This window comes from Trichosurus vulpecula, chromosome 8 (assembly GCF_011100635.1).
Source record: "Trichosurus vulpecula isolate mTriVul1 chromosome 8, mTriVul1.pri, whole genome shotgun sequence".
Classification (NCBI taxonomy): domain Eukaryota; kingdom Metazoa; phylum Chordata; class Mammalia; order Diprotodontia; family Phalangeridae; genus Trichosurus; species Trichosurus vulpecula.
In genome coordinates, this window is record NC_050580.1 from 182,162,408 (window position 1) to 182,234,496 (window position 72,089).

Consider the following 72,089-nt stretch of genomic DNA (forward strand, 5'->3'; position numbering starts at 1 on the left):
TATATCCTTCATAGCTTTTCCACTCATAACATAGTAAAATAATAAGATGATTGCACATGCAATCGATAATCTATTATGAACAACTTTTGATTCCTTTAAACTATATAATAAAATTATCATGTAAACTTCTATTTTTTATCACATTCTTTTAAAAACAATTCATAATCTACAAGCATCCAAAAAAGTTGTTTTGGGGGTCCAGAGCCAAGATGTCAGAGTAAAGGCAGGTACTCTCCTGAGCTCTCCTTAAAAACCCTTCAAATTCCCATAAAAATGACTCTAAATAAATTCTAGAGCAGCAGAACCCATAAAAAGATGGAATGAAGCAAATTTCCAACTGAAGACAACTTGGAAGGTTGGCAGGAAAGTTATGTTGCATCAGGTTGAGAGAGGAATGCAGTCCAGTGCAAGCTGTGGCAGTATAGACTGGGTCCCAGCAAACACAGAGCAGGCCTTGGGGTGACTGAATCACTCACAGCAGGGGCAGTTTCTGGACCTCTCAGCCCACACACAGCATGAACGACTTCGAAGGTCAGTAAGGTCTATTATGCCAGGGTGGAAGTGGAATGCAGTCCCGCACAGGCCCCACCAGCACAACTCAGCCCCAGAAGGCCAGGAGCAGGCCTTGTGAGTGACTGAATCAGCAGTGGCAGTAGCAGCAGCTGCTTCCAAGGCTCTCAGGCACAGATAGTAAAGGGGCTGAATAACTGGCCAGTAGCAGTTTATAGGGGTCTCTTTGCTAGCACTGAGACAGGCCTCTGTTGCTTTGTCCACACTCAGATCTAAGTACTAGTCTTGGGTGGTAGTCGCAGGGTGAAGAGGAATACTAGCACACTAGAGCTTGTGGCTACCATGCAGTGGGGACCCTCCTCACAGTTCCAGGGCAGAATAGAGTTCTTGTGGTCACTCACAAGACCAGAGCACAGGCCAGGAGAGTAGAGAACATATGTCCTTAGATCTTACCACCTTGGTAGAACTGAAAACTTATATGTCCCTAGAAGTATTTCTGAAAGCAGTTGTACAAAACCCCTGAAGCTTGAGACAGTATGACCTCTAGAGCCCTACTTTAATAAATAGTTAAAAGTCAAATAATAGGCTGGGAAAATGAGCAAACAATGGGAAAAACTCTGATTATTAAAAGTTATTAAGGTGACAAGGAAGATCAAAACACACACTCAGGAGGCAGATAGGTGACACAGTGAGTAGAGCACTGGCCCAAGAGTCAGGAGGACCTGAGTTCGAATTCAGCTGCATTCACTTGACACATTTACTAGCTGTGTAACCTTGGGCAAGTTACTTAAACCCAATTGCCCTGCCTTCCCCCTCCAAAACAAAACAAAACATACACTCTCAGTGGAAGATAAAGTTAAAGCTCCTACATCTAAAGCTTCCAAGAAAAAATATGAATTCATCTCAGGCCATGGAAGAGCTCAAAAAGGATTTTGGAAACCAAGTAAGAGAGGTAGAGGAAAACTTGGGAAGAGAAAGGAGAATGAAGCTAGAAAATCATGAGAAAAGAGCCAACAGCTTGGTGAAGGAGATACAAAATATTCTGAAGAAGATAACAGCTTAAAAAACAGACTAGTACACATGTCAAAAGAGGTCCAAAATTCCAATGAGGAAAAGAATGCCTTAAAAAAGCAGAATTGGCTGAAATGCAAAAGGAGGTCCAAAAGCTCACCCCCAAAAAATAATTCCTTAAAAATTAGAATAGAGAAAATGGAAGCTAATGATTTTATGAGAAACCAACAGGCAATAAAACAAAAGCAAAAGAATGAAAGAAATGAAAAAAAGAAGACAATGTGAAATATCTTATAGGAAAAATAACTGGCCTGGAAAATAGATCTAGGAGACATAATTTAAAAATTATTAGATAGCCTTAAAGCCATGATCAATAAAGAGCTTAGACATCATTTTTGAGAAAATATCAGGGAAAACTGCCCTGATATTCTAGACTCAGAGAGTAAAATAAAAATTGAAAGAATTCACTGATAACCTCTTGAACAAGATCTCAAAATGGAAACTGCAAGGAATATTATAGTGAAATTCCAGAGTTCCCAGGACAAGGAAGAAAATACAGTAAGCAGCCAGAAAGAAGCAATTCCAGCATTGTGGAGCCACAGTCAGGATAACACAGATTTAGCAGCTTCTACATTCAAAGATTAGAGGGATTGGAATATAATATTCTGGAGGTCAAAGGAGCTAGGATTACAGCCAATAATCACTTACCCAGCCAAACTGAGTATAAGCCTTCAGGGGAAAAATGGATATTCAATTAGATAGAGAATTTTCAAGCATTTTTTGATGAAAAGACCAGAGGTGAATGGAAAATTTCACTTCCAAATACAAGACTTAAGAAGAACATAAAAAGGTAAACAGGAAAGGGAAATCAGAAGGGATTCAATAAGGTTAAACTGTTCATATTCCTACTTGAGAAGATAAAACATGTAATTCCTGCATGGGGTGATGGTATTTGTAACTCATAAGGTCTTTCTCATTATCAGGGTAATTAGAAGGAATATATCTAGATAGAGGGCACAGATGTGAGTTGAATATGAAGGGATGATATCTAAAAATAAAATTAAAGGGTGAGAGAAGAATGTACTGGGAGAAAGAGAAAGGGTGAGGTAGAATGGGATAAATTGTCTTACATAAAAGAGGCAAGAAAAAAGCTTTTACTGTGGAGTGGAAGAAGGAGGAGGTGAGGAGGAGTTAGTGAACCTTACTCTCATCAGCACTGGCTCAAAGGGGGAATAAGATGCACAGGCAATTGGGTATATAAATCTATCTTACCCTACAAGAAAGTAGGAGGGGTAGGGTGTTAGAAAAGGGAGGGTGATAGAAGGGAGAGCAGATTGGGGGAAGGGGTAGTCAGACGTAAAACACTTTTGAGGAGGGATAGGGTGAAAGAGAGAGAATAGAATAAACAGGTATAGCAAGAATAGGAGAGAGGGAAATACAGTTAGCAGTAGTGACTGTGAAAAAAATGAACCTATGGGATCTGGTTAGATCACCAAGGGAGAGAGTGTAGAGAATAGAACCCAGGACATATTCTTGCAGAATAGCCTCAGGTTGTAAGGGATGAAGAAGCAGCAAATGAGACTGACAAGGATCAGTCAGATGGGTAGGAGGAGAACCAGGAGAAAACATTTTCATGCAAATCCAGAAAGGTCAAGAAATATGCCTTGGAGCATGACTCAGTTTTGCTGGGTGGGTGATTCCTGGTTTTAATCCTAGCTCCATTGACCTCTGGAATATTGTATTCCAAGCCCTTTGGCCCCTTAATGTGGAAGCTGCTAGATCCTGTGTTGTCCTGATTGTGTTTCCACAATACACAAATTGTTTCTTTCTGGCTGCTTGCAGTATTTTCTCCTTGACCTGGGAGCTCTGGAATTTGGCGACAATGTTCCTAGGAGTTTTCTTTATGGGATCTTTTTGAGGAGGCGATCTGTGGATTCTTTCAATTTCTATTTTACCCTCTGGCTCTAGAATATCAGGGCAGTTCTCCTCAATAATTTCTTGAAAGATGATATCTAGGCTCTTTTTTTGATCATGGCTTTCAGGTAGTCCAATAATTTTTAAATTATCTCTCCTGGATCTATTTTCCAGGTCGGCGATTTTTCCAATGAGATATTTCACATTGTCTTCCACTTTTTCATTCCTTTGGTTCTGTTTTATAATATCTTTATTTCTCATCAAGTCACTAGCTTCCACTTGCTCCAATCTAATTTTTAAGCTAGTATTTTCTTCATTGGTCTTTTGGACCTCCTTTTCCATTTGGGTAATTCTGCTTTTCAAGACATTCTTCTCCTCATTGGCTTTTTGGAGCTCATTTGCCATTTGAGTTAGTCTATTTTTTAAGATATTGTTTTCTTCAATATTTTTTCAGTATTTTTGGGGTCTCCTTTAGCAAGTCATTGACTTGTTTTTCATGGTTTTCTTGCATCACTCTCATTTTTCTTCCCAATTTTTCCTCTATTTCTCTAAATTGCTTTTCCAACTCCTTTTTGAGCTCTTCCATGGCCTGAGACCAGTTCATATTTTTCTTGGAAGCCTTTGGTGTAGGCTCTTCAACTTTGTTGACTTCTTCAGGCTGTATGTTTTGGTCTTCTTTGTCACCAAAGAAAGATTCCAAAGTCTGAGACTGAATCTGAGGGCATTTTCACTGCCTGGCCATGTTCCCAGCCAACTTTCTTGCCCCTTGAGTTTTTCGTCAGGGTATGAATGCTTGTAGAGCAAAGAGTACTTTGTTCCAAGCTTGAGGGGATGCACCATTGATTTCAGAGCTATTTCTATACAGCCAACTCTGCCACACCAGCACTCCTCCTTCCTCAAGAACCACCAACCAGGGCCTAATGCAGATCTTCAGCAGGCTCTGCACTCCTGCTCTGATCTGCCACTTAATTCCTCCCACCAGGTGGGCCTGGGGCCGGAAGTAACTGCAGCTGTAGTTCTGTAGCTTCACAACCCCTGCTGCCCCTGGGGCACTGGCCAAAACATGAACTCTGTTCCCTGCAGCTTTTCCCACTAACCTTCTCTGTTGTCTTTGTGTGGGTTGAGAAGTCTGGTGACTGCCATAGCTCACTGATTCAGGGTGCTAGGGCCTGTTACCCCCAGCTCCCTGTCTGGTTGGTCCTGCTGCTGCCCACACTGAGCTCTGCTCCCCTCTGCTCCATGCATGATAGACCTCATCCAGTGACCATCCAGGCTGTCCTGAGCTGGATCCCTGCTTCCCTCTGCTATTTTGTGGGTTCTGCAATTCTAGAATTTGTTCAGAGCCATTTTTATAGGTTTTTGGAGGGACCTGGTGGGGAGCTCACACAAGTCCCTGCTCTCCAGCAGCCATCTTGGTTCCACCCCCTCCTGGACCTCCTTTTCCATTTGACTAATTCTGCCTTTCAAGGCATTCTTCTCTTCATTGGCTTTTTGGAGCTCTTTTGACATTTGGTTTAGTCTATTCTTTAAGGTGTTATTTTCTTCAGTATTCTTTTGTGTCTCCTTTAGCAAGTTGTTGACTTGTTTTTCATGGTTTCCTTGCATCTCTCATTTCTCTTCACAATTTTTCCTCTACTTCTTTTACTTGATTTTCCAAATCCTTTTTGAGTTCTTCTATGGCCTGAGACCAATTCATATTTTTCTTGGAGGCTTTTGATGTAGGGTCTTTGACTTTGTTGACTTCTGGCTGTATGTTTTGATCTTCTTTGTTACCTAAAAAGGAATCTAGAGTTTGAGTTTGAATCTGAGTTTGAATCTGAGTTCGTTTTCACTGCCTGTTTATGTTCGAGCCAACTACTTGACTCTTGACCTTCTTGTCAGGGTATGATTGATTGTAGAGTAGAGAGTACTTTGTCCCAAACTTTAGGGCCCGAGCACTGGTGTTTTCAGGGCTACTTCTACTCCACTGTCAACCCCAGGCTCTGTCACAGCAGTGCTCCTCCTCCTCCAAGAATGGATAACCAGGACCACAGTCCAGATCCAAGCAGGGTGCAGCAAGAGAACCTTCCTTTCTGCCCACAAAACACTCCTTGCACTCCCACTCTGATGTGCTGCTAGATTCCTCCCAGTGTGTGAGGCTGGGACTTGGGAAGCAGGTGACACTGGAGCTTTGGAAGCAGCCTCAGGAGCTTCCTGCTGTTGCCACCACCACAGCTGCAGGTGGCCAGACCAGGCTCAACCCGATCCTGCAGTTTCCCACTAACCTGCTCTTTGTTGTTTTTGTGTTCAAAAGTCTGATAACTGCCACAGTTCAATGATTCGTTGCCCTAGGGCCTGTTCTGCCGTCTGACTCCTGGTCTGGTTTATCCTGGCTTGGCCCAAGCTGGGCTGTGCTCTGCTCCCAGCACTGTCAGACCTTTCCCACCTACCATCCACGTTCTCCTGGGCTGGAGACCTGTTTCCCTCTGCTATTTTGAGGGTTCCGCAACTCTAGAATTTGTTCAGAGCCACTTTTTACATGTTTGGAGGGATTTGTGGTAGAGCTTGAGCAAGTCCCTATTTTCCAGCTGCCATCTTGGCTACTCCTCAGTTAAGCTTTTCAGACAATATCTATAAATGTCTATTTTCCCTAGCCAAAGGCTGCACCAGAAGTTCCAGGGTCCTAGGTTGAGAGAAGTACTGTCTCTTAAACTCTTCTTAAAACTCCTTTCTTAATTGCTTCTCTCCTTCAGAATCCATCTTTGAATTAAATGGCATTTAACTTCTACCTAAATTATGGTATAAAACCCACTTTAGTCTTTAAGACTTATCATACTTTTTCCAGGGATGTGTTCTGATGATAAATGTTTAAGAATCAAGTCTTTGGAAAAAAAGTACGTATAACAAACTTTTTATCTTAATTTGTATTAATATTTTCTTCATAATTTTCATAAATCTAAACAATCACTAAAGTAATAATAAATTGATTCTTCATATGTAGTGTTTGCTGATTTCCAATGTGTAAACAGTCTCCCTGAAAGCTGAATATTCATTTATCTTGAGCTGGTTCTAGCTGACCTTACCACAACTCTATCTCTGACTCAGGCAAATATCTCCAGAATACTATTTCCTCAAATAAAAAAGATAGGGACACTAAACTGTTTAATGTCAGCCCAGCAGCCAGAGGCCTCTTGGTCTGAGCAGAGGGAAAGTGGCAGACAACAAGGGAAACAGTACATTGTTATTCATCCTTGGTAATGTACTGCAGCTTATTGTAAGCATCATGAATAGATAACAAAATTGATGCACCCTACAGTATTGACACACTACTGAAGTTCTTTCTAAGGAATGCACAATGTTTTGCTAGAAATATTTCTGTAACCATCTTGATACCAAAACTATTGTAAAGAATGATGACTTTCTGGAAATGGGTAAGTTATGTTCACCTAGCTGCTGGGCATGTGAGGCATAGGGGAAACTCAAATAAACTGTTATAATCTGTAAATTTCAGGTTATCTTAGTTCACAGCTTCAATATGTGACAGAGCCAGGAGGTAGCATGGTAGACCTGCCCTGTGACAATTCTGTTCTGTAATAGTAATACTAGCTTTAAGGTTGACAAGACACTCTACGTTTGTTATGTCATTTTATCTTCACAATAACCCAAGGGAATAGATGCTGTTATTGTGTCTATTTTACAGATAATGAAACTGAGGTAAGCAGAGTCTGAATGACTTGTCCAGAGTTACAAAGTCTGGTAAGTTTTTGAAGCAGAATTTGAAACTCAGGTCTTCTTGATTACAGGTCCAGGGCTTTGTCCACTTAACTATTATTATATAAGAGCAGCATTTAAGTGGGTAATATATACTCCCAACATACAAGATTGAAGCATGTCAGATACACACAGTCTGATAATGTTATTACCTATGAGAAAATTATTACCAATGTGAAATTATTACCTTTGTGAAACAGTGTTAACAGAGAGCCGGCCTAAAAGCCAGAAAAAACCTGGGTCAGGTCCTGCCTTTGACCTATATTGGCTGTGTGATTCTGGGCAAGTCACTTAATTTCTTAGTGCTCTAGTATAGAGGTGTTAAACTCTTGGCAGGCCTCAAGGGACCCATACCCCAATGCACAGGAACCAGATTAAAAAGTAATTGGGAAATGTTTACAAAATAAAATTACGGTACAAAGGAATAATGTTAATTTATGATTTCTAAGGAAACATGGAGCCTGTAGGATCCTTTTATATTTGAATTTGACTCCACTTTTCTTAGTAATTCTGAAGACTCTGTGTTCAAGGAAGGCACCAGACTACACTGATAGAAGGAGTTTCACCATCTGGAATTCTCCACACCCAAGAAAAGAGACCTTCAGTCCCTATCCTTATGCCTATCCCTCAAATGTCATGAAATGACAAATTTGGGCACATGATGGATCTGTCACCCAGACAGACACAACAACAGATTATGGAGCACTGAAATGCAACTAAATTTGGCATAATGAATGTGCCAGGAGTTGGCATGGGACACCTACACTCAGAATCAAGTGTCTTATTTCTAATAATTGGAAGCCAATCACTAATGACCTCCTGAATACCTGCTCACGCCTTTGTACAATTCTTCCTGGCACTAGGCTATCTTCCACATCTTTTATAGCAGCAAAATACAAGATCACAGAAACTTCTTTAAGACTTTTCAAAGAATCACTGAGGACTTTTGTTAGCATCAAGCATGACATGACCTTTACTGATATACCTGGACCTGTTAAGTATGTACATGAGCTAAAGACCTTATGGAATTTCCAACAGGCTTCTGGTAACTTCTGCCAAGTCCTCTTGTTTTTCTGGGTGATGATAATATTGGGTGTCTTTTTATGAAAGAAGACATTAAGTTTCAAAATTATATACAACTTAGAGATATGTTGGAAACACGTCCCATTAAATGCATTATCAAAAGCTATTGTAAGAAATGAGAGCAGACCAATGTGAGAGATTTTACTGAACTTGATGAATGTCCTCCAGAATTTCAGCTTAAGTTTTCTTTTCACTTTTCTTTACAATTCTCTGGATGAAATTTCATGTATTCATATACATAATTACCTATGTTTAAAGTTTTAGAATTTCATAAGACAATATCTGCTGCCAGCAGTTGTGGTGCCAAAATGGCCAGAGATGGCCAAATGACATGGAGATTGAAAAGGAAACACAGACCAGGCAGAAGAGTAAAGAACAGCTCCGTTTATTAAATAGAGGGACAGGGTTCATATACTTTTTTAGGCAAGAAGATCAACAAATTCATGTGGGAGGCATTTGTTATATAGCATGACTTCCTCGTTCTTAGTTTCCCTTTGCATAACTTCCTTTTGCTTTTGTTCCCCTCTTGCCATAAACAATATTGTGTTAAAAGGCCTACAGGTGGTGATTAGCATGTGTTGACATGGGGGTTTTGGAGAGAGCACGTGTATACTGAGGAGGCTTGGAGAGCCTTCATACTAAATGGCATGTGTATGCTGAGGTGGAGTACGGAGAGCCTATGTGCTGATTTATCAGCCCAAGGGCAAGAACAGGACCCAGGGAAAACCTGGCCTGTATCTATATCCCAGAATGGACTTTGTCAGAGCTGGCCCTCTACAAATATCCAGCAAAAATTACATCCAGGAGCTGCTGATTCCCCTATCTGGTGCTCATCATTAGTTTTTAGTATAGCATATTGTTCAACAATGAACCCCATGCAGATAATCAATAAGATGGTCATCTTTGGCAATAGAGATATCATAATCCTCTATCTACTTTTCTTTAGGCTGAGGTGAAAGGTACTATGTAGTAAATAGTTCAAAGGTATTCCTTCCATAATGTTGATGTTCATAGGCCAATTTCAGTTTCAAAGATATGATGACGTTGTGCTGGTGGTAGACAGCCTCGTTAAATATTTTCATTTCCTTCCCATATTCGCTTTCCAAAGTTGACCAAGTCTACATATTAACTCAGAAAATTTTCTGATTCTGGGATCATTCCTATCATACCATTTTTGATTTGCATTCCACATTTTTCTAATACATTTGGACTGCACTAATTATCGTCCTGTAGTGAAGGATTTACCTTTCATTGGACCTTCATTCTGAAGGACAGCATTTCCAAACCAAACCCTGGAATAATGTCTTTTCTTTCTATCAAAGTGACAGCTTCCCTATTTCTTAAAGTGAAAATTTGCTATAATACCTGGGCTCCCTCTGATCCACTGAAAGTTTGGTATTTTTAAAATAAGAACTGTGCCTTCCATTTAGTTTTCTCTTGTGCTTACCTTGGAGAAAGCAGTTTCTGAAGTGTATGACTACCTGAGAGAGTTGCATACTTTCCAAACTGGCTTAAACATGCTCAACAAACAGCCAAAATGTCAATAAAACTGAGTAAACTGGATCTGTTCTGGATCTTCTGTACAACCTCTTCATGAAGGGACCAGTCTGGAACCTGTGGGACTGGGGAGGAGACCTCTTTTCTTTCACTCAAATGGCAGGTTGATTCTGTAGTCTGCTAGTTAAGTCACCTTGCATTCATTCTGTATTTAGAAGTTCTTCTTAAAATTGGCTCTCTTTGATTTCTTAACTACACTCCTAAAACCATTACTTGTTGGCATGAATTGTGGATAGCCAAGAATATGCATACGTGCATATATATAGGTATATGTGTGTGTATACAATATGTTACAAATATGTATAGTGTATATATGAATATATATCCTCAGTATTTATAGAGTACATATATATATATATATGTGTGTGTGTGTGTGTGTGTGTGTGTGTGTATGTATATATGCATACATATACATACACATTATGTCTTTATCTCTCTCTCTCTGTCTTCTCCTTACAAGCTCTGTACATCCTTATTCTCACTCCCACTCTGATGGATAATCCTGGTGCCTTTTCAAGGCTGTATTTCAGAATTTTAAAGGTATTTTCAATGGGTTGAGGGGCCTCTCAAATTATATTGGCTCAAGTCCTCAATCTGATGTGTTCTCAATATTAATAAATAGCGATTACTACCCTAGTTTCATTTAACCGAATAACATTGATTAGCTTTTGCGAAGGGACAGTTGTTGCAAATATGTAGCAAGAATAAAAGTCATGAAAAATTCCACCCTACCCCCTCACCTGGGATTGGAGATCAAACATACTCTGAAATGTTACCTGAGTCCTCCAGAAGGGTGAACCAACACTTAAAGCAGTTGGTATAAAGTGTTTGCCACCCTCCCCACCCCAGCACACCTTCCCCCTTCCCGCTAACTTTACTTCCAAATTTGATATGGCCAATGGATGCTTACTGCTGAGCAATATTTGGCAGGAGACTCTTCAGGGCCTTGGACCCTGTCTCACCTATGTTCGACCTGTAAATTCTAGCATGTAGTTCATCGCCTTGCTATTCTGACCTTTTGGAGCTCACAAGATCATAAATACCTCTAATATGCCTTAATCTGTAATCAGGCAGAATAGACATAGCAAAGGCAGAGGCAACAGCAGGTCTATGAACAGACTAATTTCTTCCCACCAATGACTTATTATAGTCCTTACCTTTTCATCTGAACACAGCCAAGCAGGGAAGGCCAATGAATGCCCATCCCAGTTCTATACCTCAGCACATCTCTCAAATTTCCCTGGTGGTTTCACTTGGACTTTTACCCAGCTCAACAACCAATTATAAGTCTATCTCTTCACCACATAGTTATCAGACTGGAAACCAGTCATGTAGGGTCTGTTTATGCAACAAAGTCCTAGTAAGGTTTGCATTAACTGTATTTGCTATACCTTCTCATAAGGGTTGGGTTTGTCCCGTCCTCATTATGCACTCACAAAGCATAAGCATACATCTATATATGTAACTCCCTCTATTTGTATAATATCTATTTCTATCTCCATTTTTCTCTAATCATCATCTGCATCAATATCTATTTATCATCTCTCTGCATGAAATGCATGTATATAACCCAGGATAGCTTTGTTTTATGGGAATTACTTATAGGGTAACGCTATGAATTGACTGGAGTTAGGATAAGGGATTCCATCCATGACATGCATATACTGATATCGAAATAAAAATCATAGATCATATCTCAGCAAGCCACAGCCTAGTGGTAAGAAAAAACCATATTAGGGATGGGAACAACTTACAAGAGAACAGCTTCATTAATAAAGTTGTGTCAGTTAGGTTCGGGGGATAAGTTAATATATAAACAAAATATTATTTTGTAATTTTGCAATTAATTGAGAAGAATGAATGAAATGACAGAAATTTACTCATTGAAAAATTCTTACAGTTTGTCTTTGTAACAACAGATATTTCACAACAAACAAATCCTTCTTTCAATTCTTTACAAAATATACTTTCTGAAAACACATACACACAATTGTTAATTGGTTTATTAGCCAAAAGGAGGGATATGTCCTTTGCTGATGATAGTATGAGACTTGAAAATAAAACAACCTCTTGTAATTGACTAGGTTTTTATTTTTTCTCCATGTTGATTTCATTTACATTAGTGTGATGAAGGGTAATATGGTTCTTTTTAAATGTCAACTTCTAAGTAAAACATGGGAAGAAATGTGGGAAGGCAGTGTGATGCAGAAAGAGCAATGGATTTGAAGTTTGAATTTGAAGTCATGGGACATGAGTTTGAATTATGGCTTTACCTATTTTTATACAAGTGACTTACTCTCTTTGGTCCCAGTTTACATATCTGTAAAATGAGCGAGCTGGACCTCTCAGGTTTCTTCCAACTCTACATCTATGCTTCTGTCACATACATTGAGTTATATGAACTACAATTAAAAATAGATGTGGAGATGGATGGTGACAAATTATTCTCTAAAGAAAAAGAAATTCATTATGATTTCATTATTTTCATAAGTATTCAAAGAAATAGGATTTTTCCATTTTGTCTATAGAAAGAGTCTAACATGAATAAAAAGGGAGTTTTGCAAATCTTTCCTTTCATTTATTAATGAAGAAAACTTGATAGTTTTTAAAGGAACTCTGTGTTTGGGAAATCTCTCTTTCATTTGAAAGTCTTAAAACTACTGGCAAATAAAAGTTTTGAACTTATAAGTATTGACAATGTGAAGAAAGCTGAAGGACTTCACAGGTCAGTGATGTTGAATAACAGGATGACCAATTTTCTTATTTGTACTAGTTATTCTTGGGTCTTCACCTTTGGAGAATGCTAAATGTCTAGCTAGATCTCAAAGGTTATTTTTAACAAAGACTTTCATTCGCATGTCCTAGCACTTTCCTCAGGGCATCCTTCATCTCCTTATTCCTAAGGCTATAGATGATGGGGTTCAAGAATGGGGTCACCATAGAATAAAACAAGGTCACAATTTTCTGAGTATCTGCTTCATTCTCAGATCTTGGCCTCATATAGATCACCATTGCAGATCCATAGAAGAGGGACACTACAACAACATGGGAACCACAGGTAGAGAAGGCCTTTCTTTTCCCTCTTTCTGAAGGCATTTTCAGCACAGCTTTCAGGACCAGTGTATAGGTCCCTATGATAAAGAAGAAGGGGACAACCAGAATCATAGAACTCAAGAGGGAACAGGTAAATTCCATCATAGGTGCTGGTGTACAGGTGAGTACTAGAATTGGGGATGGGTCACATAGAATGTGGTCAATGATCTTGGGGTCACAAAAAGACAACTGGGAGATGATGATGATGGGAACAGGGAACCAGAGGAAGCCAATTATCCAGCAGTTGACAACCAGTCTGATTCGGAGATGTCTTGTCATGATGATGTGGTAGCGTAGAGGCTGACAGATGGCAAGATACCGATCAAATGCCATAATGGCCAGAAAAAAACATTCTACTGCACCTAAAGAGAAGAATAAATAAAACTGGAGGAAACATCCAGAAAAGGAGATGACCTTGGTCTCAGAGAAGAAGTTGACCAATATATTGGGGATGGTAGTAGTGACATAGCAGATCTCCAGGAAGGAGAAATTGGCCAGTAGTATGTACATGGGGGTATGAATTCGCTGATCCCAGCACACAGCACAAATGATAGATCCATTCCCCAAGAGGGTGAGAATGTAAATTGTCAAGAGCAGCATGAAGAGAAGTTTCTGAGTCTCTCCAGTGCAGGTGAATCCTAGGAGGATGAAACCAGTAACACTATTGGAGCTGTTGTAGGTGTTGGAGGAAGTCCCTTGCCTATAAACTGCACAAAGCATCAAAAGTTATTAGTTGACAATGGACTGGTTATTGGGGAAGGTCTTTGAAAATTTGAACACAGAATCCCTTAATTCTTTGTTGTATTACAACATGGCATTACTTTCCAATTTCTCCTTCTCTCAATCTATTATCCATTTCTTTTGAAATACCCCAGTTGTGTAAACTGTCTTTGGCACCCATATATTTTTTGCAAAGATGACTTGTTACCTAGGAACAGTTTTCACTTTGAAATGTACTGTATTTTCATGCACCAATGTCACTGTCTACAGATCTTCATTTATTAGAAATATCTTTAGGCTGTGAAGCAATGAAGAAGGAGACCTAGCAATGTGCTGGAATCACTGTTTTCTCCAGAGATTTTTTTGGTGCCTATATAACTTACAAATAATTGGTTGACTTGGTCAACTTAGTTAATTCTATGAACAAATCATTCCCATTGTCTATCTGATTGAATTGATACATCATTTCAATTAAAATAATATGGTTAGCACTGGGTAAGGGGTGGTACACAAAGCCAAAGAACCAGATTAATACCCAGCTGACTAAATTGAAATGCTGAGACAGGGACAAGGTGTTGGGATCTGGTTTAGGGATTAAATAATTCTACAGAGACATTTGTAATCTAATTATAGAAACTGATTATATAGTTCTTCCCTAGCAATAGAAATCTTTATTTGCTGTCTTTATTTTCCATTATCTCCTTTTCTAACTCTCTGGGTTAAGTGGCAGCTGTTGTTCAGGAGTTTCTCAGACAGAGGTCTTGGGTTTGCTGCATCACATGGGAAATTAGTGAATAAAAATAAAGTGTAAGAATAATGCAAGTGAGTGAATGAATAAATTGGTGTGCCTATGTATATGTGTTTGTTCATGCATATATGTGTGTGTATACCCATGGGTATGTGGACACAATCCTAATTCAAGACATAGCAGATGAAGTGGCTTCCTGGAAAGATGTCCAAGGTAGTGACAGAGGAATCCAAACTCTTCATTGGCCAATTCAGCTCTTTGGCTGAGAAGTCCTTCTGCAGCTCTGATCTTTCTAAAAAGCAGGAATAGGTAGATGGAGTTTGTCCTGATGCCTAAATAAAGTATTTTAAAGTACTGTAGGCTTATTACATTAATTGAGCAGGAGTATTCTGTAAAAAGAATTTACTTTAGTAAAGCCCAGACAACACTACAATTAGTTGGATTTGGAACTAGTATACTGCCTAGATTCAAATAGGAGGCCTTAATGGTTCCATGTCAGTTTGTAAGGATGTCTACAATGAGTGCTCCAAGGATTTTTGCTCAACCCTATGATTCATAACATCTTTATCAATGGCTTTGGATAAGGGCACAGAAGGCAGGTCTATCAGATTTATAGATTAAGCAAAGTTGGAGGGGATAGCAAATTACTGGATAATAAAGTAAGAATCCAAAAAGATCTTGACAGGTTAGATAATGTGGCTAAATCAAGATAAAATTGAACAGGAATAAGTTACACTCAAGTTCAGAAAGTCAATTTCGCATTTATAAAATGGAGATATTTCATTGGACCTGTGGTGAGGCGGCCATTCCTTCTATCACTATGGATCATATAAAACTGTGCATGAGCAATTTAACTTCTGTTTAATACTTTCAGTTGTCTCTACTCAGAATTATCTTTTACCTAAGCCCTTAGATGCTAAATAATGTTACTTTTTAATTTAACTTTCGATAGTGGAGTGTGTAAGACTGAAAATATTCTAAGAACTTAATGGCTGAATTTCTAATGAGAAAATTTCAGGCATCATGATTGGTGTTTGGGGAGACATGGAGGATTTGCATGGTTCTCTTTAAGGCTCACTTTCTAAGTAGCTATCTACTCTGACCCATGGTAACTTTAGGCGTAGATGACAGCAAAATTTTGGCATTCTCTTTTGAGCGAATGCCTTATGCCTTCTGTACTTCTCATGCCTTTATTTTCCCCAGTATTTTAGAAAAGATGAATGGTTGGAGAAACTAGTTACCAATGTGTTCTTATGTATGTATATAGTGCTGCACACATTTTTAAGGAGACTTCCCAGTTTATGTCCCATTTGCATAGTCAAAAAATGAGGGCTGACATACCCAAATACATCTTTAGAAACCATGTTTACCTGGGCAAAGAGAAAGAGCATATAGGCACAAATTTCTGTGCAATCCTGGTAAAAGATTATCAGGGACCAAATGTGCTGGTTCACTGAGGCTGTGCCAGTCTGTCTTAGCAACTCTTTCACTAGTAAAGTTAATTATAATCTCAGTCACACATCTGTAACTGGAAGTAGTAATAGTGTTGAAGGAGTATCATATTAAATGTCAGAAGACTTGAACCTTGACTATAGAATAAAAACAACAACAGTTATTGACATCCCTATATCACCTATAAAGCATCGCAGACATTGTGCTAAATACTTCACAAATATCATCTCATTTGATCATCACAACAACTCTGGGAAGTAGATACTATTCTAATTCCTATTTTGCAGATGGCAAAACTGAGGCAAACAGAAGTTAAGTGACTTGCCCAGGGTCATACAGCTAGTAAGTGTCTGATGCTGGACTTGAACCAGGGCTTACTATTTCAGGCTCAGCACTCTATCTTCTGTGCTACTTAGCTGTCTATATACATATATATATATATATATATATATATATATATATATATATACATATATATGTATATACATACACACACACACACAAATACACAATACCTATGCTTATAAACAATGCATACCGACATACACATATGTACATACATATTCACATGCACACACATACATAACAATATACGTGTATTCACGTATTTATCTTGTAAATATTGTGCAAGTCTATCAACCTTCCTGGGATTTGACGTGCCCACAGGATGGTGTGGGTGATGGTAGGTCTTTGTGTTAAAAGAAGTTTGCATTTATGAAGAGCTTTAGGTCCAGTTCAGTGAAGTATGTATGTAAATAGTATTGCATATTAGGAAACTCGGAAAGGTTAAGTAATGTTTCTATGATCACACAGCTAAGTTGTTTTGGAGTTTGAACTTGAGACCAAATTTCTTTTAGTTTTAATCCTAGTATGTTTCTACTTTTTTTTTTAATTTATGGCTTTAACAAACATCAGTAAACAAATATTTTAATATAGTAAGATGATTAAGGTTGTATAAAACACAAATTTCTGTATAATTTTTAGAAAAAATTATAAAATTTAACAAGATAGTAATAGAATTGCTCATTGTTTGTGCCTCCACTTTTAAAAGCTTTTTTCCCTGCATTTTCTAATGCTTTACTAATGCTCTTTTCTTTCGAACATTTCCATCACTACCCATTAATTCTTCTTTCCTCTTCTAACAAAAATGCACAGTACAGGAAAGCAGTGCTTTTTCCTGTATCACCTGTTGCCTTGGGGTAAATGATTGCTAAAGTTCTTTTAGCTCTGATTTTATGTGGACAGCTATTCTGTGTCCTTTGAATAGGAGAGAGAGGTGAGTATTGCTATATAAGCCATCAGGTTCTTTGTACCCAGTAAAGACATTCGGCTCCATATAGCATGGCACCTTGCTGCTCTGGATTTTGTCACTGAGACATCAAGTTACAGAAATCAGTCCAGCTTTATTTATGGATAATAATGATGATAATATAATATAATAATTATATTATATAATATAATTACATATATAATGTAATAATATACAATAATATATATATAATAAAATAATATATAATATATAATTATAATAGTAATAATCAGCACTTATGAGGACTTTAAGGTTTTCAAAACACTTTACACCTAGTTTGAATCCAGCTTCAAACGCTTACTAGCTTTGTGACCCTTGGTAAGTCACTTAACCTCTGTTTGTCTCAGCTTCTTCAACTTCAACTTCAATAGTAATAACAGTACTTACGTCACAGGGTCCTTGTGAGGATCAAATGAGATAATATTTGTAAAATGCTTAGCACAGTTCTTGTCACATAGTAGACACTGTATCAATGCTTCTTTCATCCCCCTTCCCATTATAATTTTATCCTTACAAAAACCTTGTGTGGTAGGTGCTATTATTATCCTCATTTTATAGATAAGGAAACTGAGTCTGAGAAAGGTAAAGCCAATAAACACACATTCATTAAATGCTTACATGCCAGGCATTGTGCTAATTGTAGGACTTGTCCAGGGTCTCATAGCTACTTAGTGTTTGAGGCAGGATTCGAACACAGTTCTGCTGATTCCAAGTCCAGCACTCTATTCAGTATGCTACCTAGTTGCCTAATAAGACTTATTGCTGTGAAATGGGACTCAGCTGACATCCAGAAAACATGAAAAAGTGCATCATATGCACATCTTTATTGTACCAATGTCAAATATCCTTCCTTTGTGCAAAGCCATTCAATGAACTCCAAAGCATTTTGAAATAAGGCAAAAGATTGTTTCTGAGAATGCATTGTTACTCACCTGTGCTCATTTTGCATCTGGTCCTCCTGACTTTGCACACAGTTGCTGTCCAGTTGGTTTTCTCCAAATGCAATCTGCAGTGACCAGCGAGAACAGGCAGTTTCCATTTATTTCCAGTAGGTTTTGCAGCAGTCTGTGTGATGCAGGTTAAATAATCTTAAATGAGCCACATCTACATAAACAAGGTTCTTTAAAAAAAACTTGTTTTATTTTATAAAACAAACTAAAATTGGTTGGGTTGAGTTTGGCTCTGAAATCTGTTTATTTTTTTCATACACCACTTTAAACGTTGATAACTTTGAATTGTAACTTCAATAATTTGATATCACACAAAATAGTCTATGCTAGAAAGCCATGCCAGGGCAGAGAAGGAATTTGCCTGAGTTATTCTTTCTTCAATATTAGTCCCTAAAACCACAATAAAGTGCATGTTTGCATATTGATCATTCTGTTGGAATTGTCTAAGGAGTGAGTTCAGAGAACTGGGCAAGATCTGAATTCTCAATTTATTTGGTCTGATTAGTTGTAGAAAGCTTCAGCAAGATGACAATTGCATCATTCACCTGTGTTCTTAGTTGTGAGAAATGGCAATCACACCTGTAAGGGATCAGCTTTATATTTATATATCTGTCTATTTGTCTATCTACTATCTGTCTATCATTCTGCCTGTCTGTCTATCTGTCTATGTATCTATTTATGTATCTATCTGTCTATCTGTCTATCTATCTATCTATCTATCTATCTATCTATCTATCTATCTATCCATCCATCCAGTTACTGCATGGAAACAAGCAAGGTTTAGACCAGGTATTTGTTCATAAGTTATGATTTTTGTTATAAGCATTACATTGCCTACTTTCTTGGGGCAGGGCAGGGAATCCCAAAGCCATGTTTGTTCAAATTCTTTTCTTCTTCCTCCTTAATTTTTACTAAAGAGAATACCTATTGTCTTATTTGATACCCGAGACAAACTAGTGTCCTATCTGGTATCTCTCCTTGTAGAGAAAGTCTGGAGAGATGGAATTGGTGTTAATAACACTCCAAGTTTGCTAGAAGAGAAAGGAATGGATCATAAATACAACCTGGGAGAGTCCAGAAACACAGCTCTTTGAGGGATCAATTTGTTGTCAAAAATGGAGAACAGTGCAAGGGGAAAACTCAGTGCCAGGTATTTCCCTCTCCTCAAGAGCTTGTCTTCTCTGGGGACCTACCCTCTATATGTTATTTTAGAAAGATCTACATAGGCTGCGCAGTGCTTAATGTTGTGATTCCTCTGCTCTGCTTCTCAGAAGTCTTGGGAGACAGAAGAAACACTGATCCTATCAGTATACAGTATACCTCTAGAGACTTTGAGTTTTTTTTCAAGCATAGATTCAAGTGACCTCTAGGGTGACATTAGCTTTGGCAAGCATCATGTCCTCATGGATAATGGAATGGACTAGAAATCAAAAGATTTGAGTGCTTTGTTTTTTGTTTTCTTTCTGAGAAAATGTTCTTTTATGCTTTAAACTGGGACTGTAAGAAAGGCTTTCTTTTAAGTCAGCTTCCCAATCAGTAAACTAGAATAAATATTTGCAACCACTGCCTACCAATCTCTCAGACACAGTATAATCATAAATTCATTGATTGTTGTTTCTTTTATGTACAATAAAAATTTATGTCTGCCAAGTCCCTTAGAACAAAAATTAAGTTCAATGCTTTATCTTAACTGTGTAGAAGCAGCTGGGTTGCATAGTATATAGAGAGGCTGACTTGGATTTAGAAAGACCTAAGTTCAACTTCTGCCTTAAACAAAAGTTGTGTGATCCTGGGCAACTTACTTAACTGGGTTGGGCCTCAGTTTCCTCATCTGTAAAATGAGGACATTAGACTTGATGATTACTTGCTGCTGCTGCTGTTTGTCCTTCATCCTTGAAGAGGACCATGACATCAAGTAGGTGATGCCATGACAAGCAAGTGAACTGGACTTAAGTGAGAGAGGACTGTGTAAAGTCGCCAACCTTACATTCTCCTCCCTGATGGTTTCTAAGTTCTCTTTTAGTTCTAAATCCCTGATGAGAAATATATGCTTTTAAGTACTTGTATTTCCATCCTGGAAATGCTTTATCCTATTGTCCTACCTGTGTTGAAGCTTGTTATCAGAAAGTTGTATCCAGTGTTACCAGTATCTCTTTGAATTGTATTGCATGGCACCTTCCTAGGCCTTTACATTTTCTTTGTTGGGCCTTAATGCTCAAGTAGCTTCCAGTGCACAAACACAACTGAGACAACCATTGAAGGGCTGTTTTTAGCTGAGGAAGAAACATGTAGGACTATCCTGGAGCTGTTTCTTTAGCATCTATGTCACTGCTGTTTCTCTTCTTTGTTGGAGAATGCAATAAACTTCCTTGAGGCTCATTTCCATAGGCCTTTAAATTGTTTTTTTCCTAGGGTTTTAGGCCATTGGCCTCAAAGATTGCTTGATGAGCCAACACTAATGAGAAATCTACTTGAGATGGACTTTAAGCTGAATTTTAAAGGATGCTAAGGAAGTAGAGAGGAAGAAGTAAGGTATGAATATGGAATAGAAAACAGCCAATGTAAAGACATAGTTGGGAGTTGAAGTGTCCTGTGCAAAGAATTTTAAGTATCTCAATGCAAACTAGATTTTAAAATCCATGGAAATGAATAAGGTTCCTAGCCTTCCAAGGCCTCACACACTTCTTTCCAGAACAGCCTGCATCTTTGACTCATCTGCGCAGAAACCTTTTCAAACTGGGAGTTTCCTTCACCCCTGGACTTCTCACATTGGGAGTGCTTTCTCTTTCTGATTGGTTCCTCCTGGAACTTCCATTTTAAAGATGATGCCTATGCTAGCTATGTTTTCATTTCTCTACAGGTTGTACTCCTGACTGCACATTCTCTACAATGTTCTCCACTGCTTGGAAATTTAATTCTTTTTTCCTCCTGTTCAGCTTTACTTTATCTGTTTCCCTCCCCCATTAGAATTTAAGCTCCTTGAAGGTGGGATCCTTCTTTCTCCTTGTATTTGCATTCCTATCACTTTAAACAGTAGTAACCACATAGTAAAACCAGCACAGAGTAAGTGCTTAATAAATATTTTTTGACTTGATTTGACTTGATAACATACCCAAGGTCAATGTGTGTTCCTGGATGCATGAGGTTAGTACAGAGTCTTTCCGTACCTTCTCCTTGAGCAGCTAGTTCTGCATTCGATCTCCTCTTCCCAACATGTTAATAATCTATAGAAGGGAAGTTTTTAAATATGTAGTCTCCAAATGAGGTAGTCACACTAAGGAAATTTCTGAATATCATCTCAGAAACAGGCAAAGGCAAGGCTAAAAGGAAATCTCTCTATCAATTTGGACAGATGCTTGGCAATCTATAGTGGGCATTTCAAAGATTAAAATAGTGACCATGCTTGGATGTCTGGCCATCATGGCACTGTCGACACCTCCTCTAGTAGAGTTAGTAAAGTTACCACCACCATTGCTGGTGAGTATTGTCCAGTTTCCATCTCTCTTTGTATAATAAATCTTAGTTAGAATGGGTTCAACAATCACAGTCTTCCTCCTGTGTCATCACCTCTCCATTTTCCACAGCTTTGCTGCCACTTTCCACGGTTCTCAAACAGATCACTCAAATTATCACCTCCCTCCCTGGCTTCTACAGCCTCAAGATCTCCATTTTGATCTGGACTGAATTAGAAAATCCCTTCCCTCCTTAAGTCAGCCAAGGCAAGGTGGGAGTTTTTGACAGTAATTTTGCTAATGATGAATTTAATATCAGCTTACCTCAGTGCAGAAGAGAGCAATTTGTACCCTTTAGCCAGTGTTACATGCCATTGACCAGATCCGTCCAGAAGACTTGGTCCCTTAATGAGTGGCACTATGAGAGTCTGACAGACTTCAAGAATGCTGAGATGGCTTTTAAGCATGATGAGGCCCTGATGAAGATCTGAGGATGCTTCTATTACATCCTATATTCAATAGAAGGCAATCAATTCTTCTACAGTCACATCATTAAAGATTTTCATTGTGTAGATCTTATAGTTGTCCTCCTTTGAAAGCCTAAAAGAAGCCATTGCCTGGGTTCTACCCTTCTGGAATTAGCTAATTGTCCCTCAGATCAAGGGGAAAAAGCCTTCTGATTGCATCTCACACTTTGTTTTTCATGGTTTTCTCGCATCCTTCTTTGTGGCATTGTCAGACATCTTTAGGGTTTGTCTCAAGAAGATCTAATGGAGCTGAATCTGTCCACTCACATTCCTGTTACGTATGAGTTGGAAAAGAATCTGAAAAAAATCAAACTTGTGGAGAGGCTGTGAACAAAGTCATGGAAGCTTTGGAAACCCAAGAAAAAGTCAAGAAGCAAAACCAGACTGCCCAAACAACCAAGAAGTAACCAGCTTCTTCCCCTTTTTTGCCCCCAACTACATCTCATAGTTTACCTGTTCCACACACTGACCATCTCCTTAGGGATCACAACATATGACTGCAAGTGGGGGACTGATGGATTATCTTCTGATTTCTTTACTATCTCAGGTCAATCCATGTCTCTCCTGTGATCTCTCCCTTCAACCACATTAGCCAAAATGCCTCCTGTTTGTTTTGGCCCAGTGAGGGCATGGTTGAAGGTTAGGAATGAGGACACGGTAAGACTTATCATGACTGCCCACATGTTAATGTCATGAGTCAAAAGAAAAAATTTTTCTAGTTATTCCTATAAGCAAGTCTTGCCAGTAGGGCATCTCTCCCAGGGATTGCAATTATTCCAATAACCAAAGAAATCAAATTTAACCCGGTTGGTAATTTTAAAAAATCACAAATCTTGTTTTGATCATTTTTCCTCCCTGACCCAAAATAAATGGATTTGGTAACTTGGGATTGTCAAAACATTTTGGAGATACCCTGCTTCCCAGCGCGAAGGCCCATCAAGCAGGTTGTGCCCTGAGCTGGACTTAACCACATTCCTTTTTGCTCTGGGTGATGTCACCCTCTGGCAATGTATTGCACCAGTTGTTCATTACCCCTGTTTCCCAGGTATCTGAGAGCCAACATCCATCAAATCTCTGACATGCTCAAAATCCCAGTTCCCTGTACTGTACTCCAATTCCCATCACACAATTCTGGTTCTGTACCCCTTGGGTAATCATGACCCCTAAGATTTAAGTACAATACTGTCCCCAAGAGACTCGAGTGAACAGTGATTCAGGACCTAAAAATGATTACATCATAGTCAAGCCCATTGTGTAAATAAGTATTGCCTTTACCCAGTATGCTAAGCCCTCCTTCTCAGCAGGTGGGGCTTCCTTGAATGCAGATCATTTTCCTTACTTGAATAAATTATACTGCTACTTTGTCTCCTGACACACTTGCTATAGCTTGATTTGCTTGGCTTCAGCCATTTCTAGATTAGAGACTGGTCCAGTGTAGATTGCATTCAAAATTCTATTGGTAGGATTACGGTCCAATATTTACTAAGTTGCATTTACTTTCCCAAAAGTTCCTTTTTCTAGAGTGATTGTTGCTAGTGGTTTTTGAAATTACACTCCCGGGGCAACTAGGCAACACAATGAATAGAGCACCAGCCCTGGAGTCAAGAGGACCTGAGGTCAAATCTGGTCTCAGACACTTGACACTTACTTGTTGTGTGACCATGGGCATGTCAGTTATCCCTGATTGCCACACAAAAACAAAGAAACAAAAAGAAATTAGACTGTCATACCCCACTGAAAAACTCAAGGGTCAAGTTAGTTGGTTGGGAATATGGCCAGGCAGTGAAAACACGCCCAGATTCAGCCTCAGACTTTGGATTCTTTCTTTGGTGACAAAGAAGACCAAAACATACAGCCTAAAGAAGACAACAAAGTCATAGAGCCTACAACAAAAGCCTCCAAGAAAAACATGAACTGGCCCCAGGCCATAGAAGAACTCAAAAAGGATTTGGAAAAGCAAGTTAGAGAAGTAGAGGAAAAATTGGGAAGAGAAATGAGAAGGATGCGAGAAAACCATGAAAAACAAGTCAATGACTTGCTAAAGGAGACCCAAAAAATACTGAAAAATATACTGAAGAAAACAACACCTTAAAAAACAGACTAACTCAAATGGCAAAAGAGCTCCAAAAAGCCAATGAGGAGAAGAATGCCTTGAAAGGCAGAATTAGCCAAATGGAAAAGGAGGTCCAAAAGACCACTGGAGAAAATACTACTTTAAAAATTAGATTGGAGCAAGTGGAAGCTAGTGACTTGATGAGAAATCAGGATATTATTAAACAGAAACAAAGGAATGAAAAAATGGAAGACAATGTGAAATATCTCATCGGAAAAACCACTGACCTGGAAAATAGATCCAGGAGAGATAATTTAAAAATTATTGGACTACCTGAAAGCCATGATCAAAAAAAGAGCCTAGATACCATCTTTCAAGAAATTATCAAGGAGAACTGCCCTGATATTCTAGAGCCACAGGGCAAAATAGAAATTGAAAGAATCCATCGATCGCCTCCTCAAATAGATCCCCAAAAGAAATCTCCTAGGAATATTATCGCCAAATTCCAGAGCTCCCAGATCAAGGAGAAAATACTGCAAGCAGCCAGAAAGAAACAATTTGAGCATTGTGGAAACCCAATCAGAATAATCCAAGATCTGGCAGCTTCTACATTAAGACATCGAAGGGCTTGGAATGCGATATTCCGAAGGTCAATGGAGCTAGGATTAAAACCTAGAATCACCTACCCAGCAAAACTGAGTATCATGTTCCAAGGCAAAATATGGATTTTCAATAAAATAGAGGACTTTCAAGCTTTCTCAGTGAAAAGACCAGAACTGAATAGAAAATTTGACTTTCAAACACAAGAATCAAGAGAAGCATGAAAAGGTAATCAAGAAACGGAAATTGCAAGGGACTTACTAAAGTTGAACTGTTTTGTTTACATTCCTACATGGAAAGATGATGTGTATGATTCATGAGACCTCAGTATTAGGGTAGTTGAAGGGAATATGCATATATATATATGTTTATGCATATATATAAGTGAATGTGTATGTATGTATATATCTATGTGTATATGTATGTGTATATATATATATATGTAAAAGAGACAGAGCAGACACAGGGTGAGTTGAAGATGAAGGGAAGATGTCTAAAAGAAATAAAATGAAATTAAGGAATGAGAGAACAACATACTGAGAGAGGGAGATAGGGAGAGATAGAATGGGGTGAATTATCTCACATAAAGGTGGCAAGAGGAAGCAGTTCTGTGGGAGGAGGGGAGAGGGCAGGTGAAGGGGGAATGAGTGAACCTTGCTCTCATCAGATTTGGCCTGAGGGGGAATACCATACATACTCAGTTGGGTATCTTACCCCACAGGAAAGAAGAGGGAGGAAGATAAAAAAAAATAAAAGGGGGGGATGATGGAGGGGAGGGCAGATGGGGGTGGAGGTAATCAAAAGAAACACTTTGGAAAGGGGACGGGGTCAAGGGAGAAAATTCAATAAAGCGGGATGGGTTGGGAAGGAGCAAAATGTAGTTAACCTTTCACAACATGAGTATTGTGGAAGGGTTACACATAATGATACATGTGTGGCCTAGGTTGAATTGCTCGACTTCTTAGGGAGGGTGGGTGGGAAGGGAAGAGGGGAGAGAATTTGGAACTCAAAGTTTTAAAATCAGATGTTCAAAAAAAAGTTTTTGGCATGCAACTAAAAAATAAGATACACAGGCAATGAGGCGTAGAAATTTATCTTGCCCTACAAGAAAGGAAGGGAAAAGGGGATGAGAGGGGAGGGGGGTGATAGAGGGGAGGGCTGACTGGGGAACAGGGCAACCAGAATATATGCCATCTTGGAGTGGGGGGGAGGGTAGAAATGGGGAGAAAATTTGTAATTCAAACTGTTGTGAAAATCAATGCTGAAAACCAAATATGTCAAATAAATAAATTTAAATTAAAAAAAAAGAGGTAGGAAGGTGGGTAGATAGGTGCCTTTGAAAGGTATGAGAAGTATGTAGAGAATAATTTAACATGTATATATGTGTTTGTATGTATATATATATGTATAATACACACACACACACACACACACACACACACACATATATATATATATATATATATATACGCCTATTTGTATTTAATGGTAGCCATCTCTAGGGTGGGGGAGAAGGGAAGAAAAAAAAGAAAAAATACATGATAACTTCATTATATATTTAAAAGGAATAGCAAGTTATACATAATAGATTTGCAGCTTCATGTTTGATCATCTTCTTTTCATTTACTATGTTATGGAAATACTTGTTTTATTCCATAAATTAAAAATAAAATAAATAAATGTGAACAAAAAAAATTAAAAAAAAGAAATTAGACTGTCTCACATGATGGTCATTAGAGATCTCAAGCTACACCAGAAAGTGGAGAGTTCCTTGATTTCTCTTTTTAAAAAATCTTATTTAATATTTCATTTTCCCAATTATGTGAAAGACAATTAACATTCTTTTCCCCCAAATTTTGAGTTCCAAATTCTCTCCTTTCTTCCCCTTCTCCACCATTGAGAAGGCAAGCAATTTGACATAAGTTATCCATATGTAGTCATGTAAAACACATTTACATGTAAGTCATTCTGTGAAAGAAAACAGACAAAAAAGTCCCAAGAACAATGTAGAAAAAGTATGTTTCATCTGCATTCAGGCTCTGCCAGTGTTTCTCTAGAGAGGGATAGCATCTTTCATCATAAGCTCTACAGGATTGTCTTGGATCATTGTATTGCTGAGAACAGCTAAGTTATTCATAGTAGATCATCATTCAATATTGCTGTTACTGTGTACAATGTTCTCCTGGTTCTGCTCATTTCACTTTGAAGCAGTTCATGTAAGTCTTTCATATTTTTCTGAGAGCATCCTGTTCAACATTTCATAAAACACAATAGTGTTCCATCACAACCATATACAACAACTTGTTTGACTCTCTCCCAACTGATGGGTATGCCCTCAATTTGCAATTCTTTGCCACCACTAAAAGAATTGCTATACATGTTTTTGTACACAAAGGTTCTTTCCCTTTTTGTTTTTCATCTCTTTGTGATACAGACATAGTAATGGTATTGCTTGGTGAAAGGGTATGCATGGTTTTTGTAGCCCTTTGGGCATAATTGAAATTGCCCTACAGGATGGTTGACTCCGTTTACAACACCAATAGTACATTGGTGTTTTAATTTTACCACATCCCTTTCAACATTTTTCATTTTCCTGTTCTGTCTTATTAGCCAATCTAACAGATATGAGGTAGTTGCTCAGAGTTGTTTTAATTTTCATTTCTCTCATCAATAGTGACTGAGAGCATTTTTATATGACTATAGATAGTTTTGATTACTTTGTCTGAAAACCACCTGTTCATAGCCTTTCACCATTTATCAGATGAGAATTGTTCTTATTTCTATAAATTTGACTGTTGAGAAATGTTTGAAAAATATATGTTTGAGAATATATGTTTGAGAAATGCAATCTTTATCAGAGATTCTGATAACTCACTATAATTTTTTTTCACATTAATGATTAGCAACTATGTATGTCCCTTTATCCTATTTCCCCTCTGTTTATCCTACTCTCTCTATTATTTTACCTTGTCCACTCTCAAAAGTGTTTTGCTTCTGACTTTTACCTCCTCCAAACTGCCCTCCCTTCTATCAGCTCTCCCCTACCATTCTTCTCTTATCCTCTTCCCTTCCTATTTTCCTGCATGGTAAGATACATATCTACACTCACCTAAGTGTGTACATTATTGCATTTTTGAGCCAATTATGATGAGAGTAAGGTTCATGTGTTCCCCTCCCCACTTCTCTCATTTTCTCCTCCACTGTAAAAGCTTTTTTAGGCCTCTTTTATGTCAGATAATTTATCCCACTCTACCTCTCACTTTCACCTTCTTCCAGTACATGCTTCTTTCTCATTACTTAATTTTATTTGTTTTAGATAATCATACCATCACATTGAACTCACACTTCTGATTTCTGTCTATATATACTCCTTATAACTTCCCTAATAATGAGTAAGTTTTTAGGGGTTATAAATATAAATTTCCCATCTAGGGATACAAACAGTTTAAGCTTATTGAATCCCTTATGATTTCTTTTCTACTTACCTTTTAATGCTTCTTTTGCATCTTGTATTTGAAAGTCAAATTTTGTATTCAGCTCTGGTCTTTTCATTAGGAATGCTTGAAAGTCCTTTATTTCACTGAATGTCCATTTTCCCCATGAAGGATTATATACAGGTTTCTTAGGTAGGTGATTCTTGGTTGTAATCCTAGCTCTTTTGCCCTCGGGAATATCATATTCCAAGTCCTCTGATCATTTAATGTAGTAGCTGCTAAATCATGTGTTATCCTTACTGTAGTTCCACAATATTTGAATTGTTTCTTTTTGGCTGCTTGCAGTATTTTCTCCTCGATATGGTAGGTGTGGAATTTAGCTATAGTATTCTTGGGTGTTTTCATTTTGAGATCTCTTCTATGAGGTGGTCATGGATTCTTTCAATTTCTATTTCACCCTCCAGTTCTAGAATATCAGGGCAGTTTTCCTTAATGATTTCTTGAAATATCATGTCTAGGTTCTTTTTTACATGATTTTCATGTAGTCCAATAATTCTTACCTTATCTCTCCTGGATCTATTTTCTAGGTCATTTGTTTTTCCAATGAGATATTTCATGTTTGTCTATTTTTTTCATTCTTTTGATTTTGTTTGATTGTTTCCTTATGTCTCATAAAGTCATGAGCTTCCACATGCCCAATTTTAGCTTTTAAGGAATTATTTCTATTTGTAGTTCCTTTTCCATTTGGCCAACTCTACTTTTTAAGGAGTTTTCTTCAGTGATTCTTGGTTTTAATCCTAGCTCTTTTGACCCCCAGAATATCATATTCCAAGCCCTTCTATCATTTTAGTTAGAAGCTATGAGATGTTGTGTTATCCTGATTGTGTTTCCACAGTACTTGAATTATTTCTTTCTGGCTGCTTGAAATAGTTTCTACTTGGCCTGGGAGCTCTGGAATTTGGCTACAATATTCCTAGAAGTTTTGCTTTTGGCATCTTTTCTAAAAGGTGATCGGTGGATTCTTTCCATTTTTAATTTCCCCTCTGGTTCCAGAATATCAGGGCAATATTCCTTGACAATTTCTTGAAAGATGATGTCTAGGCTCTTTCTTTGATCATGGCTTTTAGGTAGTCAAAATTTTTTTTAAATGATCTCTCCTGAATCTATTTTCCAGGTCAGTGGTTTTTCCAATGAGATATTTCACATTGTCTCCTATTTTTTCATTCTTTTTTATTTTGTTTTATAATTTCTTGATTTCTCATAAAGTCATTATCTGCCATTTCCTCCATTCTAATTTTTAAGCAATTATTTTTTTTTCAGTGACCTTTTGGACATCATTTTCCATTTGCCAGTTCTGTTCTTCAAGGCATTCTTCTCCTTGTTGTCTTTTTGGACCTCTTTTGCCACGTGGGTTAGTCTATTTTTTAAGGTGTATTTTTCTTCAGTATCTTTAGTGTCTCTTTTAGTAAATAGGTTTTATAGTCTGAGGTTTTCTTCCTGTCTTCTCATTTTTCCTAGACAACTACTTGACTTTTTAGGTCATTGCCCAGGCAGAACTCTGCTTTCAGAGTGTAGAATGCTCTGTTCCAAGCTTCAGGGGTATTGTGCTGATGTTTTCTTTTTCTTTTTTTTTAATCTTTTTTTTTATATTTTTAAAAATTTATTTATTTAACATATTTAGTTTTCAGCATTGATTTTCACAAGAGTTTGAATTACAAACTTTCTCCCCATTTCTACCCTCCCCCCCCACTCCAAGATGATGTATATTCTGGTTGCCCTGTTCCCCATTCAGCCCTCCCTTCTGTCACCCCACTCCCCTCCCATCCCCTTTTCCCTTCCTTTCTTGTAGGGTAAGATAAATTTCTATGCCCCATTGCCTGTGTATCTTATTTTCTAGTTGCATGAAAAAACTTTTTATTTGTTGTTTTTGAACATGTTTTTAAAACTTTGAGTTCCAAATTTTCTCCCCTCTTCCCTTCCCACCCACCCTCCCTAAGAAGTCAAGCAATTCAACATAGGCCACATGTGTATCATTATGTATAACCCTTCCACAATACTCAAGTTGTGAAAGACTAACTATATTTTGCTCCTTCCCAACCCATCCCCTTTTATTGAATTTTCTCCCTTGACCCTGTCCCCTTTTGAAAGTGTTTGTTTTTGATTACCTCCGCCCCCATCTGCCCTCTCCTCCATCATTCCCCACTTTTTAAAATCTTCCTCCCTCTTCTTTCCTGTGGGGTAAGATACCCAATTGGGTATGTATGGTATTCCCTCCTCAGGCCAAATTTGATGAGAGCAAGATTCACTCATTTCCCCCTCACCTGCCCTCTCCCCTCCTCCCACAGACCTGCTTCCTGTTGCCACCTTTATGCAAGATAATCCACCCAATTCTATCTCTCCCTATCTCCCTCTCTCAATATATTCCTCTCTCATCCCTTAATTTGATTTTATTTCCTTTAGATATCATCCCTTCATCTTCGACTCACCCTATGCCCACTCTCTTTCTCTCTCTCTCTCTCTCTCTCTCTATATATATATATATATATATATATATATACACACATACATGCACATTCGCTTATATATATATATATACATAAACATATATATATACATATACATATATATATATATATATATGCATATTCCTTTCAGCTACTATGTTATTGAGGTCTCGTGAATCATACACATCATCTTTCTATGTAGGAATGTATACAAAACAGTTCAAATTTAGTAAGTCCCTTATGCATTCTCTTTCTTGTTTACCTTTTCATGCTTCTCTTGATTCTTGTGTTTGAAAGTCAAATTTTCTATTCAGCTCTGGTCTTTTCACTGAGAAAGCTTGGAAGTCCTCTATTTTTTTTGAAAATCCATATTTTGCCTTGGAGCATGATACTCAGTTTTGCTGGGTAGGTGATTCTAGGTTTTAATCCTAGCTCCATTGACCTCCAGTATATCACATTCCAAGCCCTTTGATCTCCTAATGTAGAAGCTACCAGATCTTGGGTTATTCTGATTGGGTTTCTACAGTACTCAAATTGTTTCTTTCTGGCTGCTTGCAGTATTTTCTCCTTGACCTGGGAGCTCTGGAATTTGGCGGCAATATTCCTAGGAGATTTCTTTTTGGGATCTATTTGAGGAGGTGATCAGTGGATTCTTTCAATATCCATTTTGCCCTGTGGCTCTAGAATATCAGGGCAGTTCTCCTTGATAATTTTTTGAAAGATGATATCTAGGCTCTTTTTTTGATCATGGCTTTCAGGTAGTCCAATAATTTTTAAATTATCTCTCCTGGATCTATTTTCCAGGTCAGTGGTTTTTCCAAGGAGATATTTCACATTGTCTTCCATTTTTTCATTCCTTTGGTTTTGTTTTATAATATCTTGATTTCTCATAAAGTCACTAGCTTCCACTTGCTCCAATCTAATTTTTAAGGTAGTATTTTCTTCAGTGGTCTTTTGGACCTCCTTTTCCATTTGGCTAATTCTGCCTTTCAAGGCATTCTTCCCCTCATTGGCTTTTTGGAGCTCTTTTGCCATTTGAGTTAATCTATTTTTTAAGGTGTTGTTTTCTTCAGTATATTTTTCAGTACTTTTTTGGGTCTCTTTTAGCAAGTCATTGACTTGTTTTTCATGGTTTTCTCGCATCCTTCTCATTTCTCTTCCCAATTTTTCCTTTACTTCTCTAACTTGCTTTTCCAAATCCTTTTTGAGCTCTTCCATGGCCTGGGACCAGTTCATGTTTTTCTTGAAGGCTTTTGGTGTAGGCTCTTGCACTTTGTTGACTTCTTTAGGCTGTATGTTTTGGTCTTCTTTGTCACCAAAGAAGGAATCCAAAGTCTGAGACTGAATCTGGGTGTGTTTTCACTGCCTGGCCATATTCCCAACCAACTAACTTGACCCTTGAGTTTTTCAGCGGGGTATGACTGCTTGTAGACTAAAGAGTTCTACATTCCACGTTTGGGGGGGATGCGCCAGCTCTGCCACACCAGCACTCCACCTTCCCCAAGAACCCCCAACCCGGACTGGGCTTAGATCTTCAGCAGGCTGTGCACTCCTGCTCTGATCCTCCACTTAATTCCTCCCACCAGGTGGGTCTGGGGCCAGAAACAACAGCAGCTGTAGATGCCCCACCTCCACTGCCCCAGGGGCAGTGGCCCAACCTCCAGCTCCTTCTACTCCCTCAGCTTTTCCCACTAACCTTCTTCGCTGTCTTTGATGTTTGTGGGTTGAGAAGTCTGGTAATTGCCGCAGCTCACTGATTCAGGGTGCTAGGGCCCGCTCCGCCTGGCTCCTGGTCCGCTTGGTCCGAGCAGCTCATTCTGAGCTCTGCTCTGCTCCCAGTTCCCAGCTCCCAGCTGCCAGCTCTTTGTGGGATAGATCTCACCCAGAGACCATCCAGGCTGTCCTGGGCTGGAGCCCTGCTTCCCTCTGCTGTTTTGTGGGTTCTGCAGTTCTAGAATTGGTTCAGAGCCATTTTTATAGGTTTTTGGAGGGACTCAGCAGGGAGCTCACTGCTTTCCAGCTGCCATCTTGGCTCTGCGCCCCCTGTGCTGCTGTTTTCAGAGCTGCTTCCAATTACCTGTAAAAATGACTCTAAACAAATTCTAGAGCTACAGAACCTACAAAATGACAGCGTGAAACAAGTCTCAAGCCTAAGACAGCCTGGACAGTCTCCTGAAAGAGTCTATTCTGCAGGGCTGGTAGTGGAGCACAGCCCAGCATGGGCTGTGCCAGGACAGACAAGACTGGAGCAGTCCTGATGCAGCAGGCCTAAGGGTACTGAATCACAGACAGCAGTGGTGGTTTCCAGACTTCTCAACCCACAAACACCAAAGAAAAACTTAGCAGGTCAGTGGGAAAACTCTGTTGGACCTGGGTGAGAGAAGGGCATGGTCCAGCCCCAGGACCACAGAGAGTGGCAGGAATCAAGTGGCTGATCACAGCAGGACTGCAGGGATCTCTTTGCTGGCACTGAGAGAGGATTCTCTTGCTTTGGGTCTGGGTCACAGTCCTGGTTGGTGGTACTTGGGTGAGGATGACCTCTGTTGTGGTGCCTGTGGAGAGGGCATCCTCCTCACAGTTCCAAGGCAGAAAAGAGTTCTTGAGGTCACTCACAGACCAGAGCATAGGCCAGTAGAGGAGTAAACACCTCTCCTTGGACATTACCACCTAAAAAGAAAAGAAAATTTACAGGTACCTAGAAGGAGCTCTGAAAACTGCAGCAAAAACCCCTGAATCTTGGGACAGAGCACTTTGTCACTCTAGAAGCAGAGTTCTACCTTGGCAATGACCTAAAAAGTCGAATAATTGCCTGGGAAAATGAGCAGGCAGCTTAAGAAAATTAGACTATAGAATCTTACTTCAGTGTCAAAGAAGATCAAAATATGCAACCATAAGATGACAACAAAGTAAAAGATCCTAAATCAAAAGCCTCCAAGAAAAATGTGAATTAGTCATAGGCCAAGGAAGAATTCAAAAAGGATTTTGAAAATCAAGTAAGAGAAGTAGAGGAAAGACTGGGAAAAGAAATGACAGTGATGCAAGAAAATCATGAAAAATGAGTCAATAGCTTGATGAAGGAAATCCCAAAAATACAGAAGAAAATAACACCTTAAAAATAGACTAACCTGGCCAGTTAGGTGGTGCAATAAGTAGAGATTAACCTAGGCAGCCAGGTGGTACAGTAAGTAGAGCATTGACTATGGAGTCAGAAGGACCTGAGTTCAAATCTGACCTCAGACACTTTACATACTTACTAGCTGTGTGACCTTGGGCAAGTAATTTACCCCAATTGCCCTGCCTTCCACCTCCAAAAACAAGAAAAAAATTAAAAAAAAACATAGGCTAACCCAAATGGCAAAAGGAGTCCAAAAAGACAACGAGGAGAAGACTGTCTTAAACAGCAGAATTGGCCAAATGGAAAAAGGAGGTCCAAAGCTCAGTTAAGAAAATAATTCCTTAAAAATTAGAATCGAGAAAATGGTAGATAATGACCTTATGAGAAATCAAGAAATTATAAAATAGAACAAAAACAATGAAAAAATAGAAGACAATGTGAAATATCTCATTGGAAAAACCACTGACCTGGAAAATAGATCCAGGAGAGATAATATAGAAATTATTGAACTACCAGAAAGTCGTAATCAAAAAAAGAGGCTAGACATCATTTTTCAAGAAATTGTCCAGGAAAATTGTCCTGATATTCTAGAACCAGAGGAGAAAATAGAAATTGAAAGGATCCACCAATAACGTCTTGGAAAAGATCCCAAAAGGAAAACTTCTAGGAATATTGTAGCCAAATTCTAGAGTTCCCAGGGGAAGGAGAAAATATTGCAAGCATCCAGAAAGAAACAATTCGAATACTGTGGAAACACAATCAGGATAATACAAGATCTAGCAGCTTCTACCTTAAGGAATAGAAGGGCTTGGAATATGTTATTCTGGAGATCAAAGGAGCAAGGATTAAAACCAAGAATCACCTACTCAGCAAAACTGAGTATAATGTTTCAGGGGAAAAATGGGATTTCAATGAGATAGAGGACTTTCAAGCACTCTTGATGAAAAGATCACAGCTGAATATAAAATTTGACTTTCAAATACAAGAATAGAGAGAAGCATGAAAAGGTAAATGGAAAGAGAAATCATAAGGGACTTATTAAAATTGAACTGTTTACATTCCTACATGGAAAGATAATATTTGTAACTCCTGAGATCTTATAATGTAAGGGAAGAGGGGGAAGGTGAAAGGGAATGAGTGAACTTACTTCATTGGATTTGGCTTAAGGAGGGAATAGCATACACACTCAAATAGGTATTTTACTCTACAGGAAATTAAGGGAGAAGGGAATAAGAGGAGTATGATAGAAGGGAGAGCAGATTGGGGGAGGAGGTAGTCAGAAGCAAACACTTTTGAAAAGGCACAGGGTCAAAGGAGAATAAATGAGATATGAGATAGGTTGGAGGGTAATACAGTTAGTCTTTCACAACATAACTATTATGGAAGAGTTTTGCATAATGAGACATGTATAACCTATGTTGAATTGCTTGCCTTCTCAATGAGGTTGGGTAGTGGGGAAGAAGGGAGAGAATGTGTAACTCAAAGCTCTAGAAACAAATGTTAAAAATTGTTTTTATGTGCAACTGGGAAATAAGATATACAGGAAATGGGGTATAGAAATATATCTTGCCCTACAAGAAAGTAAGGGGAGTGGGGATAATGGAGGGGAACTGGGGTAATAGAAGGGAGGTCAGACTGGGGAAAGGGGTATTCAGAATGCATGCTATCTTGGGAGGTGGGAGAGGGCAGATATAGAGAGAAAATTTGTTACTCATAATCTTGTGGAAATGAATGTTGAAAAACAAAAATAAAAAAATTATTCTTAAAAAAAGATGCTGAAGATGACATATGTTTTAGTCAATTGGAAAATACATTTTTCAGACCTTGTTTCTTCTTCTTATCCTTTAAAAGTCTTTGAATTTAGTGGGCAATAATTTATCATATTATCCTGGTTGAATCACTGAATTTCACTGTAATGGTTTTTCTCATTGAGTGAGTTGGGAATACTTTTTTTTTAACCATTCTTGCTTCTTAAGAATAGGGTGAGATAAATAAAGGGTGTCCTAAAAGGTTTTGTGCAGTTTTAAGCATTAACAATTCAAAACTGAATGAAAACTTCTGGAAGTGTGTGTGTGTGTGTGTGTGTGTGTGTTTGTGTGGTCATGTAAAACTTGAATGCCGTGGAAGCGACCTAATTTTAAAATATCCAAAAACAGCTTCTGCATTGCTCTGAAGTTGCTTCATTCCATCAGGGTACCCCTTCATGGTGCCAACTTCAGCTACGCAGGCTTGCCTGCTATGTGAGTGGCTGACAAGGTTGTTGGACAGGGAACAGACAATAGGTTTTAATGTGGCATTTGTAACAAACATAGCCTCAGAAAATGGTTCTTCTGGAAGTAAAATGTTGGCTGTTAGTTTTTTTTAAATTGCTTTTGTGTCTGTGATTTCTTTGGTGTAGGGAGCTACTGGTGAGGAACTCATACCCATGCCTCTACCTTCACCTTTCCTGAGGAGGTGAAGATCATACTCATTCCAGGTCCAGTTAAATGGCAATTATTTTCTTTTCTGGCCAGAAACTCTGAGCTTCTTCCCCTCTCAGACTGATACTTTTGTGGTGGTAAATGAGGCCATCTTTTGTCTCAATTCTTGCCTAACTCAGGTATTGACTTGATGTTGCCTCAGACAAACTGAGATAGGGGAAAATCATTAATTTAGAAAGGCTAAAGTCACCCACTGCATCCTGGTCCATTGTCAGTTGTCTTGACTTTTATCTTGCTACTGGACTCTGATAATTCTGGAGGATACAGTGAGACTGATTACTTTGCAAAGCTCTGCCTCACTTATATCCAATTCATGTGCAAGTCAAGACATTACCCTCATGAGAGCATTGGTCCTTTTTGAGAACGAAGGATGAACAAGAACAAAGACACAACAAGTAGAATTCATTTAGTATTAGGAAAACTATCAGCATAATTGACCATATCAGCAACAACAAAACCACATGATTATCTCAGTAGTTGTAGAAAAAAGTTTTTGAGAAAGTACAACATGTATTCCTGTGAAAAATTCTAGAAAGCATAGCAATAAATGGAAATTTCCTTAAAATGATAAGTAGTATTTATCTAAAACCAAGAACAAGTACTATCTGTAACAAGGTAAGCCTTCCCAATAAGATAAGGGGTGAAGCAAGGATGCTTCTTATTTCTACTCTTATCCAATATTGTACTAGAAATGCTAGCTATAGCAATAAGAGAAGGAAAAGAAATGAAAAGAATTGGAACAGGCAACAAGAAAATACAACTATCACTCCTTGCAGATGATATAATGATATACTTGGACAATCCCAGAGAGTCAAGTAAAAAGCCAGTTGAAATAATTAACAACTTTTGCAAGGTCACCAGATGTAAAACAAACCTACATATATCATCAGAATTTCTATATATTACCAATAAAGTCCAACAGGAAGAGATAAAAAGAAAAATTCCATTAAAACAACCGTAAGACAATATAAAAAACCTGGAAGTATACCTGCCAGAACAAGTCCAAAAAAAAAGATAAGGAAAAAAGTAAAATAAAAGAAGGAAAGAAAATGTGCTTCATTTTGCATTATGATTCTATTACCTCTCTCTCTGGACATGGCTAGTAAAGGGCTTGGCACATGGAAGATGATTAATAAATATTTATTGATTTGACTTGAAAAAGTAAATGAGGCTAGTGACTGTGAGTGAAGAGGGAGGGATGAATATGAAACTTACCAATGTAAAAATAGATAAAGCAAACTGGTTAAAATTGTAATGCAGTCTATATGGAAAAGAAGTAAACAGGCAAAAGTGCAAGAAAGCATGGAAGGATGATTTTGCTTTAGAGTAGTTTAAAACATTGCAAAGTGGCTTTCATCAAAGCTATCCGATGTAGGGAAAAATAGAGAAATGGAACAATAGATTACTAGATAGCCAATCATACACACACACACACACACACACACACACACACACACACACATATCTTTCATGTATCATTTGAAAAAGTATTTATCTATAATGAGACCTCACAGTAAATTTTAAAAATCAAAATTACACACAAATTTTGTGTTCCTTATTAACATTTTTAGCCCTGACACTAAAGAGCATATAACTTGTTATTATATGTGATTTGACCTCAGTCAAATCACACAACCAATTTGAGCTGCTATTATTTAATAAATGATATTTATTCATTACAATTATATTAATGAAATTATGAATTATACACTTAGATTATTAATTATATAACATTAATTAAATTAATAAAATATTAATTAAGACAATTACAATGCTTAATAACAAAATAATGCCATCTCTTTCTTATCAAAGGACAGGTAATTCTAGACTAAATCACCTGCCCTTATGAATAAGTTATTGAACTGGTACCTTAGAGGAATGGTGCTTTTAGCAAAACATTTGGCAAACTGTTACGTTATCTTCAACTAGATGGATAAATTTGGTTTGATGATTGCGCAATTAGGTTGATTCAGAACTGTTTGAAAGTGAGACTCAAATAAAGTAAATAAGTAAATGAAATAAATTGCTGTTTGATTTGGAAGGAGGCCTTGAGTGACACAAGCATGACAAGGGCTTATTTAACTTTTGAAGAACTCTAGTGAGGATGAACCCTCTACTTCCTTAGATATCCTATTCTTATTTAGGAAATTTGAATTGTTAGGAAAATTTTTCTTAATACTAAGTCTAAATTGCCTTTTTGCACTGTTTACTTTATGGCTCCAAGTTCTGCCCTCTGGAACCATATAGAACAAGTCTAATCCTTCATTATTACATTACGCTTCAAGAACTCTAAGAAAGCTAGGATTTTCCCCTATGTTTTGCCAGGCATAACTCTTCCCTCCCTGCCCCATCCCCCAGCCCCCATGTATTAATATCTCCAGGATTTCAATTTATTATTACATAGCCTTCTCCCATTCTAGGGATGCTTTCTAGCTTATTTGGATTATTTCTAAAGTGTGGAACACAGATCTGATCTTCTTGCTCCAGATGGACTGTGAATAGCTAGAATATAGTGGGATAGAATAGGGTAGAATACAGTGGGATAAGAACCTTCATAGTCCTGGACACTGGATGCCTTTGTAATGTAGATTAAGATGGCAACAGATTGTTGAGCTGTCCTATTACACTCTTACTTCCTTTTATCCTGTAGTCCAATAAAACCCCAGAGTTACCAATCATTAGATATTAAAATTGGGTGGTTGACAATAATCTGATTTTGCTTTTGAGTCCTAGTGAGGAATCATTTCCCTTGGTCTGCTGACCTTTACTGTATTTCATTGACATTAAAATTGTTCCCTTGGAATTAACTGCTTTCTTTGACATAATTTGACATTATGTTAAATTGTTATAGAATGAAGGAGTGCAACATGGTCAGTGCAGCATGTATTTATAAGGAGGAAAGGAATCCAAGTCCTTGAGACCAGTGTCAAAGAGCATAGGGTTACCAGATAATCAGCAGAGGTACAAAGTGAAAAATTCAGGAAGGCAAATCCCAATCTAAAGCACAGGTATGCTCCAAAAGTCAAAGTAAGTAAAGTCATTTTTTTTAATTTGGAGGCAATTGGGGTTAAGTGACTTGTCCAGGGTCACATACCTAGTAACTGGCCTTATTTCAGTTCAGATCCTCCAGACTCCAGGACCAGTGCTCTCTCCACTGTGCCACTTAGCTGTAGGTAAAGTCTTAAGATCAAAGGATGGCAAATTTATATTTGGAAGCTAATTTAGAGGCAGCATGGTGTGTGGAATAAACTCTGGCCTTGGAGTGAGATGGCCTCAGTTCAAACCTTGTCTGTGATGTGTAGTTACTACCTGTGCCACCTTGGGCAAATCAATCTCTGTGGGTCTCAGTTTCATTATCTATAAAATGAGATTTTTAGACATGATCTCTGAAGTCCTTTTTCCATCTAAATCTCTGACCACATGATTTTTTTCTAAGTCCTTCAATTTACAGATAAGGAAACTGAGAGTCAGAGAAGTTGTGAATTGCCTAAAGTTGCACAGGACATATTAGAATCAGGATACAAACCCAGGTCTTTTGTGTTCACATCCAGCATTCTTCCCATCCAACCACCATGGGAAGGTCATTTAGCTTGTCTTCATCTTGTTTTTTTTATCTCAAGCATGTATGTCAAGCCAAGGGGCCAGCAGTCAAAGTATAAGTATGCGAACCTGATTGTGAGCCAAAGTCTGGTTTAACTTTTCCCTGGTGAGGCAGAGAATAATTTCAGAAAAGGGACGACGTCCTGGGGGGTATGATTCAAGATATATGGAAGTGGCTGCACCTAATTAGGGAGTAATTAGGGGCAAGAGAAGTAGGCAGTTTAAGATTCTAAATATCTCATTTATTTTGAAGAATTTTTATGCTCATCTGTACTTTTCTTAGGGCAGTCTTCATCTCTTTGTTCCTAAGGCTGTAGATTAAGGGATTCACAAGTGGGGTAAACACTGAATAAAACAAGGTGATAATTTTTTGTGTTGTGGTTATACTTCCTGATGTTGGGGTCATATACATGACCAAGACAGTTCCAAAGAACAGAGAGACCACAGTCAGATGGGACCCACAAGTGGAGAAAGCCTTCTTCCTGCCAGCTGATGAAGGGACTTGTAATACAGCTCTGAACACCAAGGTATAGGATATGAGGATGAAAGGGAAAGTGAGGAAGATGGCAAGAGAGGGTATAATAGAAAAAGAAAGTTCAGTTCCTGGGGCATGGATGCATGTCAAAGCCAGCAGGGGGCCTGGATCACAGATGAAGTGATCAATGACATTTGGACCACAGAAGGGCAACTGAGACATAAAATAGATAGGGATGGGAAAGCAGAGAAAGCCTGTCACCCAGCAGGAGAGCACTAGCTTGATACAGAAACGCCCCGTCATGATTGTGGGGTAGTGCAAAGGTTGACAAATCGCCAGGTACCTATCAAAAGCCATGAGAGAAAGGAAGAATGGCTCAGTGACACCTGTGGAAAAGAAAAAATAGAACTGGAGGAAGCAGGCAGTGAAGGAGATGGTTTTAGTCTTAGAGAGAAAATTGGCCAACATGTTAGGAACTGTGGTGTTAATGTAGCAGATTTCCAAGAAGGAGAAGTTGGCCAACAGGATGTACATGGGGGTGTGGAGCTGGTGATCCAACCTTACTGCCCAGATGATTGATCCATTTCCCATCAGGGTCAGCACATAGGTCAGAGAGAAGACTGCAAAGAGGAGGAACTGCATCTCTCTGGGGCAGGGGAAGCTTAGGAGGATGAACTCAGTCACTCCATTTCCTCCTGATATGTTCAAGACTACTAGACCTGTGGAGAGGACAGAAGTAACCATGACAGGCTGCCTTATTTTCTATTTCGCATTTCCCACCCCCCCATTTAAGGAATCTCTAATGACACTCCTTGTTCTAAAATTCTCTGATTCTGTGATTTTGAGTACACCAATTTAGAGCTGTTAGCAATAGAACTTCTCCTGATTCTAAATTTTTAATTACCTATGAATTGCATACACAGAGTTTTACAATCTGGCTCTAGAGACCAGCCTTTTAATAACAGTCAACAACAATCATTTATTAGGTGCTTTTCATGCTTCAAACACTGTGCGTACACCTGGTATACAAAGAAAGGAAAAAAAAGCTTCTGATATTAAGGATCTCACATTCTATTGAGGAAGATACTCCACTGCAATGAAACCATTCATTATTGTTAGATAATTACTGTATTGTCCCATTTCTGCTTTTGCTTACATCATTTGCTATGTAATATGAATAATAATAATCTCTACTTCCTATTTTGATATCCAGTTCATTTCCCATTCTTTTCCTGAAGTCTTCCTTCTGTCACACCATAATTAAGTCTTTCAAATTTTCTAAACCTTACCTGTAAAATAGGGATAAGATGCCTGTAGTTTCTGATTCACCAGTTTGCTGTGAAGACCATAATAGATTGTATGTGTATGTAATGTTGCAAACATATATTTATAATTTTGTAAACATTTAAGTACTTTGAAAAGTGATTTTATTTTTATTCTCAGGTAGGAAAGAAGGAATCATTTACTCTCTCAATTTTACTTCAATCCTCTGTTAAATCAGGTAATTCATCATGTGTTGGCTTCTCATCAGAATGTGAGCTCCCTAAGTGCAAAAATTTACTTTTCTATTTGTATCCCCTGCACTCAGCACAGCGTTTTGTTTATAGCAATCATTTAATAAATGCTTCGTTCATCCATTCAATGTGTTTCATACAACTCCTGAGTAACTCAAATGATGAAATATTCACTTCAGCAAACCTTAATATTCTAGATGAATGTCAACTTTATAAATTTATTCTTAGTGATAATAATGTTGATTAGGTAATTATTGAAGATGTACTATGTGCAATGCTTGATACTTTGAAAGGGGACACAAGACAGTCTGAGACATCATCACCACCCACAGCCTTGGATCTCATGATATTGTATATGATATGACATAAGCACCTGTAAAAAGATAACCAACAGCAGTAGTACAAAGATTCTTAACTTATCAACAACTAAAAGTCACACTGTTTCTTAGTCATCCAGTTGGCAGAGTACATAGAACACTGGATGTGGAATCAGGAAAACCCAAGTCCAAGTCCTGAGTCAGACACTGAATAGCTTTGTCACCCTGTCACTTAACCTTTTTCAGCCTCAGTTTCCTTATTGGTTACATGGATACAATAACAGCACTTACTTTACAGAATTGCTATTAGGATTAGATAAGTTATTACATAAATCACTTTGCAAGCTTTAACTAAAGCACTATATCAATGCAATGATGACGATGAAGATGATTGTTCAGAACTGAGCTTGCAACTTCCATAGACACTTTTGTAGATGTGAACCTGCTCTCATCTGAGCCCATTAAATCCTATTTTACTCATAATTATTCTTAAGATACATAACATGATACTTAGGACACTACTTTAGCTGATCACTGATGTCTTTATTAGGAAACATACTTGGAATTTCGACTAGTGGTGTTAAGAATCTCTGTTAAAGTGCTGAGTGTAAAATATATCTCATTTCTATGGGGTATTAACTTTTATAACATATTTTCCTGAGAACTCCCTTAGAAGGTAGTCCAGGAAGACATTATTCACCCTTTTTTACCTATGAGAAACTGAGGCTTAGAAAGGTAAAGTAACTTGCCCAGGTCATATAATTAAGCAAATATCACATTCGGAATTTCAGCTCATATCTTCTGACTCCAAGTCCAGTGCCATTTCTCTACACCATGTGGCAGTTTCATGATTCTCTCAGATTACATCAAATTATCACCTCTAAGGACCTAGTGATGTACAGGAAATTTCAGACCCCAGTACCTGGTTCAGGATAATTTTGATTGGGGGAGATTTTCAAGGGTTCTTAAATTTTACCTTAATCTCTAGGCAATAATGGCCCAGAGAAGTAGAACAGGCAGGTTGTAAAAAATTTTTAAAGGGTGAGTAAATGGGACCCAGGACACTAGATGGGTTAGAATAACTGTGAGGTTGAATAACAAAGCAAAAAGAAAGAAAGAAAAAAAAAGGTGTTGAGAAAAATACCATTGAAAAGTGTTCCTATCAGAGAGTAATTCACAAAACAGCTTGCAGGGTTACTTACCAAGAGGTTGTCTTTGAGGATCTGGATGGCTTCCTGTAGTGGAGTGGTTTGCCAATTGTTCTGCCATGGAATTGGTTGATCCAAATAAGTGGTAGGGCTTCATTGCTTTAGAACTCCAGGTCTTATTACTTTTTCTTATAGGTACTTTCCAAATCTGTATTTTCAGTAAAAGATTGATCAAGTATCCTATTTGGGGGAGCCTTTAAGATGTATAGTGAAAAAGACCCACTGAATCTAAGCATTCTATATTATTCTTTTTTCCCTCTCTAATTCCTATAGTCCGTTTTTCTTGCCTTTATAGTAAAGATGAACCTTTTTAGATTCACTGAAGATTGGGTCATTTTTATCATTCTTTATTCATGGGCACACAGTGGACAGGAAGAGGTAGGGGCTAGAGACAAACCTTAGAATCCCATTTAAGGTCTTCTGTGTTTATGTCTCTCCCTTCTCAGATCCAGGTAGGGAAGGCATCTCTGTAGATGTCCTGGGCTGTGCATTGAGAGGCAGATAGGAACTGAGAGCATATGATGTCCTAGTCAGCCAGCAGTTAGGAAGAAGAACGGTAAGAGGTTCAGTGATTGTCTCAAGGGTCACTGAATTGTGTGCCACAGGACTAAGACTTATTATGGAAGTCAGGCAAGGGCCGAATAGCCCTGGGAAAGGTTGAAATTCTCTCACAAAGGCTACAAGCTTGGCTGTATTAATTATATTAAACTTTTTCCTTCTCTTGGGAGCTGATTAATTTTGGAGAACCAAATTCCCTGATTTTCTTGCAATTCGCAGAGCAGAATATGTTTAGACTTAGTTGAAAATGCCTTTTACTGCTCTCAGAATATGTAGGTGGTTTGGCTTTGTCAGCTGATGAGAAGCCCCAATCTTTTCCTTCTTTTCTCTCATTCACATGTCATCTTTTTATCTGGACTCTAGGGTTCTAGGTTTGGATCCTCCATTATGTCTCCATGATAGTAACCTGGAAAATGAGAATCGTTGTGTCACAGTAGCAATGGAGCAGTTCTTGTAATTAGGAAGAGCTAGGTTTTTAATTCTCCCTGGGACCCTTGTGGCCAAAATGACCCTAGGCAAGCCACTTTATTGCTCTCTGCCTTGGTTTCTTCATCTCTGAAAAGGAAGTGTGAGTTCACTTAACCTCAAAGTATTATTAGATTCAAATTAAATAACTTTAATATTGAACTTTGTACACCTAAAATTGTATAAAATGTGCTATTTTTTCTTTTCTTTGGGCTATGAGACCAATGCCTTGGGGTCAAATCCCTTCTCTGATTCTTATTGGTTAGTTTTGTGACTATACGTGAGTTACTTATGGTCTCCAAGCCTCTTTCCTCACCTGTGAAATGGGGACAATAATAGCCTTAGAATCTACCTCATAGATTTGCCATGAAGCTTAAATGCAATAGTGTCTGTAAAATGTAAATAATATGTACCATCTGTACAGGGCTTCAAGATTTGCAGAGAAATATGAAAACATTAGATCAGTAGGTGGCTCAGTGGGTAGAGTGCTGGGCCTAGAGTGAGGAAGACCTGAGTTCAAATCTGTCCTCAAACACTTCCTCGCTATGTGACCCTGGGTAAATCATTTAACCTCTGTTTGCCTTAATCCCCTGGAGAAGGAAGTGACAGACCACCACAGTATCTTCGCCAGGAAAACCTCAGTGTTAGAATGAAATGGTCCATGGGGTCACAAAGGACTGGGACTGAGCAACAGTGATGCAAATACTATCTTATTTTATATTCACAGCAATCATGAAATATAAATGCTGCTATTATTCCCATTTTAAAAAAATGACAAAACTGAAACAGACAGAGATTAAGTGACTTATCTAGGAACAGAAAACTAGTCTATTAAGTGTGCAAGGCTGTATTTGAAGTCAGTTCTTGCCGAGTCTATTGTGCCACCGAGGTGCTTCTAAGGGCTATAAAATCCCCATCGCTAGAAGGCAGAGGGCATAGTCAATAGCAGGTTGGCCTTGAAATCAGGAATCCCTGACTGAATTCACATCTTTTCTCAGACACTATGTTCCCATTATCAAGGCACTTAATTTCTTTGTCCCTCAGTTTCCTGTGAAATGGGTAATTGTCAGTCTTTACGAAATCGGGTGTAATATGAAAAGTGCTTTGAAAACCACATGCTAGCTATTATTATTAGCATTGTTATCTTTATCATTAATATCTATATTACACTCTTTTCAATAATTTCCTTGTGAAATTCTGGAAAAATCACTCCCTTTTTCTGTGGACTAGTCTGTGACAGTGACACATGCTGGAGCATCATGTTTGCTCTTTATTTCTCCATGTTCCAAGGTTAGGATTGCCCCCTGAACCACCTAGTTTCATTACCCATTTTCCATCTGTTTATAGATCCATTGATTTAGAGTTAAAATGGACATTAGAGATCACATTCAATTCCTCCATTTTACAGATAAGTAAACTGATGCCAACAATATTTAATAACTTGTCCATAGTCATCTAGTAGTAAATAGCGGAAATAGGATGTTAACTGAGACCCTCTTATTTAAAATCCAGCTGTCTTTACACCAAACAACACTGTCTCCATCATAAAGTAATATAAATTTGCTTTGGTTCTAATTATGTTTTAACTTTTTTCATGTTCTGGGCTTTATAAAGAGGGATATGAGTTCCTTGAAAGCAGTTACTGTTTCATTTTCATCTGTTTATTCCCAGTCTACCCTCTGTACCTGGTATATATTAGGTGCTCAATGAATGCTTCTTGAATTCAATTGTTTCCTTTTATTTATTTTAGGTATGAAGCTTAAGCCCTTGATAAGCATAACTTAGAGAAATAAAGAGGGGACAAATGCCTTTGTATTCTGACCTGTTCTAACCACTTTGGAAATACTGGTCACACTATTTTAGGAAAGCCGCTCATAAGCTGAAAAATATCCAGAACAGAGTAACCAGGATGGTGAAAGACCTTGAGTTCGTTCCATGTGAGGACCAGTTGAAAAAACTAGGGAAATTATTCCTAGGAGAGAGAATGCTGGTTGGGGGCAAATAGGAAGAATACACAGTAGTTGTCTTTAAGCAAAGGAACAAATAACGTTTAGAAAGGGTAAGTTTGGGCTCAGGTTCAATCTATCTCAGATTGAATCTGGCCCCCTTGTGAAAACAGGCGTCCCAAAGGGTAGGATTTCTTAAGACAACCCGTTATGGTGAATCCCGAATAAACTTTCTCTTTTCCCTTGGCTGAGAAGGCTTGAGTCGAATTCTTTCGGCAGGACCTGGCGTGTAGGTATTTTGGGGTCTCAAGCACCCCTAGAAACCTATGGTTCCTTCACTAACAATCATCATTTTGCTTAAACCTCATCATTTTTGGTTCCCTGGCATTGGGGATACTGCTCATCTCAAGCTTTTCTCCAGCCAAGACTGGAAGGTAAGCCTCTCCCTATCCCAGACCCCTTCTCACTCTGCAAGCATTTTGGAAGTGCTTTTCGGGCCTGACTTCCCAGGTCCCCAGTAGGTCAGACAGCTGCTCACTGTCTCGGACTCAGCCTGATGCTCTCAGGTTCTCGGTTCAGTGGTTTATGTTCACCTTCTGAAGCATAGAGGGCAAGGACGGACGCCCTATCCGGAAGTGCGCCCCCAATTTTCCCAATTCTCTCAGCATTAGGGAATGGGAAAATCTCAGATACCTTTTTGTATTTGTTTTTTCCTATCTTGCTTTGTTCCTTTTTGAGGCTTACTCCCAGATCCCCCTTGCAGAAGAAGGGACTTCCAGGCTCCCCAGGCTCACAATGGGTCAATTCTCCTCAATCCCCAAAAATTCACCCTTGGGCTGTCTTTTACGAAATTGGAAAAAAATTAAGTCCTCTAAAGAACTTAAAAGGAAAAAGCTGGTATACCTTTGCAATACTGCTTGGCCACAATATCACCAAGAAGGCCATGAGAACTGGCCTGTTTTTGGGACTTTACAATATAATACTCTTTTACAGTTAAAATTATATTGTCAGTGAGAAAGAAAATGGACAGAAATTCCTTACATAATGACCTTCGTGGAGCTCTCTCGGAACCCCGTTCTCAGAAAAGATTGTAAGATGCTCATAGCTAGAGCACCCCCACAAAGGGGCAATGGAGGTCAACAGGACATTTTGGGTAATCCCCTCCTTATGGCCCCTAGGGCTTCAGCCCCAGCCCCTCCTCCTGCTCCCCAACCTCCCTGGAGCACCCTTGTTTCCTGTGCTCCCCCTTCCTTGGCCACCCCCTCACTCTGTCCCCAGCAGCTTTTCCCACTAGCCTTCTCTGTTGTCTTTGGTGTTTGTGGGTTGAGTAGTCTGGTAAGTGCTCTAGCTCACTGATTCAGGGCGCTAGGGCACGCTCCGCCCAGCTCCTGGTCCGGCTGTTCCATGCTAACCAAGCTGGGCTCTGCTCTGCTTCACTCCGCTCCTAGCTCCATGAGGGATAGACCTCACCAGAGACCATCCAGGCTGTCCTGGGCTGGAGCCCTGTTTCTCTCTGCTGTTTTGTGGGTTCTGCAGTTCTAGAATTTGTTCAGAGCCATTTTTTATAGGTTTTTGGAGTGACTCGGTGGGGAGCTCACGCTAGTCCCTGCTTTCCGGCCGCAATCTTGGCTCCGCTCCTGAGATACTAGGTTTTATTTAGTAATTTAAAAGTTTTCTTGATTTCATTTTTGTGAAGCTCTCCTTTGATTTTCAGTATTTCTAATTTGGTATTAAATTGGGGATTTTCAATTAGTTCTTTTTCTAGCTTTTTCAGTTGCATGCCCAATTCATTGATTTCTTTTTTATGTATTTTATTCGTGTAAGCATAAAACTTCCCTTAAGAACTGCTTTTGCTGCATCCCATAAGTTTTGGTATGTTTTCCCATTATTGTCATTCTCTTGAATTAAGTCATTAATTGTTTCTATGATTTGTTCTTTGGCCCAACCATTCTTTAGAATTAGATTATTTAGTTTCCAATTAATTTTTAGCTTATTTTTACATGGTTCTTTATTAGAAATAATTTTTATTGCATCATGATCAGAAAAGAATGCTTTGACTACTTCAGCCTTTCTGCACTGGATTGTGAGGTTTTTATGCCCTAGTACATGGTCAGTTTTTGGGTATGTGCCATGTATAGCTGAGAAAAAGGTATATTCCTTTTTATCCGCATTCAATTTTCTCCAGAAGTCTATCATATCTGCCTTTTCTGAAATTCTATTAACCTCCTTAACTTCTTTCTTGTTTATTTTGAGGTTAGATTTATCAAGTTCAGAGAGGGGGAGGTTGAAGTCCCCCATTATTATAGTTTTGCTGTCCATTTCTTCCTGTAACTATCTTAACTTCTCCTCTAAGAATATGCATGTTATAGTACTTGATGCATATATATTAAATAATGATTTTGCTTCATTGTTTAATATGCCTTTTAGCAGGATATAGTGTCCTTCCTTATCTCTTTTAATTAGATCTATCTTCACTTTTGCTTTGTCTGAGATTAGGATAGCTACCACTGCTCTTTTTTTACTTTAGCTGAAGCATAATATAGTCTACTCCAGCCTTTTACCTTTACCCTGTGTGTACCCCCATTTCAAATGTGTTCATTGTAAACAGCGTATTGTAGGATTATGGTTTTTAATCCATTCTGCTATCTGCTTCTGTTTAATGGGAGAGTTCATCCTGTTCACACTCACAGTTACTATTATTATGTGTGTCTTTTTCTCAAACCTATTTCTTCCCTCTTTATGCTTTTATTTCTCCCTTTTCCCTTCCTATCCTCAACAGAGTTTTGCTTTTGACCATTGACTTCCTCAGTTTACCCTCCCTCTTGATTCCCCTCCCTTATCTTACCTCTTTCCCTTTCCTATTTCTTCCCTCCCTTCTGACCACAACCTCCCTTTTCTTTCCCCTTTCCCCTCCTACTGCCTGTAGGACAAGTTTGATTTCTATACTTATCAGGGTATGTTATTCCTTTCTTGAACCAAGTCCTGTGAGAGTAAAGCTCACATACTCTTCTTATCCCTCCCTTCTTTCCCTCTACCACAATATGTTTTTGTGCCTCTTCATGTGATGTAATTTACTCTTTTCTACTATCTCCTTACCTCTTCTCCCAGAACCATCCATTTATATCTCTTAATTATATTTTTTATCATTATATTGGTTATTTTATACTTATACCAACAGTCTATGAATATCTCTTTCAATTGTCATATTAACTATACTATTCTCATGATTAACATACATATAAAACATACATAAAACAAAATAATCCCATACAAGGATGTAACTAATTAGCCTTGTTGATTAACTAGGGGTTTTCCCCCCTGATTTTCCTTTTTATGTCTCTCTTGAGTTTGTATTTGGAGATCAAATTTTCCACTGAGCTCTGGCCTTTCCATCAGGAAGGCCTGGAATTCCCTTATTTCATTGAATGTCCATTTCCTTGCCTGGAAAATTATGCTCAGTTTTGCTCGGTAGTTTATCCTTGGTTGTTCTCTGAGCTCCTTTGCCTTTTGGAATATCATATTTCAGTTTCTCCTGTCATTTAATGTAGAAGCTGAAAGTTCTTGCTTGACCCCCTCTATAGTTCCATGATATTTCAATTGTTTCTTTCTAGCTTCTTATATTTTCTCCTTGACCTGGTAGTTCTGGAATTTGGCTATAATACTTCATGGAGTTTTCAATTTGGGATATTTTTCAGGTGGTGATCAGTGGATTCTTTCCATGACAATTTTACACTCTGGTTCTAGGACCTCTGGGCAATTTTCCTTAAGGATTTCATGTAAGACACTCTCCAGGCTACTGTTCAGGCTAATGTCCAGGCTACTGTCCAGACTCTTTTTTCATCGTAGCTTTCAGGTAGACCAATACTTCTTGGATTATCTCTCCTTGATTTATTTTCCAGGTCAATTGTTTTTCCAATCAGATATTTCACTTTTTCTTCTATTTTTTAATTCTTTAGATTTTGTTTGACTGATTCTTAATGTCTCATAGAGTCATTAGCTTTGACTTGCCCAATTCTGATTTTTAACATTTTGTTTTCTTCCTTTATCTTCTCTAACTCCTTTTCTGTTTGGTTGATCTTACTTTTCAATAAGACCTTTTCTCCATTTATATTCTGATTCTCCTTAACTATTTCACTGATTTTCCTTTTTAAAGATTTGTTTTCCCCAGTGAATTTTTTTCCATGTTTTTTCATTTTTTCTTTTACCTCCCTAATTTGGTTTTTAAAGTCCTTTTTGAGTTCTTCCCGGAATGCTTTTTGGTCTGGAGACCAGTTCACTTTCCCTTTTGAGGTTTCAGATGTGGTTATAGTGTCAATTCTGTCCTCTTCTGAATTGGTATTTTCATCTTCCCTGTCTCCGTAATATGAACCAATGATCTTTGGCTTCTTCATGTGGTTTTTACTTTTCCCTCCTGGCTTCTAAAGTGGATCTCTGTTTCTGAGGCTCTGGCGGCTCTGTCCCAAGTTTCTTGTGTTAGAATCGGTGGGCCTACTCACTGGTTTTATGTTCTATGGCCTCTGGTTTCATGAGGTGTAGGAGAGCTGTGGTCTGGCTGCTGGGGGTCTTCTCTTCCCCAGGACTGTTCTCCAGAATGGGTGGTCTCAGCTGTTGTCTGTGCTGGTATCTGTCACTTCCCCTGGCTGTGCAAAGTCACATCTGGGGTCCTGGCATTGACGTTAGTTAGCTCCTCCCCCTGGGGCTCAGTTAGTCTCATTGTTCTGCTGAGGTGATGGCTGCTGGGACACCTCTCTTCTTGCACTACTCTCCTTTTGCCACCACAAGCAGGGCCCTCTCCCCAACTTCTTTTGCTAGTGAAGCCTCCTTCTGGCTCCTCTGTTTCTCCCATGGGAGTATTCTTTGGGTTTATTCAAGGGAGGGATGAGAGCCATTTTACCTGGACATCATGGTTCCTGGAAGTTCAAGAAGGTGAGTTTCAAACCTTTAGACTGTTGGAGGTCTCTGGGTTAACTGCTTCCATGGCCACAGGCTCTGTGCTCCAACAGATTCCCATCCTGGGCTGAGAGGTCTCAGTCTTGATCACAGCCGTAGCTGGTACTTCTGCCCTGGGCCTGTTCCTGCTCTGGTGTTTTTCGCTCACCCAGCGCTCTCCCAGCACGGCATGCTGGCTGGATTTCTCTGCTGTTCCCCGTTGGTTTGGTCTAGTGACTTTCCGTGTTCCCTGCGCCCCAACTCCTCTCAGTCTTCTAGTGGCCTCTAACTCACTGAAATCTGCTCAGATTAAGTTTTTTACACATTTCTGACAGAATTTGTGAGAGAGCTGTGGTAGTTCCTTCCTTTCATAGCACCATCTTGGCTCCACCTCCCACCACTTAGCTTTACTAGAGTATTAAACCTTTTCCCCAGATCTGCATAGTACACATAAGTCAAAGAATTAGTAAAAGGAAAGATCCTGGTGTATTTCTATAAATTATGACTCTTTATTGCTTTTTTACTCTCACTCTTGCTTAGTTACAGAACTCCTTGACTATCTAGGACTCCCAAATCACATATAATTCTCCCCAGGGAACCAAGATCTCATATATTTGTCTGACTTTCCTTATTCTTTTCCTAACTTTGGTTTTCTCTCTACTTCATTTTTTCTTCATCATTATACTTGACTTATCTTAAATGTGTTTCTCTTTTCTGAAGTGTTTGCAAGTGTAACATTCTGATCACCTCTACCTTTTTTTTCAGGAATTTCTCAAGTGACCTTTTTCCTGTAGGAAGGACTACTCACCCCGCTACCCCCCACTAATTAGGTTTATTGGCTTTGCTCTCCTAGTAGATATAAAGATAAATTTTTTTATTAAGTGTGTACTATGTGTCAAGTCTACTTACTAATCCCTGAGAATACAAATATATGCAAAAAAAGGTTGCCCTCTAAAAGTCTACTTTTTAATTTTAAATTTATTTTTTTTTATTTTTAGTTAACAACACTCAGTTATACAAATTTTTGGGATTCAAATTTTCTCTCCCTACCTCTCCTCCCACCTCCTCCCCAAGATGGCATGTAATCCAATGTAGATTCTACATATACTTTCACATTGAACTTATTTACATGATAGTCCAGTTGTAAAAAGGAATCATAGCCGATGGAATGAATCATAAGAAAGAAGAAACTAAACCAAAAAAAAGAAGGAAAAAAAAGAGAACAAATAGTTTGCCTCAATCTACATTCAGACTCTCTGGATGTGCATAGCTTTTTTCCATCATGACTCTTTTGAAGCTGTCTTTGAACCTTTCATCGATGAGAGGAGCCAATTCTATGAAAGTCAGTCCTTACAGATACTGTGTGTCTGTAATCGTGCATAATGATCTCCTAGTTCTGCTCCCCTCACTCAGTGTCAATCAAAAAAGTCTTTCCAGGTTATAATGGAGTCTGTCTGCTCCTCATTTCTTATAGCACAATAGTATTCATTACATTCATATACCACAATTTGTTTAGCCATTCCCTAATTGATGGGCAACCCCTTGATTTACAATTTTTTGTCACCACAAAAAGAGCTGCTACGAAAATTTTTGTACATACTGGTCCATTTCAAGAGTCTACTTTCTAATGGAATATCCAACACATTTCTAGGTAGCCATGTGGTGGCACAGTGGAAAAGTCCAGAGAGTCAGGAGTGGAGCCATCAGAGGAGTGAGCATGGATTATCTTGGCACTTCTTTTGTCCCAGGCATAATTCAGAGGAAGGACTTTTGGGTGGATGAATCTTTAGGATGAGATCATTGTTCAGGAATAATGGGAGTGATAGTTTTCTTTCTCTGAGAAGCATGCTGAATAACAAAATAATTTTGTTCTCTAAAATGTAAGATCCCTAAACTCTCAAATTTCAGAACTCTCAAACTTAGAGTTACCCATGAGATAAACTGCAAAGCAAAGATTTCCTGCTGCCCAGGAAATCTCCCTTGTCTTTATAAAAGATAGATTCTGGGATAATATCATGTAAGGAAATCAAAATACTACTCTTTTATCCACCCACAGGAGTTTGGGATTCATGGAATTGCTTATGAACTACAATTTTGGTTTTAATAGACATGTATGTGTTTGCCTTTGCCACGTTTTGCAGAAAAATCTATCAGTGCCAGGGTTCCTGCCATCTTTCAGACTAGAAAAGTTCACTTTTACAATCTCTCTTTTCAGATCACTTGCAAGCACAAACAAATGTCATGTTGCCTCAAGGTAACAGCCATTTTCAATTTTTGGGAAAGAAGAAATTGTGAATGCACAGGTTTTCTTGCCTTCATTCCCTAAAACTGGTCCATTTTGCTACATGTTGGCCTGTTTTCTATATGGGGGAAAGCAAAAAAGGACATACAACAGAGAATCAAACAGGAATGGATCCTGAAACAAAACTCCATTCTTTTAGTGCCCCCAGGAGTATCGAAAAGAGTCCTGGTCACTGAAAAACCAGTCAATGACTCTGTATCTTCTCAGCAAAGGAGTTATTGATGCAATGTGTATTCATATCCACATTTACCATAGAGAGGTGCCCCTCAGATGTCTGCAGACAAAGATTTATTCTCTGTACAATCTCACCAGGTATACAGGATAACTCATTAAATTGACCAGGAATTCCCCTCTAAGGATTCTTCTCTACATTATCCTTGATAGGCACTAGTGGTGAATTCATCAGGTTCCAAAATGAAACCTATTCCATTTTGGGGTATCTCTAATTGTAGGGGAGTTTCTTCCCTTTAGACTTGAGTTCTAAAGGAAAACAATGACAATTTCCCAACAATTAGAACTATACAAAAATGGAATGCATTGCCCCCAAGGCTGTCAAGGACACTGTAGAGTTTATTCCAATTTTAATATGCCCTAGAATAAATTATCTCTAGACTCCCTTTCACTTCTGACCTTATGCCATCACAAATATATTTTTCCCCTATGTCTACAAGCTACATGGAAGTAGGAACTGTGTTTTATCTGTACTTTATCTGTACCTCTGTTAGTATCTGGTATGCTGCTATTATTTACTATAAAATGTGCTTAATAAGAGCTTTGTGAATTGTCAAAATTGAGGGAATGTAATGTTATTTATCATCAGGAAAGAATTAAAATAGAAATAATGACATCATTATCAAGAAGGTCAAATGTGCTTTCACTGGGAGCTAAGCGTTGTTTTAGGTACTCTAGGTAGATAAATGAGTTGAGCCATTGTTTGTGATCTCATCTTCTCCAGTAGACTATGTTCTTTTTCCTTCTGCTTATCCTTCTGCCATCAGCTCCATTTTCCTTTCTCAATCACTGAAAACATATGTGAAGGTTTGTAATTTAATGATGGAATAACAGGAAGACAGACAAGACACCAGGTAGCATTAATGATATATTTTCTTCTTTATGTATGGTCTCTAGTCTATGCTATGCAATTGGATGAGTAACCCTGTAGAACTGGTTCATCAGGACCTATAACTTGGGCAAATATTCACTAGACAATGAGCAAGAACAAGGACTGAATGGCTAAAGAGAGAAAACTGGACAACTTTTAGGAAGTTGTGTAATGCTTTTGGAGATTTCAAGCTTCTCATGGGAACAAAGGTTCCCCTTTTCCCTTTAAAAATCATCAATCTACTTGGCATTCCTTGCACATGATTCTCTCTTATCTTCATATATTTGCACTGACTGACCCCCTACCCTTGCCCCATATTAGGAATACTCTCAATCTTTCCTTTTCTGTTTGAAGCCAGAATCTCCTGCTTCCTTTGATATGCAGTTCAAAGGCCACCTTCTGCAGGAAGCACCTATCTTCTAGTGTCCTCACCTGCTACAGCCTTCCCAGTAAGGTTACCGTCTATATACTCTGAATGTATTTTGTATATATCTATTTATTTACGTGTTGTCTCCACATTAGAGTGTAAGTTGCTTGAGGGCAGGTGCTTTGTTTAGTATTTCTTTATAGTCCTAACACTTAGCATAGTACATAGCACATACTAAGTGCTTAATAAATGCTATTAGAATGACTATACTACATAGGTGTGAATCATGAAATACCATAACATCTGAAGTCTAAAAATTGAGAGTCACTTCGATTAAGTCAAATACAACCCTTTACCAAATAAGAATTTCACAAAGGAAGTAGCATGAAGTATGCCATTAGAGTGATGTATGATGAAAACATCACCTATATGTGCAGTTGGTACTCATGGAATGTCAGGAGAACTAGAGGAAAGTCCCTAGATTTCTGAGTATACCCCCTACTGAGTACTTGGATAAGAATCACATAAGATGAGAGGGCATAGCTAAGTTGTGATCTGTATCACTAGATACAGAAAAGGGGAAGGTGAAGGCAAAACACATTTGTATCCATCTGCTATGTTGCAAGCATTGTGAAAGACTTAAAAACTCTTAATGCAATGAGCATTTAAAATTTCAGAGGACCAATGATGAAGCACCGTCCCTATCTCCTGACAGAGGGGTGATGGATGTAGTGTGCAAACTGAAATATCTAATTTTTTTATATTACTAATGTGGTAATTAATTTTGCTTGAATGTGCATATTTATCTAAAGGGTTTTGGTTTTCTTTTTCCTTTTCTCATGGGGAGGAGGTGGAAGGGAGAAAATTGTATTGTTATATACATAAATACATATATAATATATATACACACATACGTTCATACACATATACATATGTACATATATATGTATATATGTGCATGTGTGTATATATAATATACATATACATATACATATATACATATATATATATATATATATATCAGCTAGAGGAGAAACAAAAATGTGGCCTTTTGGGATGGTTTCTGAACAGACCACAGCAACACTATGCATGATCTGGAAGCTTATTCAATGTAGGCATAGAACCTAGGGCTGTTATTTCATTGGCATACGGAACTTTTGGGTGAGAAAACTCTCTGTTTTTGCAGGTTGGCACCTTTTTTGCCACTTACAGCCATAGAAAGTTTCCTAGGTCACTGGAAGATTAAATGACTTGTCCAGGGTCTTGCAGAATATCCATCAGAGGCAGGACTTGAACCTAGGTTTTCCTAGCTTTAAGACCAACTCTCTATCTATTTTGCCACAATACCTTTATGTCAACAAATCTTATCAATTACAACTTACGCTAATGAGCTCCAGGCCCTGTGTCAATTATTATTAACATAAGAGAGAGAGAGCAGTGTTGTGGAACCTTGGAATGGCACAAGTGTAACGTTTTACCCTAGTAGTACTTTTCAAACATAGAACTTATCCTCAAGCCAGTGCCTAGAGACACAATACTTTACTTGTGTATACTTGATTTGACCCTTTGGAATCTGTCAACATTAAACCCTGAGAGGAAGGAAATAAAAGAGAACTACTGGATTTTGGTGTGCAATGCATCTTCACTTTTTTAGTGTACTTGACCTTAAAAAAGACATCAGGAGCAGGTAGGGTAGACAGCAATTCAGGAAGGCCAGGAACAGGTTAGGGTATAGGTAATTACCAGATAACTACCTGGGCCACTAGGTGGCATAGTGTATAGAGTGCTGGGACTGTACTCAAGAATTTTCCCGAGTTCAAAACTGGCCTCAGACACTTACTAGCTGTGGGATGCTGGCAAGTCACTTAGACCTGCTTGCTTTAGTTTCCATATTTGTAAAATGAACTGGAGAAGGAAATGACAAACCATTCCAGTATCTTGGCCAAGGAAACATCCAAAGAGATCACAAAGTCTCACACATGATTGAAAAGCAACCAAACAACAACAAATTATCAGAAGTCAGGGCATGTAAATATAGACAGATAGCTAAGAATAAAGAGACAACAGTCTGAATATAATGATGTGAATCTAATTCTGAGCCAGTCTGGCTCGATGTAGGATAACTGATTTTGATTTGGAAGGGAACTTAGAAGTCATTAAGGGGAGTCTTTAAGTCTTTCACAATGCTTGGAACATAGGAGATGGATACAAATGTGTTTTGCCTTCACCTTCCCCTTTTCTGTATCTAGTGATACAGATCACAACTTAGCTATGCCCTATCACTTTATGTGATTCTTATCCAAGTACTCAGTAGGGGGTATAAAATGTAACGAGTGAGTTTTAGAAGTATGATTTAAATTCAGGTATTTCTTACTCTAAGTCTTGTTCATTATCCAATATCCATTTATACACCATACCACCCTAACTTGATGGGGCAGAGATTGATCACATGGAGTGTGCAAGGAAATGGCAGCACCTGATTGGGGACAGGACAAGAGATCAGGCAAAAACTCTAGGGAAGTCAGGTAAAGACAATAGGGAAGTTGACTAAAGATCTGTCATCTTCTGTGGATGCTTTTTATTCTCATCTGGACTTTTCTTAGAGCAGTCTTCATTTCCTTATTACGCAGGCTGTAGATCAGGGGATTCACCAGTGGAGTCACTACTGAGTAAAATAAAGTGAAAATTTTCTGTGAACCAGCCGCATTCCCAGAGTTAGGGCTGATGTACACGACCATGAGGGGCCCATAGAACAGAGAGACCACAATCAGGTGGGAGCCACATGTGGAGAAGGCCTTCTTCTGGCCAGCTGCTGAAGGAACTTTCAAGACAGCTCTGAATACTAGAGTGTAGGATCCCAGGATAAAAGGGAAAGTGACAAAGAGGAGGAGACAATTGAGAATAGAATAGGAAAGTTCAATCCCTGGAGGAGGGGCACAAGACAGAGCCAGCAGGGGTCCTGGGTCACAGACAAAATGATCAATAATATTTGGACCATAGAAAGGTAATTGAGTCATGAAACAAATAGGGACTGGAAAGTAGAGGAAGCCACTCACCCAGCAGAGGAATACTAGTTTGATGCAAAAATGTCCTGTCATGATTGTGGGATAGTGCAGAGGCTGACAAATGGCCAGGTACCTATCAAAAGCCATGAGGGATAGGAAGAAGGTCTCAGTGGCACCTGTGGAAAAGGAGAAGTAGAACTGGAGGAAGCAGGCAGTGAAGGAGATGGTCTTGGTCTCAGAGAGGAAATTGGCCAGCATGTTAGGAACCGTGGTGTTAATGTAGCAGATTTCCAAGAAAGAGAAGTTGGCCAGCAGGAGGTACATGGGGCTGTGGAGCTGGTGATCCAACCTCACTGCACAGATGATGGACCCATTCCCTGTCAGGGTCAGGACATAGGTCAGAGAGAACACTCCAAAGAGGAGGATCTGTATCTCCCTGGGGCAGGGAAAACTCAGGAGGATGAAGTCAGTCACTCTGTTTGCTCCTGATATGTTCATGGCTCCTGACCCTATGGAAAAGACAAAAATGACCGTGACACAGATTGCCTTATTCTCTTTCTCTCATGGATTCCCCAATTTTGAAGAATTACTGAGGCCTCTCCCATTTCTAAAACTCTTATGACTATGGTTTCATTTGATCTGATGCAGATATTCTGATAAAAAAAAACTTCTGTGGGAGCATTTTCAATTATTCAGATGTACAATGGGTTATTACAGTGAACTGAAATAATAGATTTCTACAGCCTAGCTTTTATTTCCCATTCCAGTCGAATCCCATACTGATGATACTATCAAAGTAGACTATACTTTGTCCCCCAATGAAGTACAGTGCTGTTCTGCTTCTGTCCCCAAATCAATATCAGTGCCTCCAACTGAAATTCCCTTCCCTCCTTTCTTTTTGTTAAAGCTTTTATTATAAAATTAATATCAGCAGCCAAAAATGTAACAAACAGATTCTGACCTGAAACATCCTGTTTTTGACAGGGAAGAGTACAGTATTATTCAAATTTATATTGCACTGAAAATATTTGCAAAGGGCTTTACATGTATTATCTTATTTTTAGGGAAATATATGTAACTACCATGCGATTTTTTCAGAGTCACATAGCAAATAATTATCTGATGCAAGATTTGAACCCATGCCTCACTGACTTCAAGTCTCACTCAATATCCGCTATGTCATGATCTATATCTAATAATAACAGATTTCATGGTGTTGCTCATGTTTCATTTTGTTCCTCTGTGTCTTTCCAGTGGCCATCCCCTGGTGCCTGGAATACACTCCCTCCTCATATTCACCTTTTATAAATGCTAGCTTCCTTCAAATATCAGCTGAAATATTATCTCCCACCTGAAATCTCTCCTGATCTCCCTGATTTCCTAGGGCCTCCCTTCCCCAAGTTATGTGCTATTCATTTTTTATCTGATTTTACATGTGCATGTTGTCTCTTTGTTATAATATAAGCCTGTAGAGGCTCACGATTTTTATTTTTGTCTTTGTATCCATGGTGCGTAGGGCAGTGGCTGGCACATAGTAGGCATTTAATATATCCTTGTCGATTGATTGACAGTAAAGAAGGAAACATGAATAGCCAGTAGAATGCTTGGCTTAGAGTCAGGAAGAATTGGGTTCAAATAACATATGTGATATTTCTAACTGAATGATCTTGGGCAAACTGTTTAAATTTTGTCTTCCAGATTCCAGAAATCAGCTCCTTGGCCTCTGTTTTTATCTTAAGACATTCTCCAGTGCTTTGGAAACCACCCTCACATCAAGCCCTAGCTCCCCTATCCCAATTTCTTCAGGTGGCCCTCACAAAGCTGCCACTGACTATAAGCCCCCAGACCCTCTCTTTTTGCCTACTATGAGTCAGATCTCACTGGACCGCAGACCCAAAATCACTTGCTGCCATAAGGTTGGATTTTGTCTCAAACAGTCTAATCACCATCTTACCTCAAACAGACCTTTCCTCAGATAACAGAGTTTATCATAGTGCCTGGAGCATAGTGCTTAATAAATTCTTACCTTGTCTTAGTACTCTACATGGATTTGTCATTTAACACCATGTTCCCATAAACTACTATCACCATTCCGGTGATTCTGATACTCCAGCTGCCAATGTACAAATCTGTTTCCCCATCCCCTGATGGCTCCCTTACTTTCATTCCTCTCAACCAGGTCCTTCTCCCTACAACGTCCTACTCTGGATCCACTGACCCTTTCCACTCTGCTCTACAGGATGCTTGTTCCATAGTTAAAAATCTTCTTTTCATCACAAACCTTTTCCTCTCTCAATCTTTCCATGTTCTAAAACATGCTGAGACCTGGTTCCCTCCTGATGACAGGACATCCCTGGCCACCCTTTCCCATTCTGGTTGTACTTTCGCTCATACTCCACCCTACAGCATCACATTCACTGGTCATGTTGTTGGAGTTGAAATGGTCCTTGCTCTACTTCCAGAAAGATGATTTTGAATCCTTTCACTGATATTTACAAATTGAATAACTATGGATAAATCAATCAACCATTCTGATCCTTGTTTCTGACCTGCAAAATGGAGATATATCTATAGACCCTACAGTATCAGAAGACTCTCTGGGTCAAATGAGATAATTATGCAAAGTACTTTGTAAGCCTTAAGGTTCTATACAAAATTCAGGTTTTTTAAACTACATTGGAACAATAATTTAATGTTATTTCTTAATTTACTCATTTTAAAAGTTAGATAATAATACTTGGTAAACTTCCTTATTAAGTTGTCATGTGACTCAAATGAGGTAATATGTTTAATGTATTTTGTAAACCTTAAACACTGTGTAAAGTCAAAAATTATCATTATATAAATACAATTTAATTAATAGTATCATTATTAATAACATTAACAGTATTAATAATAATAATGAATAATTGCTATTAAAGATATACTATTTGTAAGCATTCTTATAGGGGCCATTAGGAAATACAAAGTAGCCTAAGACATATTGTCCAACTCATACATTCATAGCAGTAAGGGAGGTGAGACACATGAAGAGATGATCAACAACACTATATGCATTATAACCATTTACAACCTACCAGTAGGTTATGTTTTTGAAGTCCTGAAGTCCTTTTAAGTGGTGGTACTTTTTTGGCACCAGGAACATAGGCCAGCCCACAAAAGCCTATTAAACCCATAATTACACTTAAAGTATTATATGGTATTTAAGACACTATCTGCTACTAAAACCGTATGTTTCTATTAAAATGTGCTTGGAATTCCTATGATCCCAAAGACAACTAAATCTATGCCTGCTGTGCAGGATTCTAAGATTCCCACTCCCCTACCTTATCAATCAGGATATGGGAGTTAAGGCTCTCTCAATTGTATGGACCACACGGATTGGGGAAAGGGCAAAAAATGTGTCCCCATGGGAGTAGCTCCCATTGTTTTTTCCCTTTTGATTGTATAGGGAAAAAGAAAATTGCCATGCATACCAATGGTGATGGATCTTTCTCCACAATGGACCAAAGTGAGATTCATTTGTGTTTCTGCCTACTCTGAGCATTACATTGTAGGAAGACGAATAGGAGCTCTCAGCTGTGAGGCATAATGAGATAGAACTTTGGTGGGGTTGCTGGCAAATAATGAACTCTGGAGTGAAGGGAGTCAGTGTCACTTTTTGGGATTGAGGTTGGCTGATGGAGGTGTGGCCATGGATATTCCTTTAATTTTTTTGCTTTTTCACCCCTGTGAAATCCAGTTTTACTTGGACACTACACCCTGGATTGGTCCTGATGTATGAAGGAATGTAGATCTAGTGGAAATAGCAGTTGGCAATATAAAAATGGAAAGGAGATTATAGAAGGGATCCCAAGTGTAATGGGCTTATATGTGAGAGGTACATCTAAGGAGTATAGGTACATTGATTGTTACCTGAATGTAATAAGTGTAAATGAACAGTAGAGACTAAAGGTTATAGGATTTCAGGTCAGAGAAAGATTACCAGTGTTTGAGATGTTTAAGAAAAAAAAACAATTCAAACATTTCATGTAAATGATCTGAGTTTTAGTATGCTCAAGAGTCAGTAAGTGAGCCAAAAGTGACATGACTGAATGATGGCTATTATCTTGTGACTTCAATCACTGGAACAGTCCTCATCTTGGCTTCTTCAATTGCTTTTCAATATTCTGCACAAGAATTCCCACTGAACTGTTAGATACAAAAATAGCTCATGTTTTTCTAGTATTTTTTTCTTTACAGGTACGTTATAATATTTCTATGAGATAGCCAATGCTTACATTATTATTTGTAATAATAAAATATAGTTTATAATAAATTCAATGTTTGCATTATTATATATCATTATATTCCATTTTATAACAGGAAACAGAGGCTCATATAAAAACATGCTCAAATTAATGGGTAAGAAATATCAGAATTGAGAGTCAATCCTGATTTCAATCAGTCAACAATCATTTATTAAGTTCCTTCTATGTGGTAAATACTGTGGTAGACCTTAGATGTACAAATACAAAAAAAAAGAGACAGCCCTCCAACCCAAGGAGCTTATAATACAGTTAGGGGAGATAAGATGTATATGAAGAGACATAGACAAAATAGAAATAAGATGATTTGATGATGGGGTGGGAAGTGAGGAAGGCAAAGCACAAGTAACTAGGGAAGAATGGCTTAGTATCCAAGGAAAGTAGGGATTCTTAGAAGGGAAGGCAAGGCTAGAATGAACATTACATGCCTGGGGGATAGTTAGGTGAAAGAGAAAGTGAAGTGCCCCGTATGAGGAATAAATAGAAGGTAGTTTGTATATAGAATGTGATAGGCATATAATGTGCAATAAGGCTGTAAAGGGAGGGCCAGGCTGTGAAGGGCTTTAAATGCCAGCATTTATTTGTACTAGAGGTACAGAATTTATTTATTATTATAAAAATTATTTACATATAATAAAAATTATAAACATTTATCATAAACTAGATTGTAAACTAAATTATAAACTATTATAAACCAGAATTGATTCATTATTATAAGAGAGATATAATTAGACTTGTGCTTTAGGAAAATCATTTTGGCATGTGAGTGGAGGATGGAATGGAGTGGGGAGATACTTAAGGTGGGGACGCTGTTTAGATGGTCATCACAGTAGTCCTAATGAGAGACGATAAGGTCCTGACAGAGGGTGGTGGCTGTGTGAATGGAGACAAAAGGGCAGATAAGAGGGATGTTGGGAGATAGAAATGACAGAAGTTGTATGAGTGAGAGTGAGGGAAATGAGGATGACACTGAAGTTATGAGTTTGGGTAACAGGAAAAAAGAAGAAAGTGGTGCTCTCGACAGAAATTAGGAAGTTTAGAGGGGAAATTTGGGGTGGGGTTACTAATAAACTATAACCAGAGGTAGCTGGTGATGCAGAGCATAAAATGTAGACTCCTCTGGAGTTTTAAATCTTTCACAAATTGGCCCCATCTATCTTTTCTAGCTTTGTCCCTACCCCCATAACTCCCAATTCATATACATTATCCCATTATACCACCCATCAATGCTTGGAAAGTCTGACAACCAGCATTGGTTCTGGATATTTTGGGACTTAGGAGAGCACATAGGTCTTTTCAAATCCCACTAATTACTAGGTTACTTCTTAATATTATAGGCAGTTTTAACCAAGACCTCTGCAATAGACTGTAGGAATTTTGGGGGTTGATAGAGACAGGCTGGGACAGTTAGCTGTAGCAGTGGATAGCATGCCAGGCCTGGAGTCAGGAAGACTCATATTTCTGAATTCAAACACTTTCTGAATTCATATACTTACTGTTTGCCTTTGTAAAATAAGCTAGAGAAGAAAATTATAAAACATTCCGGTATCTTTGCCAAGAAAACCCCCAATGGGATTGTGAAGAGTCAGAAATGACTGAAATAACTGAACAGGAGACAGGCAAATGGGGCTCAGGGCTCCTGAAAGAAAAGAAAAATCCAAAAGAAGAGGATATAGAAAAAATTGTAAGCAAGGGACATAGTGCTGATATATTGATATAGTAGCTAGAGAGCTGGTCTTGGAACCAAAAACATCTGGGCTGGAGTTCCATTTGCTGACTGTGTTACCTTGAGCAGGTTTTTTTCCCCAGTTCTCAGTGCCCCCTATGAAGTGAAATAGAGGTAGAGGGAGTTTTCTCAACAGGAGTTCCCTACACTGATAAAATCTCGTATATGAGCCAGGTCCTCCTCTCTCTCCCTCCATGTAAGCAATATCAGTTGTTAAGAAAACAGGCTAGTTAGTTTTTATTTTGAAGTAGGTGGTACTCACCAAGTTGTGGTCTTTGGTGATTTGGATACTGTTCTCATTGTGTGATTTACCCACTGTTCAATCATGGAGTCAGTTGCTTTTAAGAAGTAGCCTGGCTTATAGTTCCTTAGAATTTCAGTCCTTATAAGAGTTTTCTTAAGTGTTTTCCAGAGGCCATATCTTCTTTATCTGCTTCCTCAATAAGGGACCATTTCATCTACTTGGAGGAATCTATAAAGAAGCAAAACTTAAAGAATCTTGGACTCTTAACTTACTCCTTCCTCCTAATTCTCATAAACCTATTCACTTTACTCTACAAGGTTAGTTTCTTTGGAATCAGCAAAGCCTGTCACTGCTCACACATTTTCTTTTTACTTCCACAGTGAGAAGGATGCAGAAAGAAGAGATGAATCCAGGATGCACACTTTGTCATGTTCTTAGTCCCTTATGTGTTTTGAGGCCACCTCTTATGGTTGGAAAAGGCAGGCCTCCTGACTCCCAGGGGTCTGAATTGAGAAACTCATTGAATGTGAGAGCAGATGGTGTCCTAGGCAACCAGTAGCAGGAGGTGAAGAGATCACCTGAAGTCACTGAAGTATTTGCCACAAAATATAAGTCAAGAAGAGTCATGGGAAAGAACTTGACTTCCCTCACTTCATTTAAAAGTTTCAGAATATCAATCATATCCAGTTATTTCCTTTCTTCAGGAGCCAGTTGACATTTGGGACCAAGAGTTTTGAATAATTAGAGCAGGTGTTCTCATGCTATTCCAGAGACTTAAAAAAAAAACCTTTGGAAAAAGTAGCTCTTAATAAGGCAGATAGGAAGAGTCTTATTAGGAATTTCTGTATATAAGGCAAGTATTACAAATAGGATGTAAATTGTATTCTCATTGGAGGGTACAAAATATCTTATATCAGCATTTTTTGTTGTAATAAGGGATTAGAAACAAAGCAAGTTCCCATCACTTAGGGAATGACTGAACAAACCATTCTACAAGGAACAATGAAAGGGACAGACACACACAGCAGAGAAGATGTGTATGAACTGACTTGAGCGATGTGAGCAAAACCAACAGAACAATTTATATGGTAATGTAAAGAATTACAACTTTGAGAGACTTAATCACTCTGATCGATGCAATGGCCAATCATAGGTTCCAAAGGATTACAGATGAAACATACTGCTCAGCTCTTGTCAGAGAGGTGATGGTCTAGATATGTAGAACAAGACATATATTTCTAGACATTGGACAATATATGAATTTGGTTTCCTTCACTATACTCATTTGCTACAAGGGATGGTTTTACCTTTTGGTGGTAGGAGAAGCAAGTGGGCAGTGATAGTGATACTAAAGAAAGAAAAAAAAACAAAGGAGAAAAGAAAGAAAAAAGTGACAATGAAACAACTAAAAGTACATGAGAGCAGAAGGAAGTTCAGAAGGGGACATAGACAATCAGAACAGTTTTGGTGCTATTGTGTTAAATTTAATATACACTTTAAAAAACTGTATGTAGAGAGACTTGTGGTTTCATAAATAACCCTATTTTTCTTTTGTGTCAGTGAAAATATTCACGTTTGTTGATAATTGCTAAGTTCATCATAAAGAATTTTAATAGCATTTTATTTTTTTCCAATTATATGTAAAGGCAACTTTTAATATTCATTTTTAAAAAAGTTTTGAGTTCCAAATTCTCTCCCTTCTTCTCTCCCTCCCTAAGATTGTAAGAAATTTGATATAATGCAATCATGCAAATTCTATTTACATATTAGTCATGTTGTGAGAGAAGGAACAGTTTGCAAAAAAAATACAGTTTGTGAAAGGAAAAGAACACAAAAAATAAAGAAAATGAAAATAGTATGCTTTGATCTGCATTCAGGCTTCAATGTTTTTTTCTCTGGATGTGGAGAACATTTTCCATATAGAGTCTATAAAGAAAATTTTAAAATAAGAAAAATAATCATAATTTGATCTTTATTATATCATCCTAAAAAGTTAGGAATATCCTCAGAACATCCAAAATATACAATTTATAACCCCTTTATATGTGTCTTGATTGTGAATCTATCTAGACTCATTTTGATGCTAATTACATTAGCTTTATACTAGCAATTGAGTTCTAAAAGTCAATTATGAGTTCTGGTAAATAGTATTTCCTACTATTTAATCTGTATATAACCATTCCCAATCAAGGGTAATCTTCATGCAGAGACATAGTCCTCTTATAGACACACAAAGAAGACAACACCGTGATGGTAGAAGAATAAAATGTTGGAAATATCTTATTTGAAGTGGTGAGGTTTGGAGAAGACTAAAATTGAGAAATATTCTGTTATGATAATTACCTCTTCATCTATGTTAGAATTCAAAATTATATAGTTTAACTACCTTATTTAATTAATCAAAAATATTGAGGTCCATGGAAGTGAAATGAATAACCAAATTAGGACAGTACTAGACCCAAGTTTCCTCATTACCAGTTTAGTACCATTATCCCTTTTCCCCTGTAGTGGTGCTGGGATAGTTTTTCTTCCCTTATGTACGAAGATGATGTGAGATTTTTAAAAGAAAATTTCCTGGAACGTGGACAGTGATCACTTGATACCAAGCAAAGATAAATCAAAGGCACAGTTCAAACATTATGTATCACTGACAATGCAGAGCAATAAATGTTGAGTGAGTCATTGCATCTAATCCAACACTTAGCCAAGCTCTTTACCACCTACATCATATCTTCTATATTAGTGGAATTCATTCTCAGGAATACTTTATTGACAATAGCCCCTTTAATGGTTTGAGAACCTGAAGATTTTATAGTTCATAAAGTTAATGGAGGTTTCATTAGGAACATTAGCAATGTTGATGAATATTCCAGTGTGAGACTTGTTGCTTTGCCAAACCATCCCCTACCACTCTACCTCATTTTGATTTTTTATTGCTCAGTAAACTAAATGAAATGCAAAAATATGAATACCTATTTAGGCACAAAATACTTCAAAGGCCTGTGATTTCCACATTATGGCTACTTCTTCCATGGACCAAAATCACAAGTTTTGTATACCTCAGTAGACATTCTTCATAATTTTCAGAGTTTGAAAAAAAATCACTGTCCCCATGATCTTGATTTCTCCTCCAAACTGTGATCAATAACACTTTAAGGTTCTTCGTTCATATGTTAGGTGTATTATTGTCACTTTTCTGTTCAGAATGATTTGATGGTTTCCTATTCACTAATAAGTGAAAGTCAGACATAATAACTGATTTTTAGGTGCCTTAAATCCAGTGTTACTCTACCTTTCCATCTTTTTTTTCAAACCAAAATATAATCCAATTACATTGAACTCTCCAACACTACCTATATAGACCTTTTGTTTTTCTGATTCTTTCTCTTTGCTTTAGCTATCTATTCCTTATGCCTTGAATGATCTGACTCTTTCCTACTGGTAGAAATCTTAGCTGTTTTATTTAAGCAAGACATACAGAGCTGGAAGTGACATGGAGAGGGAAATTTTTGCTTCATATATTTGTAGCCTGAGTGTGTAATCTCACTCCTTCATGGGTGGTCTTATTCATATGTGTGGTGTCTGATGCAGAATCAACACATGGTTCTTTCTGTCTGGGTTAGTTCATGCACCCTACTTTCCCTCACACCAGGAGGTCTGGGGTTTTTCCCAGAGAGGGACCAGCCATTGCCACAACCATAAAAATACAATTGATAAATTTTCCCCCAGGGCCCTGGGAGCAACTCAAGTGCACGTGTGTGTGTGTGTGTGTGTGTGTGTGTGTGTGTATGCATGTGTTATAGTGTGATACTGTGATACAGTCCTACTACTTATGAATGTAGTTCCTGAGTCCCCACCACTATATTTGCACCTACACAAAATCAGTCACCAAGATACCAATAACTCTAAAGTATAAACATTTTATGAAACTATGTAAAAATAATAATGATTATAAAATTTACTCGATAAAAGAAAAATCAGGAATACAGTTACATGATAGTGGAAAAAAGCAGAAATCATTAAAACACCACAGTCTACTATAAACTTGGGTCACATTCTCCCACCAATGCATGCAGTGTCCATAGTGAAGGGTAGACACATATTTGTAGAAACCTATCAGAGAGGTATAATAGTGAGGAAGCCCATGTGACCAGAACAACTCATAACTCTGGACTATAGGCCCTGATGTTCTTCATCATTTTAGGAATAATCTACAAAGGGTGAAACTACTTCCCAGATAGCTGCTTCCCTTCTGGTAATTACCAAAGAGTTTCTTCCCAAGGTGATTTGATCAATTTTCCTTACTTAAATCTTTTTCTTCCACTTTCAGCAATCTGTTCATATATATTCTCAAAAGGTCAATAATATAATCAAGGAAAATTATTGAAATTAGACCAGATAAAAATCGAATGGGTTGCCATTGGAGATAATGAATTCCTAATAACTGCAGATATTAAACTGAAGACTGAATTATCACTTGCTGAATATATTTCTATTCAGTCTTGGATTGGGCCAATGGACTTTGGAGATATCTGTAAATTCTAAGAATGTGACCTCTTACTTAAAACTAAAAAATACTTACTTGTATGTATACTATATAACTCTACTAATCTATAAATTCTGTATTACTAGGGGTTGTATGGTAGTTATACTTTGTGTCTCTTCCAAGGCACACTACAATGCTCTTGACTGCAGTCTTTGCTTAATAGATTTTCGTTCAATTGCACTGAAATTGAAAAGAAAGCATAAACCACTATATTTGAGGAAGAAATAATTAAGATAGAAGGAATGATATAATCATAATAGTGAAGAACAAAACCTTTGTTAAACATTAATTAGGTAAGTGGTATTGTTCTAGGAGCTTTTAATATTTAACCAAAAAATAAGCCATTGTTTTTAAACTGACACTCTCTAATATTACTAAGCAAATCTCTTACTACTTCTCACCATATTACTCCCCCATCTGCAAGTACTAGTCATCCAGTTTTGTTCAATTCTTTGCTTGCACAAACATGCTGCTATAAATATCTTGGTATATACGGGTGTAATGGTAATGGAATAGGAAGATCTTTTCCATTCATTAATAGGTCTATGTGACCTGCTTTGAGCCTGAGTCACCTGGAAGCCTGAGTCACACCAGCCTAACTCACAGCCTGTGGTGGGAGGAGCTTGGTGAAGGGGAGGAGCAGAAAAGGTGGAGCAGGAAGTTAGAGTGAGGCAGAGCTGAGAGAGAGAGAGGCAGGCTGTAATGGAAATGTAAATTTGAAGATCTTCCCATCCATTATTAGGCCCATGTGACCTGCTTATGTCACAGGAAGCCTAAGTCACATGTGATGGGAGGAGCTTGCTGAATAAGTGGAACAGGAAAGGGTGGAGCAGGAAGGAAGCTAGTCAGAGCAGTTACAGCTGAGAGAGAGAGATTGAGAGAGAGAGGGAGGGAGGACACAGGCAAGGAGTCAGCTAAGATTTGTGAGTGTTCAACTGTGGGAAGACCCAAGCAGGCTCTGGGATGGAGTGGCTCCCTGCTGTGATAATGTGTATTAACTACTTTGCTACTTGGACAGATTAGACTTACTGGTTTGGGGATTGGGTTTTCTGGTGTCTGAATAAATGTTTTGCTTCTGTCTTCTATATGGAGAGTCTGTTATATTTTCTGATTCAGAATCATGATGGCATACTCATAATGATAGCAACCGTTGTGAATAGTGCCCTGGTGATACACAGGCAGAGGCAGAGCAGCTAGTGTGAGTGAGAGAGGGGAGTTTTGCCTGAGGAAGCTTGTTTGTGGGGAAGCCTGAAGGAGGGAAGGCTTGGGGATCAGGGTGCTCCCTGCATTGGTAATGTGTATAAACTTCTTTGTTACTGTGGTAGATTTGGCTTTCTGGCATTTGAATAAATGTCTTGGTTTTATCTTTGAGTAAGAGAGTCTGTTATATTTTGTGACTCAAACCTGGGAATATGCCTGCATATCCATAGAAGCTGCTGTGGGTATCTTATTGGTGATATAATGGGACATTTTATTAAGTTAATGATCTTCTTTCAGGTATTTGCCTAATAAGTGGAATCTCTGGATTAAAGGCTATGTACATATTAGTAATGTTAAGTTTGAGTTCTGTTTAATCACATATTTCCAAAATTGTTTTCTGAAATAGCTGTACTAATTCACTAACCCTCACAGTGTATCAGTATGCCTGTCTTTCACCCTGCCAACACTATTCCCATTTTAATTATGTTTGCAATTTGCTGGGTGTGAGGTATTTGATTTGTATTTCTCTTATTTTTAGTGATTTGGAGCATCTTTCCATATGGTTGTTAGTACATTGGGATTCTTCTTTTGAGAACTATTTGTTTATGTCTTGTGACCACGTATCTATTGGAAAGTGTCTTTTGAACATATATTTCTGTTTAGTTATATATCCTAGGTACCACCACTCATCTGATGAATTTGATGCAAAGATTTCTTCCTATTCAACTATTTCTCTTCTTACCCTAAATGAATTAATTAGTTTGTGCAGATGTTTTAGTGTTTTAAGGGATGCAAAGCAATTTAGACACATTATTTAATTTGGTCCTGAGAAAAAACTCTGTGAGGTTCTATTATTATCCCAACTTCACAGATGAGGAAACTGAGGCTGAGAGAGGTTAAGTGACTTGCCCGGACCACACAAATAGTACGTATCTGAAGCAGAATTCAGTATTCATTTCCACCACTTTAACCACAAGGCAATGATGCTTCTCCTATAATTTGAAGGACTATCCTTTATGTTAATTCAGAAATGTGCCCAGAAAAAAAAAATTGGTAAGAGTCTCCATTCATTTCTGCAGGTGCTGATTCTTTATGCCATAGGGGTCAAAATTGGAATATGAATTGATTTATAATGGTTAGAGGGCCAATTGTATCTTTTTCCCCCCAGGTCAATATGCAAGTTCCTGCAGAGCCCTATCTGGAAAATCTTGATTTATTTGTTTTCTTGTGTGTAAGAGAAAACCCTAAGTAAGAAGGGACAATCACTGCTGTCTCACCTGCCTCTCTCTTTTATTTTACTTTTTCTACTGACCCTAATTTAGTGCAGTGGACTGAGTCATGAACTTTAGATTTCACAGATTGGTTCAAATCGCAGCAGCTGGGAGTCATCAGGGACAGAGTTCCGGGCTTGGAGTTAGAAAGAAATGAATTTGAATTCTGTCTCTGATGTTAGTTATATGACTTTTTTCAGGTCCCTTAACTTCTTTATATTTAGTCGTCTAAAACTATTAAATTGAAATAATAGTAGCACAGGATAGGGTTGTTGCAAGGATAAAATGAGGAAATTTTATGTTTATTCCTTTCAAATATACAGTTCTGAGGTGGATTCAAACTCAGCTTCCAGACACATGTCTACCCACAATGTCATCTGAAGAAATGCCCAGATCATAGATCATAGATCATAGAAAAAGTTGGCAAAATTAGGCATTTTATATTAGCTGATATGTTTACTACCTCTGTAACCCTTGGCAAGTTTCTGAGACTCAGTTTATAGGATTAATAATACTTTCATTACCTAGCTCACAGTTGCTATTGTCAGGGGTTGGGGTGGGGAGGAAGGTGCTTTGTAAACTTTAACGTGTTAAATGAATATGAGCTACTATTATTTCACTCTGCCTTCCCCAACTCCATTCCCCTCCCAAAATAAACCAACCTCTCCTTCCTTGCTTGCCCAATTCTTTGCGGTTTCTATGTGAAACAAAATTTCATACTTATCACAATCATTGAATTTGGTCA

The 72,089-nt window shown here is 38.2% G+C and overlaps 3 protein-coding genes and 1 pseudogene across 3 annotated transcripts; 1 reads left to right on the forward strand and 3 right to left on the reverse strand.

Annotated features, from left to right (window-relative positions):
- Window positions 1-5,187: 5,187 nt before the first annotated feature.
- LOC118829729 (olfactory receptor 11G2-like) lies at window positions 5,188-18,089 on the reverse strand (the record flags this gene model as incomplete). Its single annotated transcript, XM_036736630.1, has 3 exons — window positions 18,080-18,089; window positions 12,694-13,625; window positions 5,188-5,208 (listed from the first exon to the last, which is right to left on the reverse strand). Coding segments are annotated over exons 1-3 (963 nt in total), but the record flags the coding sequence as incomplete, so codon positions are not given.
- Window positions 18,090-21,517: 3,428 nt separating this feature from the next.
- LOC118829730 lies at window positions 21,518-22,406 on the forward strand (annotated as a pseudogene).
- Window positions 22,407-40,100: 17,694 nt separating this feature from the next.
- LOC118829192 (olfactory receptor 11H6-like) lies at window positions 40,101-41,081 on the reverse strand. The gene has a single exon (XM_036736162.1). It carries the CDS (start codon window positions 41,079-41,081, stop codon window positions 40,101-40,103), a length of 981 nt encoding a protein of 326 aa, XP_036592057.1.
- Window positions 41,082-57,603: 16,522 nt separating this feature from the next.
- LOC118829159 (olfactory receptor 11G2-like) lies at window positions 57,604-58,548 on the reverse strand. Its single transcript, XM_036736127.1, has one exon. It carries the CDS (start codon window positions 58,546-58,548, stop codon window positions 57,604-57,606), a length of 945 nt encoding a protein of 314 aa, XP_036592022.1.
- Between the last annotated feature and the right edge of the window lie 13,541 nt (window positions 58,549-72,089).

Excerpts from the sequence above, each read along its gene's own strand:
- LOC118829159 (XM_036736127.1), bottom strand. The coding sequence starts at position 58,548 with ATGAACATATCAGGAGCAAACAGAGTGACTGACTTCATCCTCCTGAGT.
- LOC118829192 (XM_036736162.1), bottom strand. The coding sequence starts at position 41,081 with ATGGTTACTTCTGTCCTCTCCACAGGTCTAGTAGTCTTGAACATATCA.